Below are 72,089 nucleotides of genomic sequence, written 5' to 3' on the forward strand. Positions count from 1 at the left end.
CCGCTACATGAGAAAAATTAAAAATAGACTACAAATTATCAAAAGCTCACATCTGCAATGATGGGATATGCTTTATAAATGACTTCGTAATAACCAGAAATATAAATGAAGAAATAATTCTAGGATTGCCATTCAAAACTCAAATAAAATCATACTATGACAATCTAGGTGCCCTATGCACCACAATATTAGGAAAAGAAATTAAATTTCCTTACCTAAATCTCATTTCTCAAGAAGAAAGTGAATTTATAAAATCAAAAAACTATATTTAAAATAAACGCACTTTCTAACCAAGTTAACTATTTAAAAAATGATATAAAGGTTCACAAAATTAAACAAACTTTAAAAACCCCGGAGATAGGAGATAAAATTAAACAATTTCAACACACACTCGAACAGGAAGTTGTTCAGATTTACCTAATACCTTTTGGGAAAGAAAAAGACATATAATTGAACTTCCTTATATCAAAGAATTTAATGAACATGATATACCTACTAATGCAAGACCTATTCAAATGAATTATGAATTAATGGAAGTCTGTAAAAAGGAAATAAATGATCTTCTCCAAAAGAAGATTATTAGACCTTCAAGGTCGCCATGGAGCTGTGTGGCTTTCTACGTTAATAACAATACCGAAAAGAAAAGAGGAGCTCCTCGATTAGTAATTAATTATAAGCCTTTAAACAAAGTATTACAGTGGATTAGGTACCCGATACCTAATAAAAGAGATTTGTTAAAAAGAACATATAGAGCTAATATCTATAGTAAATTTGACATGAAGTCAGGATTTTGGCAAATACAAATTGCAGAAAAGGATAAATACAAAACTGCTTTCAATGTCCCATTCGGACAATACGAATGGAATGTAATGCCCTTTGGGTTAAAAAATGCCCCCTCGGAATTTCAAAACATAATGAATAATATATTCAATCCCTACAGTAATATGTCAATAGTTTATATTGACGATGTATTAATATTTTCAGAAGATATAGATTCTCACTTTAAACATCTCAATACTTACTTTAAGATAGTAAAATACAATAGCTTAGTAGTCAATGCTAAGAAAATTAAATTGTTCCAAATGACAATTAGATTTTTAGGACATGACCTTTACCAAGGGACTTACAAACCTATCTGTAGAGCCATTGAGTTCTCATCCAAATTTCTCGATGAAATCACAGATAAAACACAACTACAATGATTCTTAGGAAGCCTCAATTATGTAGCAGATTTTATTCCCGATATTAGAGAAATCTGTGAACCTCTTTACAAACGCCTCAGAAAAAATCCTATCCCATGGAGTCTATAGCAAATAGATACGGTTAAGAAAATCAAGTCTATTGTTCAAAAACTTCCGTGTCTAGGAATTCCAAATCCTGAAGCATTTATGATGGTCGAAATCAACGCTTCTGATGAAGGGTACGGTGGTATTCTAAAACAAAGAGTCTCCAAAGAGTCTTCTGAACAATTAGTTCGTTTCACATCAGGAATCTGGAACTCGGCTCAAAAATATTATAGTACAGTCAAAAAAGAAATTTTGTGTATAGTACTATGTATTACAAAGTTTCAAGATGACTTGGTAAACAAAGAATTTTTACTCCGAGTTGATTGCAAATCAGCTAAGGAGATACTACAAAAGGATGTTAAAAATCTAATTTCAAAACAAATTTTTGCCAGATGGCAAGCATTATTATCTAGTTTTGATTTTCAAATTGAATTTATAAAGGGAGAAGAAAATTCTTTACCAGATTTTCTAACTAGAGAATTCCTACAAGGAAAAAATGAGACGAGAACAGAAGGGTCTATTTAGGGCCTCTCCCAAAAGAGAGAGCAGGTATTCTTCACTCACCGAATACTACCCGTCTTTACCCGTGAGATCACCTCTAAATATAATGGTTACCCCTCCGAGAGTACCCACACTAAATAAACCCTCTACATTAACAATCCTCGGATCTATCCCAAAGAAAGAAGGTCCATTTCAGCAAGCTTCGTCGAAAGCTTCCACAAGTTAAACAAGTAAAATGCTAACCAGCACGGACTATGCCATGAAGACCCCAGAGTCTTACGTTCAAGCAATAAACCCAAACACGCCATCAAAAGCAGAAGGTAAAAGACTCGATTCCCAAAAGAAATCATTTGAAATAACTTCAAAAGAGCCCGCAAGGGTTTTAGCATTAGACAAGGTTTTGAAAACCTAGACCTAGCAGATCTAATAAGACCCTGCTACACCAACAGAAATTATGTTTAATCTAGCGACCTCCTAAAGACAAGGAGGTATTATGAATTGATACTTACAGATACAAGATCCATCAATTTCGAGCATACGCTCTTCGATGATAAAGATTTTGAAAGTATTAAATATTCAAGGTTTACTATTAACAAAATCATCAGTCCTTTCGAATGGGGAATGGACCACTTGCACACCCCAATTGCATTATCAGTACAATATAGGCCTCACACCTATAACTTTAAGGATTATTTAGATGCATGGTATAATGTCATATACCTACGTCCAAAGACACATACATGGTTTGTCAAATACAGCGAACACGCACAAAAGGCCATCATACCAAGATGGTTCTATGACTGGTGGAAAAATTTGGTGGAACTGAACAAACAATGCCTAGAAGTTTTCATATGCACTATGAGAAATTTCAAATAGAAAATGAAATATCCACCTTACCAGATCATATTAAGTTAAGTAAATATTATATAGAAAAACGAATATGTTACATAATCAGTTGGTAGTTCGAAGTCGAGCAAATAGACCGAATTAAGTATTTAGTCAAAATCCCGAAAATAAAGGGATGGGTTCCAGAGATCAAAGAAGCCAAAAAACTACCCAAGCAGGTTAGTAAAACAGAATTGAACAATTCCCAAGTTGAATTAAAAAAGAAGCTACTCGAAATACTGGCCAATATTGAATCAACAGACCCGATTCAAGTACAGGCTATGTTAGAAGCAGCATCAGCTACATCCTCTGTAGAAAGCAGAAAAAATGGTGACATAGAAGACCTGGACGGGATAGCCCAAGCCTATGCCTATACAGACGAGAACAACTAAAATTGCCTCTTTGGAAAAGAAGACAGTAACATTTGCCCCTTCGGAAAAGAAGACAGTGACATTTGCCCCTTAGGAAAAGAAGACAAAGACATCTGCCTTTTGAAAAAAGCAAAAGCCCCTATAAAGAAGGAATCTTTAAAGATGACCGTTCATCCTGGACGATTGAGATTAACTCAATCTTTTTCCGAGGTCTATATAGACTCTCAAGCTGTATTGTTTAGGGCATCAGAAAATTAGCCCATTTTCCTATTTTCAAGTTTTCTCCCTCCCTCTCTGTAAAAACCCCAGTTCTTATGTTTGATATCCATGTTTGAATAAGATTTGTAAGTTTTCTAAATCTTTTATTCCATTATTATCATAATTCCATTCTCAAGGCATAACAAAGTCAAGAGATATTGCTTCAATTCAATTCATCTCACACTGGCTCCTACTCCTAAAAAAATAAAACTAACTACACCCGTTTCAAACAAACCCCTTGGAAAAGAACCGCGGCACAAAGAAAAACCAAGGGGTAATTGCTACACTACCTAATAAAAGAAAATCTTTTTTGTTTTTTTTTCTTTAGACTTAAATCCCTCAAGAAAATTATCTAATAGATCCATCGTCGGAAAAAGTCCAATCTTTTTTAAAAAATATTATTTAATTAAACTAACACAGCTAAAGTATCATGAAAAGTCACCCAGATAATCTCCTCACCCCACACTTAAAATTGTGCATTGTCCCCAATGCACATCATAACTACAAGAGGGTAAAAGAAAATCCCTAGTAGGCCAAAGGCCGAAGCACTAGCAGCTCATGGGGTACTCAGACTTCTCCCAGGCTTGGTCCTTCGTGCGGGTACCTCACACTTAGTTCCAACCATCTGGTTTGTTGTTGCATCCTTCCAATAGCTTTGTTTTCCATGCTTCTAGAAAATAAAAAATTGACACTACAAAAATAATACAATTAAAAAATAGTAATAAAAAATAAAAGAAATCAATAAAGCTGGGTTGCCTCCCAACAAGCGCTGATTTAATGTCGTGGCACGACGCGAATCACTTTTTGCCTCCACTTTGAACTTATGAATTGGACTCCTAGTTTTGATTCTGCTCTATGATCATGCTCCTGGGGTGGTGGAACGAATCTGACTGGCCCAATAAAATAATGTAGTATTCTGCACTTCTTGGCCTTTGGATGAGATGTGTATTCCCGACTTTTTGGGACGAAGAATTCCAGAATGTAGGCATCTTGTTCCTTACTTCTTGACTCCTCAAGTGGCTCGGACGACTCTATTTCCATATCATCATCCAAACACAATGTGGAAAAATATTTGTAGTGTGGACCAATGCGCTCAACTACATAAACCTTGGGACTGTCTACATTCCCAACGCTAATAACAATAGAGTCAACTAAATATGTATCCTCAATATCCTTGGTTGACTCTAGTATCTCTTCTACAACATCGGCATCCTCAAAATCTTGTTCGATTGATTGTTGGTGTTTTGCTCTGGCCTTTTCCTCTAGCTCCTCAATTTCTGTATCTAATTCACGCTCTTCTTAGATACTATCCACAATATTGGCTTGTTGAGCATTAAAATCTTAAACCAGTTGACTCATGTGAACTTTCAAGTTGTGAATAGTTTCTTCCTGTATGTATCCTCAATATCATTGGTTGACTCTAGTATCTCTTCTACAACATCGGCATCCTCAAAATCTTGTTCGATTGATTGTTGGTGTTTTACTCTGGCCTTTTCCTCTAGCTCCTCAATTTTTGTATCTAATTCACGCTCTTCTTAGATACTATTCACAATATTGGCTTGTTGAGCATTAAAATCTTAAACCAGTTGACTCATGTGAACTTTCAAGTTGTGAATAGTTTCTTCCTGCCTTTCTATCTGCAGTTGTAATTTACTAAGTTGTTCCAAAATGCACTTTAACATATCTTCGATCTTCTTTAGGTCAGCTTCCCTAGGTTCGTTGTTCCTATTAACTCCACCAGAAAAAGAAGAACCATCAAAGTAAGGGGTTGGGAGAAGGTAAGAAATATAAGCACAACCGTGAAAGTGACCATCTTGACCACCACACATATCACACACATTTCATACATAAGATTGAGTTGGTGCATAAAACTCGCTCTCGGGAATATTTTGATAATTTTGCCCTAGGTGGTTTCCTTCACAATATGCATAAGGAGGATTAAAAGTAGAATTACCAACATCACAATTCTCATAATTCCATGATGCCATATTTCTCAAATAAACAAATAAAACTAAAATAAGAAAATAAAAAAATCAAATACTAAAAAATAAAATAAAAGTTCAAACTTGAAACCTAGTAATATGTACACCTACAACTACACCGTTAGTTCCCCGACAACGGCGCCAAAATTTGATCACACCCAACTATGCCTTATAAAAAGGACAAGCGGTCGTTGCAAATATAATTCGATTTACAAGTCCAGAGTCGAATCACACAGAGAACTAAGGCTTAGCTACAGTTGTTCACTATCATCAAGAATATAAGCTTGAATAATTCCTAACTTATAGATATTAAGATTCTTGTGTTTAACTAACTAACTAACAAATTAAAATAATAAATTAACACTAAAGATACTACAGGTTAGAGAAAAGATTAAGGAGGTCTAGAGTAATGATTTCCCCAATTGTCGGAATCCTTCCCGCTATGTCTTCTATAATTTCGCCTAAGTATTCTCTACCGATCATGAGCGCTCTGCGTGTTGTAATTCTCTCCCAAGTAATTACGACAATTTACTAGACATGCTCTCCCGAGTTACGCTAGCTGGCCTTAATTACAGCTTACCTAGATTGCACCCAAGGTTTCGTTATCCCTAATCCCACCTTTTAAACCCTTGGTTATTGATTCCTCACATACGTCGGGAGTGATGTTGTTCAACAACACCTAAATATGCACTCTCCCCCGAGTAATAAATACTAAATAGGCACACCTAATTGAGGACCCTTCAATCAACCACAAGAATAATATAGTTGAACAAATAGAGAAAATACTGCGACTCAATTATATAAAAACATAATAAGAATTTATCCTACAAAAGGTTCTATCAAAACCCTAGATAACAAATTAAATATTCATAATAGTATATAAAACTACAATACTAAAAGTCATAACCAACAATGAAAAATAGGAAGAGGAAGGAAAAACTTGTAGAAGAATTCCCCACCTTGCTCCTATTGTGTCTCTGCCTCCTTAGGTCGAATTTGTGTTTCAAATCTATCTAACCCCCTCAAAATAGCATTTTTACATGTATTTATACCAAGTATGGTCGGCCCCAGATGAAAATACCTTCTCCTACACGAAATAGGACACTCACTTTGTAAAATTTTCACTACTGCGCCGCATGGGGTGACGCACCTTGCGGGGCGGCAGTGGAAAAGCTCAGATTGTTGATTCTAACAGGCTGCAGAAAATTTCCACAGGCACGGCGCAACACGCGCGGCGGTAGTGGGAATTTGCAAAAATACAAAACATGAAAGTTGTAGCCCTTTCAAATAGCTTTCCAACGATATATTGTGGAGCCCAAACGGACTTTTGAGCAAAAGGTTATGTGCATTTTACTAGACAGTACGCCGTATACCCGCTCGATTCTCCGTTTCGTTCTTAACTATCATCCATTGATCCCCGAACACGATCCCGGCTTGATTACTTGGGCTTTTACTAAGACTTCAAAGCTCTAAATCACTTGAATTCATTCCATAATATCTACATAGCTCGGAATCACTCCTACAAGACATAAAATACACAATTAGTGCAAAACACTAGCGATTAAAGCTCAAACTCAATTAAAGTGCAGTAAATTAGAGTGTAATAAGTGACTAAAATACATAATTATAGCTTATCATCAATCAGCTACTTCCTGTCGCGCCCCCTTTTTCTCACGAAATCGGGTTTATGACATTTGGGAGGACAACTCGTTCCCTTTTGGGGAATTTGGGTTTGAATTGAAGAGTCGCCACCTAATGATTAAGGTGCATTAGGACACCAAGAAGGTTTGATGTGAGTAACCAGAGATTAGGTAAGGGCTTGAAATTATCCCAAGGGGAAAGTGTTAGGCACCCCTCAGGATCCACTAGTGTGGTTCTCGGCCAAACTATTGTTGTGAATTTAGGTGCAAATAACATGTAGGCAAATAAAACTTCAAATAAGAAGGGATTTTCACATAATGGTTACAAACAAAATTGGAAAGAATTAAAAGGGAGCTGATTTTCTTAAAAGAAATAGTTTGAAATCTTTAGAAGAAACAAAGAAACAAAGGGAAAAAGGGGGTCCTAGGTTTATTAATAATATGGATTACCTCACACAATATCCGGTAATCACTCCTCAGTGAGGGGCTACACGAGACGTTATCGCATGGTCATCATATCCATATACCCTTTCCCACCCCGTTAAGGTATTAAAGTGCGGAATGGTCTCGTTTACTTATTGCATGCTATTACCCATCCCAATCCTATCAGTCCCGGAGGCATTTAGGACTACTAATCGTAAGGGGGAGGAATATTAGGCTTATTTGTAGTTTCAAAGGCAAAATTCTAAGGCGACATACAAAAACATGTATAGCAAGTTGGGGAAAGCACATAACAAGTAAAACACTCAGATATACCTCCTTGAACAAAGAAAGCACATAATTAGCATGACTTTCACATACTGTTTATGGTCTGATTAACTACTTAAAGGTTGAGCAGACTGATTTATCACATAATTCAGATAAGAAGCCCGAATCAGGCTTGCCTGCTAGTTGTAGTTAATAGCACAGATTCAGTTTATAACTTCGCCCTAAGGCTTGCCTAAGTGTTGGGCAAGGATCCTATAGGCATGGTATCTACTGAATTCAGAAAGCAATAATAATAAACTGAATACGTACTGGTTAAAAAGGTTGTCGGATTATTAAAGAAAGCAAGTTTTTTACGAAGGTCATGAGTTCTGCAAATGATGATCCTTGTTATTACTAGTTTATCTCTAGACGTGAATGAAGCGATTCAGATTCGATTAATAATTCCTATAGACATGCTTTCTACGCGTAGTTGGTCAGAAGCCTTAAAAGTGCAGAAACCTTATAGGCATGATTTCTAGGTACTGAACTTTGTTTAAGACCTATGAACATGATATCTAATTGACAGAATTTGTTTTAAGACATGAACATGATATCTATATGCAATTGATTGTTTAAGACCTATGAACATGATTTCTAGATGAAAATGGATATACAAGATTTAGAAGGACCTATAGGCATATTTTCTATATGCATATGCAGAATTTAGATTTCCATACTTATGGACATGATTCCTATAAGCATGATTTCTATATGCATGCAGATTTCAGAATGACTTATAGGCATGAGTTCAATATGAGAGTTGCAGAATTTAGAATGACCTATAGGCATGGTATCTACCCTTTGCATACATAGTTACCCGCCTTTTTCACTAGTCAACCTCAAGAGTTTATTACAAATTATTACAGCCCAGAATAAAGTAAAATACATCAGAAAAATGTAAATAAAAGTACAGCCAAAGGAGAGCCTGATTCAGACTTCATGTCTGAAATATGAGGTAAACCAACTCCATAAGATCAAGATCCAAAGCCTTTCTCCCATTCGAGTGTGTCAAAGTTCCCTAAGAGCCTCAAAAAGGACTCCGGGCAATGCTCATACCCAAATGTATTATCAGATTAGGACAAGTGCAGTGTGAAAGGGCCAGACCTCAAGTGTCCAAGTTCATAGGGAGCTCAAAGGGTCCCAAGGCAAGGCTCACAAGAGAGTGGCAGAACTTAAAGACTAAGAGAGTGTGCAAGTGCAAAAACGAAATTCTAAAAGGGGGAAAGGAGAGGGAAAGAGCTACAGATAAGTACACATAAGGGGTTCAGGGTGAATAGGGAAATTGAAAGAGGCAAGGGCAGGCTGTGGGTATGCCCAACAATGGAGAATGCCAGCACACCCATAAGCCTGTTAGAACACACTATTTAGATGTTAGGATCCCAAGGGATCAAATTTAATTCATGGGCAATAATTTGCATATTGTCATGCCTTAAACCATAGCTCAAACACATAGGGGCAGGGGTTTGGGATTTAGAATAGAACAGGCAGAAAGAAATCAACATGCTAAGTAAGTGTTGAACTATATAGAAAGAGTGAGTAGACATAGATACGAAAGCAGTAAATAAACACTTTTTTTGTGGTGCTAAAGCTTAAATCAGGACATACCATTTTCAAAGAAACAAATAGAGAATAAGAGAAAATACTATTGCGTGTAAGTGTAAGTTCAGAAAGACTATGAGTGATGGGTGTGCTAATGAAAGAGTCGTTTATAGTGCGAAAAACAGGCAGAAATAAGGTAAGAAAACAATTAAGGAACTGGATATCAATTAAGAATCAATGAACACAAGACTTCCTTTAATTAAAGAATTCGGACTCAAAAGGTAAAACTATTTAAGGAAAGAAATCAAATAAACATCTTGTGCAAAGTAGGCAATTAGGGGTAAATACATAGAAGTTTATTTTAGGGGCAGAGCTTTGAAATACACGGTGACATAAATAAGGTAAGAGAAATCAATTAGTAGCTAGTAAATCAAGTATTAGAGATTTTGTAATCACTGGTCCATGAATGAACAGGTCAGAAAAGCTAAGAAAAGTTTTTTTAACTTAAGTCGAGTAACAGGGCAGTCAACAAACAAGGAAAGAAATCAATCAAACTTGCACAAAGGAAGTCTGAAATTAATCAAAAATTGAAAGCCCTTTTAGAGGGAAGTTTAACACATATAAAGAGCGCACAAGTATCAGGCATGCGAAAAGGGGTCAAGTAAAAGGTCTTATAGAGTTTAGCAAAAGTCAGAATCATATAAAGAAACAAAATTGAAACAATGATTTTGAAACTTAATGAAGCAGTAGATGAAACAACTCCAGGAACTCAAATAGGTCCAAAAGATTAGGTTTTTTGAAATTAGGCAAGTTCAGAGATGAAGCACAAGCAAATCACATAGCCAATGGTCTCAAAACTCAGATGAACCCCCAAATTCTAGGGGTTTTACCATCAATCGAGTGCAGAGGTGAGAGGACAAGCAATCAAGGAAAATATACTAATCGAAACAGGTTTAGAGGTCTCAGAAAGGAACTGAGACCCTTAGCATGCTCTTTCAGTAGTAGAAACTCATGAGAAGCATAGTAAAAGAATAACATGCGAGACACAGTAAAAGAAACATAGTAGAAGAAGCTAATGAGAAACATAGTAGAAGAAACTGATTAAGAACACAGTACCAGAAACTTAAAAACACAGTAGAGGAAACTGATAAGAACATGGTAGCAGAAACTTAACGATAATACAGTAGAAGAAACGTAGTAGAAGAAACACAAAGAACACAGTTGAAGAAACATAGTAGAAGAAACACACAAAAGAAAGAGAAAAATCAGAGAAACATCTAAAAACCCTAGATCGGAAAATAAAGGCTTTGAAAGCATAACTTTTGAAAGAAATATCAGAAAATCATTTAAAAGCATAGGGAAAACATGGATCTGGAATAGATCTACAGAGATCAGAAAAACCTCAAAAGCTAGGGTTTCAGAGAAACCCAAACGGTGAGAAAGGCTTGGATCTAAGCAAGAGGAGTTGAGGTCAGGCTCGAAACAGACATGGCTTACTAGAGCAAGGCCGGAGATGGCCGTGAAACTTGAATCAACAAGGGTTTGGACCCAGCTCTTCGTGGTCAAGTCATGAAACTTCAATAACCAAGCATGAGGAGCCATAGAAGGCTGGTGGGTGGTGAAACCACCATGGATTCAGGCTAAGAGGTGGCCGTGAAAGATGGATAGAACTCATCGGAGATGAGGGGAAGGTTCTAGAGAGAACCAGAGATAGAGAGATAGAGAGAGAGTCGGTTGAGTGAAGAATGAGAGGGGTCTTGGGGGGTCGTTTGGTTTAATTTGGTAAGGGTGAATCTGGACCGTTGATAAAAAATGATCAACAACTAGGATTTAGTCCGGGTTGGGTCGGGTAGATTTAAGATTGGGCTTGGGTCTTGGGTTGGTTTAATTTGTGTTGGGTATTGGGTTTAATCAGGCCAAATTAAAAGGCCAAATGTGGCTATAAGTTAAATAGCCCCTTTTTCCCATTTAATTTATAAATAAAATAATAGAAAAATTTCTGAAAATAAATTAAAAGTACTAAAATGACTTATAACGTATAATTATCAATTTAAAAATACAAAATCCCATTTTATAAACATGAGACGGATTTAAACATAAAAATGGCTAATATTGTAATTATGCAATTTTATCCTTAAAAAAAAAAAATTGTAAAAAAATGTGTGAAAAATGTCTTAGCTATATTTTAATATAAACATGAGAATCCAATAAATAAATCACTAAAATAAAAATTTGGGAATAATTATTGGGTTTTTCTTAATAAAATAAGGCAGTAAATTGATTTGAAAATCTTTGAAAAATTAAGCAAAAATAATGTAACCTTGGAATATACTTATATATACATATATATGCTATTTTGAAAGGTGTTTTGCATATAAAAAATACAGGAAAAAATTGGGTATCAACACTTCCATTCTTTCAGATGCAAATGTTTTGTTCATAACAATGGTAAGGATAATCCGGGCAAGTTTGATCCGAAAATCGATGAAGGTATAGTTCTTGGTTACTCTCCCTCTAGTAGAGCTTACAGAGTTTACAATAAGAGAACCTTATGCATTGAAGAATCTATTCATGTTGTTTTTATTGATGCTAATCCTCGCTCAAGGAATGAACATGTTCCTGAAGATGAGGAAATTTTGTGTGCTCCAAAATCTGTTATTGTAGGAAAAGATCATCAAACTGAGGCAGTTAATCATCAGAATCAACCAGCTGAAGCTCTTTCAGAATATCATGACTTATCTCAACCAGATCAGTCGACTAACATAACTTCTGGGAATACTCCAAATGAATCGAGGAATGAACCAGGATATCCTCACAAATTCATTATTGGAGATCCACATGAAGGAATAACTACCAGAAGATCTCAAAAGAACAAGTCTCATGTAGCTCTCATCTCTCAAATTGAGCCCAAGAAGATTGATGAAGCTCTAAAAGATTCTCATTGGATCAACGCTATGAAAGAAGAATTAGATCAGTTTGAGAAAAACAAAGTCTGGGAATTAGTTCCAAAACCTCAAAACTCCTCTATTGTTGGGACTAGATGGGTGTTCAGAGACAAACTGAATGAATCAGGCCAAGTCGTTCGAAATAAAGTAAGACTAGTGGCTCAAGGTTACTCTCAACAAGAAGGAATCGACTATGATGAAACCTTTGCACCTGTGGCAAGACTTGAATCCATCAGAATTTTACTTTCCTTTGCCGCCCACAAAGGATTCAAACTGTATCAGATGGATGTCAAAAATGCGTTCTTAAATGGTTTTATATCTGAAGAAGTGTACGTAAAGCAACCTCCTGGATTTGCAAGTGCTACTTTTACAAACCATGTATACAAGCTTACTAAAGCCCTGTACGGTCTCAAAAAAGCTCCGCGATCTTGGTATGAAAGTTTAAGTTCATTTCTTTTAAGTCAAGGTTTCAAACGGGTAACATAGATACAACTCTTTTTATTAAGCAATCAAATTCTGGTAATCTCATTACTCAAATTTACGTTGATGATATTATTTTTGGAAGTCCTAACACCACTCTTTGTGAAGAATTTGCTCTTTCCATGAAAGGTGAATTTGAGATGAGCATGATGGGAGAACTAACTTTCTTCCTTGGACTTCAAATCAAGCAGTCTCCTAAAGGAATCTTTATCAACCAATCAAAATACACCAAGGAGCTTATCAAAAAGTTTGGAATCGAAAATGCTAAGGCTATTAGTACTCATATGAGTCCAACTACTGTGCTAGATGATGACAACAATAGAAAAATAGTTGATGAAACCATGTATAGAGGAATGATTGGATCTCTACTCTATTTAACTGCTAGTCGACCAGATATTATGTTTAGTATATGCAAATGTGCTAGAGTTCAGTCAGCTCGAAAGGAATCACATTTGACTGTGGTCAAACGTATTATTAGATATTTAATTGGTACTACTGAATTCGGACTTTGGTATGATTAATCTAACAATTTTTCTTTAAGAGGTTATTCAGATGCTGATTTTGCAGGAGACAAAACTGATAGGAAAAGTACCAGTGGGACATGTCAATTACTGGGAAATGCCTTAGTATCATGGCACATCAAGAAACAAAATTGTGTTGCTCTTTCAACAACTGAAGCAGAATACCTAGCTGTTGGAACCTGTTGTACACAAGTTTTATGGATCATGCATCAACTCCTTGATTATGATTTATGTCTTACTGCTACTCCTATTTTTTGTGACAACACAATTGCTATCTGTCTATCTAAAAATTATGTGCATCATTCTAGGGCAAAACATATAGAAATTAAACATCATTTTATTCGTAATCATGTTGCAAAGATGATATTGCATTAGAATTCACTAGTACTGATTCTCAACTTGTAGATATCTTTACTAAACCTCTTTTAGAAGAGAGATTTTGTATCCTTCGGAAAAAGATTGGCATTCTGCCAAATTCATAAACCAATTGCCTGTTAAATTGTTTAAATTATTCTGTATGATTTTTGTATATTTTATTTCCTTAATTATTCGTGTACTAATTAATTTTTCTGTAAAGGTGTAATTATTACGTGCAGTCACTCCAAACCATCACTTCCGTCTGTACTTGACCCTTCCGATAACCAAGACGCCTCTTCACTCTTCTTAAATGCTTGATAAAAACCTCTATCTTCCCAAAACACCTTCCTAATTTATTACCAAACACCTTTCTGACTTACATCTTCCTTCACTTTTCTCCATGGCCAAAAGAAATCCTTACTCTCCAACCAGAAGAAGTCGTAGGTTTAAAAAAAAACCAACACAGAAGGAACGGTGGATGTAGAATCATCTACTGATTCAGACTTACTCAAGACCGATAATGACAACAGTGCTTCATCTGAAGATTAACCCATTAGCCAGAAAAAGGCCGGAAAACGACCCATGGAGCAAATCCCCAAAAAGGCTGCATGCAAAAAGGGAAAATGCTTGGATTTCGGTCCAAAAGACAAGCTGATCTTCTATGGTCCCAGTGAAAAGGCAAGGTTTGAGTCCTATAAGTCAAAATCCATGGCTTATGGACGATGTGTAAGTCTCTCTCTTATGCAAAGTCTTCGTTGTGATGTGACTGAAATTTTTAATTTCCAACACCTTTCCCCTGTGTTTGACACTCTTGGAAATTCTGTGTATGAAGAACCTGTGCGAATGTTTTATGCAAATCTGTTTGTGATTGATAAGGATGACTTAGAGTCTATGGTCTTAGATACTAGAATTGTGTTGGAATCCCACCAATTTGAAAAGATCTTTTCTGCCAAATTTAGTAGGTATGATATTCATCCAAAATTCTTGGTCCAAAGATTTTGATGTGTCTTTTGAAGAAGCAAAAACCTTTTTGTCTGATAATCCCCCTGATATTGGCCCCAAAAATCTGAAATTTGAACACCAGATTTTGGCCCACATGATTTCCACCACTTTACTTCCCAGGTCTGGGTCCCTAAGTTCATTATCCACTAGAGATGTCTTTGTCCTCTACTGTCTGGTCAACAACAAGCGCCTTAATTGGTTTGTATGGATCCGTCAATATATGCTTGAGAGTATCAGGGAGATTTCCTCGTCTGCTGTTTGTCTGCCCTATGACATTCTTGTCTCTCATATTCTGGAAGTTATGAAGGTTGATTTAGCACCCTTTACTCCCAAGCACATCTTTAGTACCTATGATAAAACAACCTTCTCTATGATGGGTTACTCATTGGGTGAAAATGGATGGGTTAAAAGGGCCAAGGTTGAAAGTGCTCCAGCTCCTGTAGATGTTCTAGTTGATCAACCAGTCCCTCAGTCGACTACCTCCCAGAGTCTTCCACATATTCAACAATAACTTGATGAAGTCAAGCTGCTACTGGTGGAAATGAAAGAACAAGTAAATAAATTAAAAGAAGTCACTAAGGAGACATGTACCGATGTAGCTAAGCTACGGATAGACATCGGGGCTACAAGGAGACAGGGAAAAAGGGCCTTCAATTCCATGACTGAAAAAATGGACAAACTCGTCAAAAATGTTGACAACTCCGATGACTCCTTCTGCACCAAAGTGATCAACACCCTCAAATACTTTCTGGGACGTCATTAATTATCTCTGGCTGTTTTGTGACAAACAACTTATGTTTTTTGTGTGGTTTTTAGACTATTACTTTTTGGGTCTGTACTAACTTAAGCCTCTGCTGAAGGCTCTACTGCTCTAACCCCTTTAGTATGTTTATTATATATGCTTTGTGTTTTTGTATGTTATTCCTCTTTTTTTTTATTGATGTCAAAGGGGAAGAAAAACTGGGAGTAAACACTCAGGGGGAGACATGAGCACATCTTTCCAAACATAGGAATAATTCAACTCAAGGGAAACACTAGCTCAGGGGGAGCAACTCCTAAAGGGAAGTATCTTAAGATTCTCTAAATCCTGCTTACTCGCTCTTGATTGTCATCATCAACAAGGGGAGATTGTTAGGTTTTAAGGTTAAGTTTCAATGATGACAATATTATCTTCTATTATATTTTCAGGGTAAACAAAAAGGAAAGAATGAAGATAATTAGCAAGATTGCTACTGGATTCAAAATAAAGAAAGAAGAAAGAATTGGTTACTACATTAATAATCATTAAGAGGCAGCTCAACTCAAGGAGTGAACGAAGATTCAGTTACAATCATTAATGGTCAATCAAGAAGAATTTTTTACTCAATCAAGGGAACTCATTCCAGTTTTCGAAGAATACGCTCCTTGAAATCAGCCGGAACATGGAAGGTCACATTCGAGTCTGGGCCAGTCAAAGAGCAAGATTCAAAGAGGCATCTCTTGGGTCAAACCCCTTAATCAAAGATCTTATGCCTCCTGTTTCCAATAAGGATTTAACGGCTCTTTTCTCTGGTATAAAAAGGGAAGCTCTCTCAAGAAGAAAACTACGCAACTACAAAAAGAGTATTTCAAATGTGTCTACTTCTTAGTTCAAACACTGTAATTCTGAGTTATCAGTGTCTCAAAAGATAGAGAGATCTAGAGTACAAAAGAAAGTTGTGTCACTTGATTAGAACTCAATTGCTGATTTTATATGTTGATGGTAAACAAAAGGATACTATCAATCGTGTAAATTTATTCAAGATCTTAAGGGAACCCTTGTTACCCAAGGGAACTGAATGTAAGTACCACAACGGTACCGAACCAGTATAAATCATGTGTGTTTTACTATTTGCTCTTTACTGCTTTTACTCCTTCTATCTCGTGGATTAGTCAACTAATATTCATATTAGCGGACTAAATTTTAATTAGGCAACAATTCATCCCTCTCTTGTACTTTCATACTCCTCTTTAATATAATATAAATAGGTATAGTTTGAACAAAAAAAAAGAAGACAAAACCTTTAAAAAAAGGAGAAAAAGGAAAAAAATAAGGGAAAACATTTCGAGAAGCGTTCAAAAGAGTAATGGGCAACACATTGGAGAGACTTGGTTGCCAATACTATCCTAACTTTTTAGGATTGTTCAAAACCGAACCATAATCGTTAACCAAACTGAACCGATGAATTACTAGCTTATTGGTATTGGGTTATCGGGGTAATAGTTGGTGAACGGCTTGAGATTTTATAATTAACGGCTTAACGGTTTAGAGGCGAACTACTCAATTTTCTTATCGGATAAACTATTAACCCGTTAAGAATTTTTATATTTACCCTTTTACCCCTATGTATATAAAGTACTATTGGATTTGGCTCGTGTCACGGACTACTGTGTATACGTGATCCTTTGTTTAGTAATGCATGTGTACAATCCTTTTTCAAGTGATTGCAAAGAGCTGACTAGTACAGTAGAATTTCAGGTGCAAGATTTGGTCTTTGGATTTGGTTTTTATTCTATTACCAAAGAGTACATGGTGAACAAGATAATATATTATGTCACCATAGTTTCATGATGACTTTTGGCTCTTTCCAAATTGGATTTTAGAAGTTGAAGTATTTATTCTTAGCTATGCAATCAAAATAATTAGAGTACAATTATTATTTTTTGCTTTAGTGAATAAACTGTCGATAATCATTAATCCGATATAAATTAGCCCCATTGTCTTGTTCAATGACCAGCGAAGTACTATTTTTATAATCATAACGGATAAATCAAAACGTTAATTCGATCCGGCCGATAAAGCACCCTTACAAGTGAACCGCTCCTCTCCCTCTCCCCTTTTTGACTGCACCTCTAAACGAAACCAAAAACCCCAGAAGAAAAAATATCCTCAATTCAATGCTTCGAATTTTCTCTGATTTTGTTTCCTTTTTAGATCTATTTCTTACGGCTTTTCCTTTGATACTTACTGCCCGTATATAGTAAATAAACTGCCTTTAGATGTTTTTGTTGGATAAAAGAGAATTGGGAAATTCCTGGTTTTATTATTCCTTTTTGTTTTTGTCTGAAGGATCTTTTTAGGGTTTTTAATATATTTGATATGGCTACTACAGAAGCGTTATCTGTGATTCCTGCTTCTGTTTTGCGTAATCTCTCTGATAAGTTGTACGAGAAGCGCAAAAATGCCGCCCTTGAGGTACTTTGTGGTGTTATTTTTAGAGGGCTTTTGATTGGATCTTGAGTTTAAATTTCCCCTTCTGTTTGTGCAGTTGGAAGGGATAGTGAAGCAATTGGCTGTGGCGGGTGATCACGACAAGGTCACTGCAGTCATCCATTTGTTGACTCAGGAGTATACATATTCCCCTCAAGCTAATCACCGCAAAGTGAGTTTTTCTTTTTCACATTTTAGGTCAAGATTATAATTTGACTTCAATTTTTTTTTTAAAATTCTGTCTTTGGTGTGTAATACTGGTTTAGGGAGGGTTGATAGGATTGGCTGCTGTAACTGTTGGTTTGACTTCAGAAGCAGCGCAGCATCTCGAGGTAAGTGGCATGGCATGTTCATTTTTGAGTTTTGTGCTAATGTAAGGAAGCCTTTGAGCAGTTGGGTTTAGTAATAGGAAGTTGTGTGTTAGTGGTTCCTCTTTCTTCTTGAGATAGCATTAGATAAGTGTACTCTAAAATGAGAAACATCTTGATAGATTTTTAGAATCTCAACTTTTGAGGAGTTAGATTAATATAGGTATTATTTTGTATTTTATTATTGGATGCTGAAATTAGTTTTTCTTTTCTTAAAACTTTTTATGTAAATTGTACACTTCATTTTGAAATAGTGTGTGCTTTACTTATCGCTGTGTCTTTTTTGTGTCTATTTATGCTTTTGAAAACACCGGCAGAGACAGAAGGAAGGAAATTACCTAATGTATTTTGCATCAGTTGGGATTTGAATCGTGGTCTCGTTGGTCCATCTGCTAGGCTGCATCTTTGGGTGCAGAAGAGCTTTTGTTGTGTTTATTAGTGATTTCTATATTCATTGAATGTAAATACTGTTCAGCTTCTTAATCACTATGTAGAACTTGAATGTGGATTTGGCGTTTATATGAATATGTATCTGCATTTTGAGCCCAAACATAATCAAGATTGTGTTGCCCCTTCCTCCCACCCCCCCGGTCAAAAAGGAGTAAGAGATCACATAAATGTTGTAAGAAAAGGAGATGAGGAAAATTATGAAATCTTGACTATGACTTAAAAACTTGATTGTTCAGTCTACCTTTCAGCAGACTAAATCATAAAGGAAAAATGAAAAAGAAAACTTTCAGTTGGACTGCATGCGAGGTTGAAAGCTGACTATTAAAGATTATCTGCACGAGTTTGCTTTGATAAGAAGTTTGTTTAAGCTTTTAGTGAGAAATATTAAGAAGGGCTAATTCTGGGTCCCTATGCGGCTTTGCTAAAGCACAAGACAAATACTACTAGTGGTCAGCATTGTAGTTATGCTGCAGCTTCAACGGTCAACGCTGTAGGTACCAATTTGAAATTTAGCTTCTTTTCCTCTAAGTTGCTCGGACTCGAGTGCAGGTGTTCGACACGAGTGCGGATCTAGAGGTCGGATCCTTCATGATCTGAATTTTAAGATTCGGGGATACGGATCCAAGTGTGGATATGTGTGTGGGATTTGGCTAAAAATAATTCAAATATCTAAAATAGAGTTATTAAAATATGTCTAAATTATGAGAAATTATATGTGAAGAACTTAAAAGGTATTCCGATGAGGAGAAAATATTGATCAAGAGGAGAATCTGAGAAGGAAATAAAAGAAAAAGAACTGGCATATAAATTTTTATATACTAGGTATTCCATTTTCTCCAATTTCACCCTAGCTTTCGTTTTTATTTCAAAAATGGTTATATCTGCCCTGAATTTCTCCGTCGGTTTTGGTCAAAGTCAGTGTTATGGAGAGTGAGAAGCGGGAAAAAGCGAAGAAGCGCACTTTTTTCATGTGAAGCGCAATTTAACACATAAATAAAAAAATTAAATAGGCATAGATAAATGATCAAGAACTCAATAAATAACATATTAAGCAATTGCTTCAATTCTTAAATTAAGAAGTTATAATAGATACTAAAACTAGATAGTCCAAGCTTGATCTTTTTTTTTTCTCGCTTGACGCCATTGAATAATAAGATTGAATTTACTACAATCAATAACCTTCCCCCCCCCCCCCCCCCAAAAAAAAAAAAAAAAAAAAGCAAAACAGTTAAAACATGGCATAACAATGAACAACAAAAAAACAGATCAGAAGCATAATGAACAACATAATTTTAAAAAAAAGAAGCAAATTAGAAAACATGGCTGAACATAGAAATAAGACCGGGAAAAAATAGAAAAGAAGAAGATAAAAGAGGAGATGAGTCGAACAATGAACAACAAAAATTATAAAAAAAATAGAGCACAAGCATAAATTAGAAAACAGGACAGAACAAGAATAGAGAAATAAGAACTGAAAAAAATAGAAAAGAAGAAGGGAAGAGAAGAAGAGAAAAGATGAGAGGAGTTGAACAATGAACAATGAAGCAGAGAAAATCAGAAGAGGAAGAGAAGAGAAGAAAGAGCTGAAGAAGAAGAAGAGAAACTTACCTAAGAGCAGAAGAGAAGAAGTCGAAGGTCGCAGTCGTTGATGTTTGGAAGAAGTGTGCGTAAGTGTATTTGCAAATTTTTAAAAAAAACCTAGTCAACTGCTGGACCTCGCTTAAGCGAGCTTTTCTCGCTTTTTTTCATCGCCTCGCTTCTTGCTTTTTAGGGGTGAAGCGTGCGCTTATTTACCAGTGTCGTGCTTTAGGGCAAAAAGGCACAGAGCCCTCCCCTCGCGCGCTTTTAATAACACTTGTCAAAGTACTTAAAATCGGTTGACCGGATCCGGTACGGAGCCCACACCCCCACCCCCACTCCCACCAATGCCGTGTCGACACGAGTGCGGCACCAAAAGTGAAGAGTCCGAGCAACTTAGCTTTTCCTGGATCCAGGTCCCTTGACTATAAGTCATTGAAGGGAAACAAAGTGAGCATTTGGGGTATGATTTAGAAGTGAAGTGGTGTGTGGTAACTATCTGTCTATTGGGACAGGTGAGCATATTCCATTATGATTTGCGTTGTTATTGATTTTTTTGAGAATGCTAGCAAATTTTATTCATCAGCACAAAGATTATGCTGGCAACAGTATTTACAGGATACTATCCTTGTGAACTTTACAAGGCTTCCAAAAATTATAGAATAGATTCTGCATCTCGTACACAAAACTCTTTACACCAAAAGTGAAAATTTAAAATACAATTCATTTTAACTACTTGTATGGAGCTACTCCTATCTTCAAAACATATGTTATTTCCTTCCTATGGTCCACCAAATGCAAGTGGATAATCCTTCACCATTTTTTCTGACTGACCATTTTACCAGCATAGTTCGAAGCTTTCAGTAGATCACATGTGCTTCCCGGCATTATCCATTTCAAATTTACCAAGGCCAAAAATAGATTCCATAGTTGGGAAGTGAAAGCACAATGGAGAAAGAGATGGCTATTGTTTTCAGATTCAGCTTTGCAGAGGAAACATCTGGAGGTATTCTCTGAAGAATATCTTGAGTTAGACAAACCCTCCTTGCTACTAGCCATGTAAAGCAGTTAACCTTGTAAGGTATTTTGATCTTCCAAATTTGCTTTCAAGGGCAGTTGATGTTCTGTTGTCCATTATTGGAGAAATAAGTATATGCATCTCTTACTGTGAATACCTTGCTGTCCATACCATTCCATACCATGGTATCCTCATTGTCATTGGGTCTTCTCAGTCCCTCCGTAGTTAGATAGAATCAATCACTATCGCCATTTCCCAATCATTTAGTGCTCCCCTGAAAGTGAGATTTCATCCATTTTGGCTCCATACTTCACTGATAGGAAGGTGCAGAGGTCGAACATTAGAGTTGTAGGTTAGAGGGTAGTCGAACGTTTCTCCTCGTTGTACCGGCTAGTCTGATAGTGTTTTGTTTAGGACTGCTAGCGGTTTTTGTTGTGTTTCACACTGCATTTTTGTTGGCCTTTCCATGTATTTGCTGTTTTTTACGATGCTGATACTATTTTTCTGGTTTCTGTTGTTACAGATCTATTGTCTTTGAGCCGAGGGTCTCCCGGAAACAACCTCTCTATCCCCCCGGGGTAGGGATTGGGTCTGTGTACACTCTACCCTCCCCAGATCCCACTAGTGGGATTCTACTGGGTTGTTATTGTTGTTGTACTTCACTGATTGTTGACTTAGGCATAAGTGCTAACTTAAATATTTCAAGGAACCTATATCTTAAAGGTTCATGCCCTATCCATTTATCAGACCAAAATGCTATTTTTCTGCCATTCCCATGGCAAAATTCAGTATTAGCTGTAAAGTCTTCCCATAAAGCTCTGATGGACTTCCAATTGCTCCCCCCATAGGCTGTGTTAATTGGTTTGGTGCACCAATGACCCATTTTCCCATATTTTTGAGTTACCACCTCTTTCCACAGGTTATTTTCTTCCCTGCCATACATCCATAGCCATTTACACATTAAACTCTTGCTATGAATTTATAAGTTCCTTATTCCCATGCCCCCTACTATCTTATTTGAGGTTACTGTTTTCCATCTCACCAAATTATACCCTTTCTTTTATGTGTTTCCATGACATAAGAAATTTCTCTTGATAACATCCAATCTCTTCTCCACCTTGGCAGGAAGTTGAAATAACGACATAACATATGTAGGCAAAGCGTCCAACACACTATTTATCAAAGTGGTTCTGCCACCAAGTGATAAATAATGTGTCTTCCATCTAGCCAATTTCTTATCACATTTGTCTAGTACATTATTCCATATTCAAAGAAATTTTGCTCCTCAAAGAAATTTTGCAATGATTTGGGCTTGCGGTACCTTTAGTGCTATGGTAGATTAGTGAGTTTTTAATCAAAAGCATCCCTCTTGTTTCACTTCAACTTCTTTTTACATCCTTATTATATTTCACTTTAATCGAAAGCATCCTTTAAGTTTACCGAAGTTAACCAAAAACATCCCTCCATTAAAATTTCCGTCTACATTCGACGGATCTTTCGTGGCCTCTCTATTTTCCCCCCTTTTCTCACAAAATCTTTCATCCTCTTCCTCCTTTGACGACAAAAAATGACTTTTGGAAAGCTCGAAATGGGTTTTTTAATCGTTGAACTACCTGATCTTGGGTGAAAGTTTTACCTTTCATTGTAAATTTGCCGTTGGATAAAAAAAATCTCCATCACAAAAAGTAATAGGAAATCTGAAACGGTAAGAAGATAAAAAAATAGCAGATTAAGAAAGAACATTTTACAATGGATTTCGTGAAACGGGAAAAACCCAAAGACGAAAAAAGATGTAACAAAGAAGAGCTTGCCGGAGGTGAAGGCTCTCCCTTCTCTGGGCAAGGAAAGTTGACATAAGAATAAAGGACCCTTCAACTGTGGATGGAGATATTAATGGAGGGATGTTTTAGCTTAGTTGTGGTAAACTTAAAGGATGTTTTTTTTTGGTTAAGTAGAATATTATAAGGATGCAGTGGAAGTTGAGGTGAAACAAGAAGGGTGATTTTGGTTAAAAACTCATAGATTAGTAGCGTATTTTCTATTCATTTCATTTATTCCTGAGCTTTTAATCTATTTTAACTTCTGTTATGTCCATTCTGTAATCAGAGAGCTGTGATTTTGTGCCTTCTGTTGTATAGTAAGCAATTTCTCTGCCAAGAATGGGCAAAAACTCTGATTTTGGGCTTTCTTTGTTGGTAAACTACATGCATCATGAGAAAAAAGTGGATTGAAAAGATTCATATTGGTTATGCTCCTTGGGTTTTATAATTCAAAGTTACTTTTGTCTCTGAAGTATATTTTTTAACATGATTATTAGATTTGTTGTTATGATTTGCTTGTTCTGTAGAGGTTGATAATTGTGCTTCCTTGGTGCTGTTAAACATTTTTGGATTATGCCTAGTATTTAACAGTTTGCTTCTCTATGTGCAATTTACACCTTGTCTGGATGTGATATGCCAGCAAATTGTGCCACCAGTCTTAAATTCCTTCTCGGATCAAGATAGCAGAGTTCGTTATTACGCCTGTGAAGCTCTGTATAATATAGCAAAGGTGAGATAGATAAAGGAAGTTGTACTTTGCAATTTTTTACTTTTTTTTTGGACCTCAACTGTGCTACTTTTGCAGGTTGTAAGAGGAGATTTCATTGTGTTCTTCAACCAGATCTTTGATGCATTATGTAAGCTTTCAGCAGATTCAGATGCTAATGTGCAAAGTGCTGCTCATCTTTTGGATAGACTTGTAAAGGTAAAAGTAAAGATCTTTATATCATTGGATGTTGTACTACTTGCTATTGCATGGCGACAAGACAAAGGATTAGGTGAAGGACAAGAAATAATATGTGTATATACGTGTCTTAGGATACGCGCGTGTATCCCATCTCAATAACTATAATAGTTTAAAAATTATATAAATATTATTAAACAATGTATATCTGACATGCAATTAATAAGTGTCACTTCAAAAGTATTTTTAGATTTTGATATTGAATTAGAAAGTATAATATTATGGATATTGGGATAATAGAGAAAAAATTCTAGCCAGATAAGTTCTCAGTGTCGTATTGCAATTTTTGAGTACTTATGCGAGAATGTCTTATGATAATTGTGGTTATTTTTACCAATTTAACTCTTACTACTACGCTATAATCGATTTTATTTTATTTTTAGATTTTTTTCCATTGCCAATGCTCTTATTATGAAAATAAATTCGTATACCCTAAGAGTTTAGTCAAGTCGAAAACTAATTTTTTTTATATGATGAATTTTAAAAGGAATCTAATTGCATTCTTTTGTTAATTTGTTAATTCAAAAACTTAATATTTGTTCTCAACAGTAAAAGAAATTTTGTTGATTCAAATTTTTAATAATAAAATTATTTTGCGGTAATTATATTTATCTAATAAGAAATCTATTTTCAAATGATAAAAATGTCAATTTGACATTTAATTTTTTGATATTTTGTGTTTGTAGAATCATTCATGCTTTTGATTATTGCCAATCATTTTGTATCTCTTATATTCTTAAATTATTTTACGGTTATTTGTTCTAATTATTGAGTATATTTTTTAAATATTATAGTATAAGATAAAGTATACAAACTAATATTGATCATTAGTCACTATCTGATATATACCTGAAATTTCTTTTTCATGTCTATGATTTCCGTCATTTGGCTTTGTTGCATTTGACTTAATATATTTGTTCATCCTTCCAATGGCATAAGCAACTTTAGTTTGGTCTATATAAAGAACATAATAAAATCATTTATCAAATTAGTAGCAATAAATAATATTTTTAAAAACATAGGTTATGTACCACTAATCCTTTTTTATAGTTATTGAGTCGTCATAATGTACTACTCCTTCCCGATGGTTTATGATTTAGTTTGCTGATTTTTGGTTATTGGTAGTTTTTTAACAATTCATATAAGGTAAAACTTTAATTGCTTTTAAAGTCTTAATTATTAGGTCTTTTTACCTAGTTTAAATAAGGAATGATTTAGTAAGAATTTTTTTAATTATTTTTATGTTCCTAAATATTAGGAAAATAACATAAATTACAACTTTATCCAATATAAAATTTATTTTTAAAGGGTAAAAAAGGTCGCTAAGGGGCATCGTGATTTTAATACATATATATATATATATATATATATACATGGAATTGAGGGTCTTTGTGGATCAAAGATGAGGCCTGAATGTTTTTGGTTCTTGAGAATAGTTAAGAGAATATAATTCTATTTGTTACAGGTAGATAAGATTGGGTTCCTTCTTTTCTCTCTTTTGACTTATTCTTAGTTATTTCTCATTCCCATGCATTATTTGACGGACTGGACCCTTGGTGACATGGGAGTGCCAGTATTTTCTCTCTGAACTGATCAGTTATTTTAATCAAAAGATGTTCACAAGTTTGATATTTTGACTGATCGTGTATTATTACATTGTTCTGCAACTTTTGTGGGATGCAGGACATTGTCACAGAGAGTGATCAATTCAGGTGAGCTGTTAATACTTCCAATATCTTCAAACTGGAATGAATTTACTATTGTCTGGTTGATGCGTCTTGTATGGAAATAGCATTGAATTGATTATTTAATTTCTTATGCAGCATTGAAGAATTTATTCCATTGTTGAGAGAACGGATGAATGTCCTCAATCCTTATGTTCGCCAATTTCTTGTTGGATGGATCACAGTTTTAGACAGTGTTCCAGACATAGATATGCTCGGTTTTCTTCCTGATTTTCTTGATGGTTAGTGCTTGTATATCAAGTTTAAGAGTCCTGTGCGATTTAATGCTCTGTTTCCTCACATCAATGCGATCTTACTTGAGTTGATCTACTGCAGGATTATTTAATATGCTGAGTGATAATAGCCATGAAATAAGACAACAGGCTGATTCTGCGCTCTCAGAGTTTTTGCAAGAGATCAAGAATTCTCCAGTAAGATTACTGCCACATGTAGATTGTTAAACTGTTAAATGATATATAATGGTTAGATGGCCAAAAAAAAGGAATGATACAACTTGCAGTTCTTTATTACCCCCTCTGTTCAATTTATGTGTGTTACTCTCCTTTTTAGTATGTTTTTAAAAGAATGCCTCTTTCTATGTTTAGTAACTCTTTAACTCTAACATTCTACATGGCATATTTAAGACCATAAGATTGAAGGGCATTTTGGTACATTATACATATCTTTAGTTGAAGACACAAGATTTACAAGTTTTCTGCACTTTCTTAAACTTCGTGCCCAGTTAAACTAACAAACATAAGTTGAAACAGAGGGGGTATTATTATAGTGGCCCAGTTATTTAGGGAGATGCAAAAAATGGCTACTCTCAGGTGTAGCTTGTGTTTATCAGTATTGTTTTAGTAGTTGTGTTTTGCTTTTGATTTATACATGGCAGACGTATCTTTTCTATGGTTTTGTGTCTCCATCCTCTACAAGTAAGAAAAATATCTCTTTTTGTTAAATCATAGATATTTTGTTAAAAAGCAAATCTTAGTATGTCTTTTTCTTGGATTACTTTTTAACTTGAAACAGAACTTCTTTTCAAGTCTGTAGATTATGGTCGCATGGCAGAGATACTGGTACAGAGGGCGGGCTCGCAGGATGAATTTACTCGGTTGACTGCTGTAACTTGGGTAAGGACCTTGACATGTATTATTCATCAAACACCATGTTATGGTTAGCTTCATTTTATATTTTATTCCCCTTGGGTTTCGTTGGTATAAAAATAGTTAATAGTTCACTACTTGCTTCGAAGGGGAGCCTTGGAGCAACGGTAAAGTCGTTTCCGTGTGACCTATAAGATCACAGGTTCGAGCTGTGGAAGCTGCCACTAATGCTTGCATTAGTATAGGCCGTCTACATCACACCCCTTGGAGTGCGGTCCTTCCCCGGACCTTGCGAGAATGCGGGATGCCTTGTGCACTGGGATGCCCTTTTTTAGTTCTTTTCTTGCTTCGATCTGTTATATCAATTTCAATAGAGTGCTTTGCTCTACAGATAAATGAGTTTGTGAAACTTGGTGGAGAGCAGCTTGTGCCTTATTACGCTGACATTCTGGGAGCAATTTTGCCCTGTATATCTGATAAAGAAGAGAAAATAAGAGTTGTAAGTACACTGTCTGATAGTTGTAGTACTTTACATTTTTTCCTTCTCATGCCACCTTTTCTTTTTTGATGTTTTTGCTTCTTGTTATTCCTTCTGTGTCTCCCTTTTCACTTTTATCCTATTCTCTGCTTGTTCCAATCAGGTTGCTCGCGAAACGAATGAAGAACTTCGAGGCATCGAAACTGATCCAGCCGAGGGATTTGATGTTGGAGCAATCCTCTCCATTGCTCAGAGGTATGAAACTAAAGAGGAAAATATAGTGTTTGATATTTTGAAATAGTTTTCTCTTGATGTTGCATTCACTGTCAGCAATCAAAGTAATTGTATGACAGTGGCTTTTGTAATATTATTTAGGTTTCTTATAAACTTTGTCTTATCTGCTTATCAGGCAGTTGTCCAGTGAATGGGAGGCAACACGTATTGAAGCATTGCACTGGATGTCAACCCTGTTAAATAGACATCGCTCAGAGGTAACTGAAAACTTAACATCATGTGAACCATTCTTTTTTGTTATTGCATGATGACTATGCTTTTTCATGGTCATGAAGATGGTTATTTAAGTTGAAACATGGCTCAATATCTTTAATTTACACTACATTATCAGCATGGATGGAGTAATGGGTTTCCCTAGAAGCTGGGTAATGGAGCCTGGATTTGTATAAGCACTACTAGTTCATTGTTAGGTGGGAGTGAGTAGTCATAGGAATTATCAAAGACTTCCTACTAGAAAGAGCTGCATTATTGATTCTTGGAACTTACATTTCTTTTTTTTCTTCTTCATAACTTTAACTTAAATTACAGAACAAATTCAATTGGTTTAGCATAGGCCATTCTTTTACATCCAGTGAAAGAAAGGTTCCGCATTTTGCCCGTGCTTGTTCTCTCTTCTCTCTCTTCTAGGAGGATAAGAGTGCTGGAGAGTGGAACACTAGATCCTGCATTGCTGTCAGGTGTATTAAAGTTGCATATGGTAGTCTCCTCATTCAAATAAATGCTCATCATGGATAACTAAGAATTATTTAGATTTTTAAAGGTAAGATTATGTATTTGTCGTTTATAATTTAATTGTTAGAAAAATTATTGCTTCTCTAATCATATTTTTGCCTTACAAGTTAAAAATATCTTTCATGTTTGTTTCAACTTTCAGAAGTAATATGATGTATATTGTTTGTGAACGCTTTGATAATAGCCTTATTTTACAAAGATTTCTTTGTCGGTTGATCAATAATTGCTTCTGTTTGCTTACATTTCTGTGGTTCCTGAATTTTTATCAGCATATGTGTTCATTTTTCTTCTTATTTTTGAAACAGGTCTTAGTTTTTCTTAATGACATCCTTGATTCTCTTCTAAAGGCGCTATCAGATCCCTCTGATGAGGTACTTCATACTGCTTTAGTCTGCTTAAGATTAGTTTGCCTGGATGGTGTCACTTTACCAGGTTCACAGTTATGATCAACGCAAGTTATATTTCACATTACTTTTCTGCTGGACCTGGCCATGGCACCTTTGTTTTTCTTTATGGATGTTCTTGTCGCTTTGTTGGCTTTATTCGTATCTTTGGGCTTGCCCTTGGTTTGCTGCTCTGATATAGTTTATTGTCAAAATTTGGTATTATAAGTAGTTCCTGTCCTTCTCTCTTTTGATATTTATTCTTGACCCTTCTTGATATTATTAGTGTTGATGCATGACAGCTAATTAGTGTTTCTAGATTGTCCCCGACCCCATGTTTTATGAAATTTACACCAGCATCATTTGGTATTGGTACAAAAGCTTGTAAATACTTGTCTTAGTTTTTCTTAATGACATCCTTGATTCTCTTCTAAAGGCGCTATCAGATCCCTCTGATGAGGTACTTCATACTGCTTTAGTCTGCTTAAGATTAGTTTGCCTGGATGGTGTCACTTTGCCAGGTTCACAGTTATGATCAACGCAAGTTATATTTCACATTACTTTTCTGCTGGACCTGGCCATGGCACCTTTGTTTTTCTTTACGGATGTTCTTGTCGCTTTGTTGGCTTTATTCGTATCTTTGGGCTTGCCCTTGGTCTGCTGCTCTGATATAGTTTATTGTCAAAACTTGGTATTATAAGTAGTTCCTGCCCTTCTCTCTTTTGATATTTATTCTTGACCTTCTTGATATTATTAGTGTTGATGCATGACAGCTAATTAGTGTTTCTAGATTGTCCCCGACCCCATGTTTTATGAAATTTACACCAGCATCATTTGGTATTGGTACAAAAGCTTGTAAATACTTGCTGTTTTGCACAATAACTAAAAAGCCTCTTGATTGTCTTCCTACACTTTGGCTTTTCTACTATGAATATTTGGCTGTTATTTTTTAGTTTATTGCCATGAATATCTTCTATCTGAACAAGTTGAATTCATTCTTTAGCTGCTTAATCTTCATAGTTAAGCTTAGTGAACTGCATATTTCCATAAATGCCTGTCTCTCATATTTCGTCTGACCCAGATTAACCCTAACTTGTAAAGAAAATAAAAGGTAAAGACAATTGTATTGTAGCTGCTAGTTCTAATCTATGGTCAACCTCCTTTGGTTGGAAGGGTTTTTATTTGAAAGGGGGTGGGGAGGTCAGGGTTGGGCAGATGTTTTTGTTTCGTTTTTCGGTTTAGATTGATATTACTGATTTTTTTTTTCCAGTTATCCAAAAGAAAAGTCCTTAATTATAATAATAATATGCTCAACTGATTCTTCACATCCACTCATTCGAGGTTGCGATTGTATAGGGAGTTTCCTGCTATTGTGCTGAGAGTGTTAGTTCTCTTTTCAGGTAGTGCTTTTGGTGCTCGAGGTGCATGCATGTATAGCTGAAGATCCTCAACACTTCCGCCAGCTTGTTGTGTTCCTGATTCACAACTTTCAGCTTGATCACTCACTTCTAGAAAAGTAATTGTTTTTTCTGTTCGTTTTTGGGGTGTGATGTTGGTGTCTTTTCATTGTTTCTTAAGTGTTTTGAGATCCGTTTCTGTTAGCTTCACACCTTCTAATTTCCTCTCAGACGTGGAGCTTTGATAATTCGTCAACTGTGTTTCCTTCTAGATGCTGAAAGAGTTTACCGTGAACTGTCTACCATACTTGAAGGGGAATCAGATTTTGATTTTGCATCTATCATGGTTCAGGTTTTACTTCTGACAGATGTTTATAAGGAGACTATCTTGATTCTAACAAATGACACGAAATAATTAGTTACAGTCATTATGCTTTGTTAAGTATCACTGCTTGGAGAAACTTATCAAAGAACATATTAGAGAAACTTAGAATTATGCAGCTCTCTTCGGGTCTGTAATGTTTGAAAAAAGGGCTGAGTAGTCTGCTGATTCCTATTTCAGGCCTTAAACTTGATTTTGCTTACTTCGTCGGAGTTGTCTGACCTTCGAGATCTTCTTAAACAATCGCTGGTCAATGCTGATGGGAAGAACTTATTTCTTTCCTTGTATGCATCATGGTGCCATTCGCCAATGGCGATAATTAGCCTCTGCCTATTAGCTCAGGTAGGACAGGACTTTTACTTGTGTCTCTCCAAATCTTTACCCCTTTTCCTATTTTTGAACAGAATCGACCTTGGTCTTGTATCTGTTTGGGATTACATTACAGGCATATCAACATGCAAGTTCTGTTATTCATTCGTTGGTTGAGGAAGACATCAATGTTAAGTTCTTAGTCCAACTGGACAAGTTGATCCACCTTCTGGAGACTCCAACCTTTGCTTACCTTAGGCTGCAGGTATTTTCAGTTTGTCCTTTTATCAAGTTGTTAATACTTGAATTTTTTTTCCTTATGTTTGTTTATGGTTTTGGCAGAAGCAAGTGCGTCTTTTTTTTTTTTTTGGGATCTTGTAAATAACTTTTCACTTTGAGGGTTATTGTTGAAGAGGTAGTCCAAAATCAAAAGCAACTGAGTGTTTTCATCTGTCTTAGTGATATGTGCTTCTTTTATCCCAATTTAGGATGTAGAGACCAACTATTTCAGCCGGAAAAAATAGAGATGCCAATGACGAAAACTGCTTAATGAAGCAAAAACGTAACATTTCTTTCCTTTGCCTTTTAGAATTAAGTTGCATTCTGTTATTTTTCACTCCTAGATGCTTCTGGATGCTTAGTATTATTGCATCAAGAATGTTTTCTTCGCTCCTACAAGCACATGGTTCTACTTTCTAGTATGTTCGGTGGAGCATGCCAAATGACCAAAATGCTTCTGTAGTCTATATTTCAGATGCATCGCAAGTAAATGAGCAGGGGAAAACAACCTGGAGTAAAGCAGATTAAATTACTATCGACTATCTACTTCACTGAACAATCTTATACCAACATATCATACAGCAAAAAGGCTGATAGATTACCAAAAAAATTCCCAATGTTTCACCAATAACACATCTTCTGCAGGCCTTAATTTTTGCTCCAGATTCCAGAAGTGTGTGCAAATGAAGTGGGTGTGGACCTAATTTGAGCTATGCCTTTCTTTTCCATGGTGTCAGTTGAATTAACTCATAGTTTTTGTGTGGTTGGATGTACTGATTGTGCTCAACTTATTGATTGCATTACAACATTTTGGGGAGTTACTTATTGACTGTTTCCTTGCAGCTTCTTGAACCTGGAAGATACATATGGTTGTTAAAAGCCTTATATGGTCTGCTGATGCTGCTACCCCAGGTGTGTTCTGAATTAGTTCTCTAGTGACTGCTTGAAACATTTTGCTTAATATGTTATTTTTATTGAGTTCTTAGTCATTTATCTGTGCCTATTTAATATTTTTTATTTATGTATTAAATTGCGCTTCACATGAAAAACGCGCGCACTTCGCTTTCCGCTTCTCGCTACGGTGAAGCAAAGCCTCCTCGCTTTTTTCCGCTTCTCGCTCTCCAAAACACTGCCTCGAGCAAAACAATGCTTCTCGACAAAGAGATACAAATCATCTCTGCTAATATCTCATAGGTGCTCCTAAAATGTACAAGAACATTAAAGTTTCTTTAATCTGTAACAAGGTATTTTCTACCTTTCAGTAGCTCGTAGGTTTTATTCTCTACAGATGGGTCAAAAAGTTCTACTGTTCTTGTACCGAGGGTCTATCGGAAACAACCTCTCTATCTTCTTAAGGTAGGGGTAAGGTCAGCGTACACACTACCCTCCCCAGACCCCACTTGGGGGATTACACTGGTCTTTTTGTTGTTGTTGTAGATGCGCCAAAAAGTGTGGGGGTCACTTCTCTTCTTTACTCCTATTCCTCCTAAATGGCCAACTTTGCAGCATCCTTTTGAAGGTGTCTGAAGTCGTCACTCAATCAAGCTCCTAAAAGATCCAGGCTGTCTGCATAGCCTGTGTGCCACTTGAAAAATAAAGTAATAAGTGGTTCACATCATGCCCTGCCTTTTTATAAATGAAGCATGAGCTGACAAGCTTTTCCTTGGTTTCATCAATGCAAGCGTGGCTTCCCCACTGAGCTAAATCACATTAAAAAGTATACCTTTCTTGGGCTTTGTGAACCCAAACTGAGCGAGAAAAATCATGTCCTCTGAAATCTATGATAGAATGACTACTGTGTAGTCGTGGTTACATATGTGTCTCCCATCTCGATTGTCTTCAAACATGATTGAGAAAGATTGAGATTTTCTCCTTATATAAACAACTCGAGGAGGGGTTGCTCTGATGGTAAGCAACCTCCACTTCCAACCAAGAGGTTGTGAGTTCGAGTCTCCCCAAGAGCAAGGTGGTAAGTTCTTGGAGGGAAGGATACCGGGGGTCTATTTGGAAACAGCCTCTCTACCCCAGGGTAGTGGTAAGGTCTGCATACACACTACCCTCCCCAGACCCCACTAAGTGGGATTATACTGGGTTGTTGTTGTTGTTGTTGTATAAACAGCTCGAGGAGGTTCTGGACCTCTTCAACTTCTCAGTTGTGCAGATTCATCTAAACCTATATACTGTGCTAATTTGTTGTATGTTGACAAGAAATCTTGCAAATTGCAGGGAAGTGATTTTCTCCTTAGTGCTGCTTTGTGATACAGTTATTTCTCTCAGAAAAAAATTTGTCTCCATAAATCACCTGGGCTCCATTCTCCATCTTGAAGTTAATATTTTTGATGAACTCCTATAATTTCAATATTTTTTTCCACAGGCTTCCACCACATGGCATGGTGGTCTAAGTAGTCCTATAACCCACTTCCTGAGTCCCATAGTTGTCTGCTGATACACACCTCCCATAATTTTTGAGATGGTTTTTAATATTTTTTTTTTGAGGTAGATGACACCTCCTATAATACCTGATACTTTTTGTCAAGCCTCCAAATTCACTTTCTATGGCATCGCTAAAATCCTCATATCACTCACTCTTCGAACCCAGCTCTCTTTGCTGTTCATAACAATTCGCCGCCTCCACTTTAAACTTCTGACAACAATTGCAATGTTCTCCCTTTCAACCTAAAAAGACAACCTAAAAGTTTTTCCAAATCCTAGAATCTTTTTGCCCACCCTTTGGAAACCTGAACTTTGCCCATTCGCATCTCGTTCTCGTACCCATCATCTGTTTCCAACCCCTCAAAGTTGCCCCTGCTCCCTCTACCTTTTCGAACCACTTGCTCCTCTTATTACTGTCTTCTGCTGGAATTTCATCCCAGAGGTGTGACTTTCTTGCCACGTGGTAGCTGCTACCTGATTGTTGCTTTTTCGCTGCCAATGCACCGACTCTCGCCATTAGGGTTCTTCAGTATTTGGCCTGCTTCTTCCAACTTTTACTCAATTTCCCATCATTTCGTGCCTAACCTTCTTTCTTTTGCAGTAAATAGGGTTTTCCAACCTGCTTCTGGTGCTGAACTTGGATTTTGGATCTATGGCGCCTGGCCTATTTTGTCCTATTGCTTCGCCGCCCTCAAATAAGATTGGTAGTCTTCATTTGTTTCCTTGTGTACTCTGCTGGACTCTTTGACCTTGAAAATCAGTGGCAAGTAGTAGTTTGTCGACTTGTCTCCAGCCACCTCCTGCTGCTTTGTTTGCTCCGTTTTCTATGGCCGCTTTCCCATTAACTTGATTTGGAAGCAAGAAGGCACCACAATATCGGTTGGAAATTGTTGTTGGTTTTTCGATTAAATTCTGCTGTGGGCTCTTTTAATTAGGATTTATGGGCCAGGCCAGATGTAAGTCCTTCACAACCTGAGTTGCTTTTCTGGGCATTGTGGAGCATGGTCAAGCATTGGGCCATTCTTCCTTTGGCTCCATCTTTGTCTGATCTTTCCACGACAGTTTTAAATATGCACCCTCCTTAGTTTTTCATCGTGACCTAACTGTAGAAGGCCAGACATTGCTCAACGACTTTGGGCTCTTTGTCTATCTTTTCAGTGTATTAGGTGTTCTTGTTGCCTCTTCCGTACACTCTCTCAATATATAGCATCAGGTGTCTATCTGACAGTTGGGTTGGATATTGTGTTTCTCGAACTTCTGCTGAGTAACAGATTCAATTTAGTCTCTCGACTCCATTTGAAGCCTCCATCATTCCATTTGTGACCAATTTTTCCATGTGGAGCAGGGCGTATGTTTTGTCATTCGGCTATGTCCCTGCATTACAGGCTCCTATAACCGGCTTACTACCATTTATTGAGAGTTCTGATCGAATCTCCCAAGCAGGCAAGTTTTAGGCATTTTTTCAGGTTCTTTGTTTCACAAGTAGAAACAGAGAACATTAGCTACGGTCTAATTCGTTTTACATGACAGTCATCGTTGAACAACATTACTGTCCAGGCAGTCACCTTTTTATTCAAAACGGAGCTCTTAGCATTTCTTAGGTTCTTTGGTTGATTCACAGAAATGAACAAGTGGATACCTTGATTATTGTTTGAGGTTCTAGAGAGAAGCAAGAACTTTCGTTCCAGAAGTTCCTGCAGCTTCCATAATTCTTGAGAGACATTTATAAAGATTGCATAAAAAATAGTCTCATCTGGCTTTCTCAAAAACGAAAAAAGAAAATTCTCATCTGGTATGTGTGTCTTAAGAGTTTCCTTGTATTAGCTTTTGTTTGCAAGTTTAGTTTCTCGAGTCTAATTTAATACAGTGCCAAAAGTTGAGCATATGGTCGCATGAGTAGTTCAGTGAGCTGTTACTTGTTTATATCGTTAGAATTGGTGTCACAGGGCTTTGATTTTATGATTAAAAGTGATCATAACTGCTTAATTTTTCATGTATAGTCATACTGACAACTCTAACAAAGAGCTAATCTGAATATTCATTTTCCTTTAAAGTGAATATTTGCTTACTGTCACTCTCTTGCTTCTTGTGTATTATCTGCGATGAGAAATTTTACAATTAGTGAGACACATGTATAGTGTGAGATTTTAAGTACATGACAAGTGTCTGATGCAGGCCCAGTATCTCCCTCGTCCCTTTCCTCTCTCTCACCCAGCTCTTCACCCAGAGATTTCTCCTTATTTCCTTCTCTGCTTCCTCCTTCGGCCGGTCTCTTCAATCCCCTGTTGGTAGAATTGGCTCCAAGGAAACCAAATCTCCTTCAAAAGCTATCAGATCTCTTAAGAAGCCAATAGCTACTTGGTGATGTTGTATTAAAGCAAGGGAAAAGGGTTAAAAATATCCCTCTACTATTTTTTGTTGTTTAGATATATCCTCCGTTATGCTATCATAATTGAATATACCCTAACCGTTAAGCAAAGTTTCAAATTTGCCCTCACTTTAACGGACTGGACATGCGGAAGCTATTAAACTGAAGATCCAACCCTTGAATAAAAAGACCCAACCCCATATCCTAACCCATAGCCCATTGGGACCTCTCCCCCTCCCATTAAAACCACTAAACCCATAATCCTTGATCATTTTTTCTCTTTCTCAGTAAATGCACAGACGCCGACTGTTATGGTATGAAGTAAAAAACAAAATTAGATTTCATAACTGATCTACCAAACTGATCATGACAGAGATAATTTAAAAGGTTTCCACTATAGCAACACAACATGATAACAGAATCTTTAATTCCTCTTAAAGCCTGCTACTGACAGAGTTTGCTTAAAAAATTTGAAGAAGAGTTTTTTATAATAATTTTCAAATTCTTTTAAAGACTTTCAAAAAGAAGATTTTAAGATAGTTTGTCGACCTATGCAAAGAGGAAAAAACTTTTCTTTCTTGGTAGTATGCTCAAAACAATCTTGCAAAAATTTTAATTATTAAAAAATCAAAATTTTGTAGCAAACACCACTAAATGAGCCAAAAAATTGTAAAAACAATAATTAGCAAAAGTAGAAATGAAAAATAATAGTATTCAGATCCAGAAATACACAACAGAAGGAATCGAAAAAGATCAGCAGGCCTAGGACCCAAACCGAGAAAAACATTTTCGCTATCATTTTTCTATATATTTTCTATGGATACATAAAACAAGAACCAAACCCATTTCAAGAAACATTGTTAAATTCAAAATTCTTCAAGCACAAGCACATGGATTATCAACCACAACAACATCCTCTTTGCCGGCCCTTAGCAAATACCCAATTACTGCCCGTTGGATTAAATGATTTTAATGGGAGAGGGGAGGTTCGAATGGGCTATGGGTTAGGATATGGGGCTGGGTCTTTTTATTCAAGTGGTGGATCTTCTGTTTAATAGTTTCCACGTGTTCAGTCTGTTAAAATGAGGGCAAATTTGAATGTTTGCCTAACGGTAAGGGTATATTCGGTCCGATAGTATAACGGAGGATATATCTAAACAATAAATAATTGTAGAGGGCTATTTTTGGCCCTTTTCCCTTAAAGCAATATAGTCTGCCAAATCAATGAAGCCTGTTGTTTCAACTTAAACGTCCAAAAAGGAAAAATTTCATCTTCCTTTTTTCTACCAAACTAGAACCAAACTCTTCAAGGTCTCCTATTGGCGACCCATCTTTTCAGTTTCTCCACAACCCCATTTGCCGCTGAGAGTTCTTAACAGCACCACCCTTACTTTTACTCTATACACTATCCATATTTCAATTCCTTCCAACCCTGACATGATTTTTTATGATTTCTCAAACTTCATTACCCAAATCAAAATAGAGATGAGGTTGTGGGTTAGTAGCGCTCCCATTTCGGACCTTAAACTGGAGGATATGGGGATTGGATGAGGTTGAAGAGAGAGAGAACATGGTGGAGAGGGTATGTGATGTGTCAACGAGTAAGAAAATTAGACGAGTGATGTATTCATCTCTACTTACAATGCACTGGTGGGTGGAGAAGGTAGGACATGAGAATGAAGATTGTGGGACCCACAATGTACACTTGTCAACTGATAAAAACGCTCACACATGACACAACTAATGTCAGTTGTGTGAGGTTTAATGTAAAATTTCTCATCAGTGATGCTTACCTATCTGACATGTGATATGTGTGCCTGAGTCAAAAGAAATATTGCATGCCAAATTTCCATATCCTCATCTATAATGCAATTATATGTGCTCTTGCTAATCTAAAATATCTTTTAATCAATTGATGCAGCAAAGTGCAGCCTTTAAGGTTCTTCGCACTCGTTTGAAAACTGTGCCTTCATACTCCTTCAAGGAAGAGAGATTTAGGAGAACATCTGGGATTCCTTATTCTCAATTTAACTATGGAGGAGGAGGCTCACAAATCTCTGAGGATGGGGACCTCAATGAAAATTTGCATGACATGCATAGTGGTATAAACTTTGATTTGAAGCTGCAGCAGCTTCAGCAAATTCAGAAGCAACATCATTTGCATTCAAAGTCACAGACTCAATCACGTTTTGTTTCTACTTCGTGGATGAAGGTTTTTCTCTGCTTCCTTTGTCCACTTCTTCACTGATGCTTTTTCTACTGATTTTACGGATAATACTTAACTTGCATATTAAGCTTTACGGGTACTTGTTCAAAGGGGAACTTAATTTTCTGACATGACTAATTTTGCTCAAGCTGTCAGAAGGATAGATGATTGACAGATTTTGTATGGGTCAGGGAAGGGGCACAAAACAAGATATATAATTATATGCTCGGACTGCTGCTATTCTGTTTTTCATTCTCTCCTCTTCCCTATTCAGGAGGTACAAATAGCAGAAGAATCAAAACGAGCTGCTTCAGAATTGAATAGGCCCCCTTCAAGATCATCTGGTAGAGGCTTGGGACAGTTGCAACTCTGACTGTTTTCTTCTGCCTCCTAATTGAGTTGATTATATGGTGATCACAGTACCTCATAAGTTGTAAATTATCCTAGTAGTTGTTTTCTCAAAAATTATGAGGGTTGAGGTGGAAGAGGAGGGGAGAAATGGGTATTAATTTTTGGGCTTGGATGTTCCCTAGCACTTCTTTTTCCTTTTGAAAGAATATTTAAGGGATGGATTTTGTTTTTGTCCATGTGGTTCTATTATTTTTGTTGAATACCATATGGGCAAAGCATGTAGGTTCGTAGGATATATGAACAGTTCGTTTTATTCATAATTCTTCTGTTATAACATACAACAACAACCCAATAAAATAAAATCCCACTAGTGGGGTTTGGGAAATGTTCAATTTCCCATTGTTATAACATACAATGGTTTAAAAATATATGTTCAATTTATTCAGCATGCTCCTACCGAATTTGTATGCGTAAGTTCCTTTCTTGGGATTGGCTTGCGTATTGGGACATGAAAGAATTTTGAAGCTCTGAGTTTCAGAACGCAATTCTTGTTAGTTTGGTTGTGCGAGACATCTCATTCCCTCGGCATGGGCCAGCCTTTGGATTTGCACAGTACCCGCTTCTACAACGAAACTGCTCCCCCAAAATCGAAGCTGCTTCCTTCCCCCCTTCCCCAACCATTCATTTTCTTCTTGTTCTTCCCATATCGCTTACTGCTCCCCACCCCGCCCCCCCTTTCCTCTTCTTCTTCTTCATCTGAAACTCTCTCCAATGAGCAAGAAATGGTAGCCTAGCTATCTGCTGTGTTAATGGGATCCTGATTTAACTTTATAATTTCTGGATTTTGCATTGTCATATTAACCTATCTATTGCTCCTGTAGTGGAAATAGGAAAAAAATAATATAATATATAAATTATCTGACTCAAAATTAGCGAAGAGATCAGTATTTTCCATGTATGCCCATCTTCATATCTGATATTCGCCTTAACTCTATCTAAATAAACTCTAACATCTTCTTTTTTTTGAGCATCCAACAACCATTGGTAGTCCATGGTACATGATTACATTCCCATCTTATTCCTTTGTACTAGTCCTATCAAAGTACACATATGATTCTTTTACTCCTTCAGGATATTTTTACTAAAAAAATATAGCAGATTTATCTCGATTTATCATTTGTCCAGAACTTTGCTCATTATTCCCTAAGATACACATTCATTGCATTCCTAATATTATTTGGACAAAATATGAAAGAATCCTTTGGCAAAAAATAAGTGGATGTCACGACCCAAAATTCACCTAATCGTAATGGACCTAACCCTAATGCTAGGTAAGCCTGACATAGAATAAGGTTACCCAAGTGAAAGATCAAATAACAACAAGAATGAAAACAATTGAATTTTATACAACTTCCCAAGGTCTGGTAGGACAAGTCATGAGTCACTATGACTTAGATTTACAAAATCGACATTAAGAATAAATACAATATATGTTTGAAGTTTGCATAAATAGAGATGGAATCCTAAACTACCATGAACAAGAGGTAGCTTGAATCCGGAACGCATGTACGTCTTCAATTCAAGGCTCCGTCTTCCACAGGTATACAGCTCCAAGATTTGCACGCAAGGTACATATGTGTAGTATGAGTACAACTAACCTCATGTACTCAGTAAGTATCTTAACTAACCTCCGTAAAGTAGTGACAGGGTTTTAAGTTAAAGATACTCACTTATTATTTTACCCGCGCAGTTGATAAAGGGAAATAAAGAAACAAATAACCACATAATGAACGAAACAAGAATATAAATGACAGAGGGGCACAAAATATCATCATTACTCAGTCTCACAACACTATACAGTAACATAAACCAACAACCAAGAATAACCATAATACATTTTCTCCGTTGCGACGTGCAACTCGATCTAATATATAATATCAGTACTGTTGCGACGTGCAACCCGATACTATATATAATATCAATAACATTGCAGAGTGAAATGTCACGACCCTAAACCCGGACCCGGTCGTGATGGCGCCTCTCGTGAAGACAATGCCAGCCGACATTTCCCATTTTTTCAATTATTAACAATTTAGCATTTAGAAACAGTCTAAACATGAATAGATAATCCAAAGTAGCAGATAATATCATAAATACGCGGAAGAACAACCCAACACAGCCCAAACCAGGGTGTCAATAGTCATAAGCATCTATAAAACCCAATACAAGTTTGAAAGGTCTACAACTAGTAAAAAGTCTGATATGAGATAGAAATGATAAAGAGGGAGAAACACGGGTCTGCGGACGTCAAACAACTACCTCGTGAACTCCGAATATCCGCCGGGAGCTCTCAACTCGCACAGGCAGGATCAGCAACGCCTGAATTTGCACATAGGGGTGCAAGGAGTAACGTGAGTACTCCAACTCAGTGAGTAACAAATGTAAATAAAGACTGAAAGCAAGAAATCACGTAAGGCACAAAGCATTCTGTAATGAAGCAGTAAAACCAAGTAAAATCAGTAAATCAGTGAAAGATAGGAAAATTTCTTTATCTCAAATGTAGTTTCATGAAAAGCCTTTTCAATGATTAAGCAGGTAATTGACAGTCAATTTATGAAAAATAACCACATAAAGGTTCGCCCCTCGGGCACAATATCAATAAATCCGCGCCCTCGGGCAACATTTCAGAACAGTACCAGCCCCTCGGGCATTCACATAGAACAATACCAGCCCCTCGGGCTCAATCTCAAATCACAATGGGTACCCGCGCTCACTGGGGGTGTGCAGAATCCTAGAGGGGCCCCTTACGGCCCAAACGCAATATCAAGCCATCTCGTGGCATCATCACTAGGCCTGAGATATGTACGCCACGAGATGTTCAAACCCTCAGAACATCATTTACAATCATTACTCACCTCGAACCGGCTAAATCTCTAGCTCGCGACGCCTTTGCCCCTCGAATCGGCCTCCACACGCGTCGAATCTATCCAAAATCAGAACGAGGACGTCAAAATATGCTAAGGGAACGAAGCCCAAGCAAAAACAATAAATAAATGGCACAAATCCCGAAATTACCAAAATCCGACCCCCGGGCCCACGTCTCTAAATTCAGAAATTTTTACACCAATAGATTCCTTATCTTCCCACGAGTTCATACATATCAAAAGTTCTCAAATCCGACCCCAAATGGTCCTTCAAATCCTCAATTAAAGATCTAAATTTTCAAGCCCTAGTTCTTCAATTTTTGGCTTAATTTCCATGATTTTCTAGGTGGAATTAACATAAAAATCGAGTTTTTAGTCCAAAATTCGTACCTCCAAACGTTTCCCCTTGAATCCCTCTTCAATCTCCTTCAAAAATCTCCAAAAACGATCAACTATGGAGGAAATAAGCCCCAAAATCGCAGACAAGACGAGCTTAAAAACATTCTGCCCAGGCATTTATTCCTTCTTCGCAAACGCGGTCAAACCCTCGCATTCGCGAAGCACTAATTTACTTTGACCAATTTTCTCCTACGCGATCGCGACCAAGCCCACGCGAACGCGATGCTTTACCCAGATGAACCTTCGCGAACGCGCTCCCTCAAAAGAGACTAAGTGTCTCAAACCTTACCAAATTCCTTCCGGATTCGAGCCGACCAACCCGATATCGAATAACACGGATAAACAAAGCATAAAGAAGCAAAAATGGGGAAAGCGGAGCGATAACTCATGAGACAACTGGCCGGGTCGTCACATCCTCCCCAACTTAAACAATCGTTCGTCCTCGAACGAGTCAAGAAACATACTTGAAGCCTCAAACAGGTGAGGATATCTGTTCCGCATCTCCCGTTCGGTCTCCCAGGTAGCCTCCCCCATGGAAATTGCCAAATTATCAACTTCGCCAATTCAAGCCTAAATCTACTCCGAACCTCCAAAACTCATTCTGATCACGCTCCTAAGTCATAAATCACCTCCTGAAGCTAACCGAACCATCAGAACTCACACTCGAGCCCTATAACACATAAGTCAACATCCGGTTGACTTTTCCAACTTAAGCTACCTCAAAAGAGACTAAGTGTCTCAAACCTTACCAAGTTCCTTCCGGGTTCGAGCCGACCAACCCGATATCGCATAACACGGATAAACAAAGCATAAAGAAGCAGATCAACTAGGAATATGTTACACCCCAAGTTTTCATACGTGAGAGTACATCGTAAGTCATTGATGTAAGCTCGGAAATGAGATTCTATTTGGAAGCAAATAAAGTAAGTTAATCATGTTACCTTGTAGGTTACAAATATTTAATATCATGAATAACGAGTACCAAGAGGGTTGGAAATCTTAGAAGCTAAACCAATTGAAGAAAATAAGTTTCGTCGAAAGTCGACAAGTTTCGAATGTTATAACATGTACTTTGGGGTGAGACTAGGGTTATTAACATGATAAGGAGGTTATTCTATGAGTTATTTTAGTCGTATGATATTCATTTTCTACATTTTGAAGGCAAGCAAGTTGTGGAACAAGAGTTGGCAAAGGTCATCACAAGTTACATTCATAAATTTGCTGAAATTTAGGTCAAATGTATCTGAGAATTTCTCCAAATATACTTGGAATCATGGGGTGTTCTACCTACCAAATTGAAGGTCTACGAGTCTAGTTTCTAACGCATTAAACCGTTTGTTAATACGACATCGGAGTAGAGAGATATTCGCGTTTTCGCGAGACCGCGCAAGCAGCTCCCAATGGGACCCACTTAGGCGGTGGTTGACCTACTTCAATTTATAAACGATTTGGACGCCTATTTTTGCTCATTTTTCAACTAAACTTCGTCTCCAAACTTCTCCTAACCCTCCTAAACATATACCACAAGGTTTTGAAGTGATTCCAAAGTGATTACACCATATTTCCACATCAAAACTTAGTTCTAGTGAAGAACAACACCTCTTTGAGGTTGTGTTGTCATTGAGGATTGTTGTGGGCTGTATTTGGATGAAATTCCAAGTTTTTGCTGCTGTCTAAGGTGAGTATAACAACCTACTAATTGTGCTTAATCTTGCTTGTATGTTGGTTAAGTTGTTAGGATGATAAACTACAAGATAATACTTGGATTAGCTTAAGTCACTTCTATGGTGTTGTATTGCTATTAAGGGTTGTTGTAAACTGAATATAACTTGGATTTTGACTTGAAGTTACTGTATAAGGTATGTATATTGTGATCTTTCTTGTGCCTAAGGTTATCTTGATGTTGATTAAGTTAAATGGATGGGCTAGACATGAACTAGTGAATAAAGTTGCTAATTGAGGATAGTTGAAGTTGTGGATTATTTTCGTTGTTATAAATATATGGTTTAACGCTGGAATCATTGATTAATGACTTCATTATCATGTTAATGATACTTTTATGTTGAAGTAAGAAGTCTATAAGGATTGATAAGGGGTATACGGATTCCAATCGGATCTTGCCGCTCGTCGTAATGTAGTTGTGGCTTCTTGTTATTATATGGTGTCTTGATATTGATAATTATGTATTGATGGATTGCTATGGTAATTGTTGTTGGTATATGGTATTGGAGGAGGCCCTTGTTACAAGGAATATGCTGCCCAAATTTACGTAAACGAGCTACTAGCTTAAGTTATAGACTTAGCCTTTGCTCACCACTGATTTTGAATCTCCTTATACTATGATAGATTGTGTTGACTTGTTTGAAGAGTTGCTTGGAAGTGATTAAGGACTCAACGGGTTTAAGGTATGGTAAGGCACTTTCTTCTTTCTTTTGGCATGATCTAAAGTGAAATGAATACGCTACTTCATTACGGATCTACTCCTAGCAACTAAGGTTGTCCTTGTTGTTCTTTCCTTATAAAATTATTCTAAGCAAGCGTGTATGATCCTTGAATCCTACTAAGGTTCATATTGAGGGTATGGATGTCCATAGCGTTCTTAAGTCACTCCAAAAGGTTTAGAATGTGATTCCATGAGTCTAGCATGCATTATATATAGTATCTATTTTACTCTACCGAGCCGCTCTATAGTCGGCCGGGTACAACACCTATTGTGCAACCACTGATCAGTTGGGTTTACCGAGCTCCACGTGGCCGGGTACGATTCTATCGAACCTTATGATAGTCGGGTACGCTTTTACCGAGTCCTCTTTGAGGCCGGGTACGATATGATGATGATGATGCCCACATAGGCGAATGTTTTAAAAAGTTTTATGTATATATATGTATTATGCATTTCATATCAGTAACCCCAGAGGCACTCTGATGTTACAGGTTGTATCTCCTCTATCTCTCTCTTTACATTACTGTTCTTGTTTATGCTTTCCTGCCTAACATACTCGGTACTTTATTCATACTGACGTCCCTTTTGCCTGGGGACGCTGCATTTCATGCCCGCAGGTCCCGATTGATAGGTTGACAGTCCTCCTAGTAGGCTATCAGCTCAGCGAAGGTGTTGGTACACTCCACTTGCTCCGGAGTTGCCTATTTGGTTCAGTATGCTTTGGATATGTATTGATTGATATGGCGGGGCCCTGTCCCGACCTTTATGATTTTATGTACTCTTAGAGGCTTGTAGACATATGTCAGGTGTATGGATAATTGTATGGCCTTGTCGGCCTATGTTTCGAGTTTACTAATGGTCATGTCGGCCTTATAGGCCCGTATGTCACATATATTAGTTTGTATATCATGTTGGGTCTTCATATGTTGACTATTCCCTTATGTTTTATTCTTGTTATCTCAGGACGGGTTTTCTGGCTCATTTACTCATGATAACATAATAAGAAAGATATGATACGTTGGTACTCGGTTGAGTAAGGCACCGGGTGCCCGTCGCGGCCCTCTGATTCGGGTCGTGACAGAAGTGGTATCAGAGCAGTTCTGTCCTAGGGATTCTACAAGCTGTGTCTAGTAGAGTCTTGTTTTTGGGTGTGTAGTGTACCACACTTATAAGCAGGAGGCTACAAGGCATTTAGGACTGTCACTCTTTCTTCTTATTCTAGATCGTGTGGTAGAGCTCTGTTGTAAGAATTCAAACTCCTAAATTTGGCTTTAGTCGTAATACAATGATACCTACATTTAAAAAGATGGTTGGTAAAAGATTGTATGTGGCTGTGAAAGAGTTGAGTTAGAGGAGCTCGATTTTGCATGATGCATATGATGGGTAAATATAAGGTCTTCAGTAGATCATGTGTGTACTAAGAAGTGTAAGCTTCTCGATAAGGAGCCTTAAGGCAAAGAATATCTATCCACCCCTAAAGGCAATGAAAGATTCAAAAGATAGATACAAGCTTCAACAAGTAAAAGGAGCAAGATGGGAAGGGTACAAGGCACCTAGTTAATAAAGATTATCGGTATTTTCATCTCCGGCAGAAAAATATAAGCATTGTAAGTTAACCTCAATAGTAATAGAGGTATGTATAATTGACCATACCCATCTCAGTTATACCCTATTGGGGGATAACATGTGTAGATTAAGAAAAGGACGAGATATCAGGATCCGGTTAGGGTTAGGATAACCCATAATGGTGAATTGATTGTTTGTGTTAGTTGACAATTTCTGAAGTATAATGCAAATGTGCTAATAAATCTCCTTGTGAGATACCCAGATGGCGCACTCTAAAATAGTACAGCTAGATATGAGTACTACAAAGATAACCACTGGAAGCCTTGAAGGGATAAATATTACCTTAGCATGGCTCGTGTCCCTAGGAGAGAGAATTTTAAGCATCTTGAAGAGCCAGTGAGATGAAGCAAGGGGAGCTAAAAGCAAAAGAATGTCTTGTTGATGTTTTCAGAATAAAGTGATAGACATAAATGTTAGTAGGAAAATAAGAATAGAGTTAATGAAGAATTATGAGTAAGATGTCCACATGGATGACAATGCTGGAAAAAAAATGATGATGAAAATGACAGAATTATAGAGTCTATACTTAAGTGAAGGAAAAAGATGAGAGGTGACAGGCCTTGAAACAACAAAGGAGTATAGGCCATAAAGTCATATCTTCTTTTCGAGAAATAAGTTCGCAACTCTAACGCGATTACCAGCAGGAAAAGATATACCCCCAGAGTAGTAGAAATCAGTATGGGCTTGTAAACAAGATAAACTAAACGTGAACTAGGGACAAAATGATATGATAATATTCGGCATCATGAGAATTTCAGAGGTTGCGTTCCGGCGATAATAGAATGGATGACAAAACAATGCCCTTTAATGGTCATTCAGGAAGTCGCTTCCCTAAAGCAAGCAATATGAGCAAAGTTAAGCTTAAGGGACTATGTGCGCCAGTTACACTAAGTGTCATCCTCGCGAGCAAGGAGTTTTATTTTCCTTGGTACAAAAAGTATTACCACAAGGAGAGTAAGGGTAATCGATGATGTGAAAAGACGTCAAATATATAGAGGTAAAATATCTATAGGTAGATGGTCGTAGCTCCAGCTCTTAGTACTCCTCTAAAGGTGGGAATATGGAGTGATGTGGCATGAAGTCAGAATTTAGTGGTTCTACTAATCATGGAGTGGTAGAAGAATAATGCGGTAATGTGAAAAAGGGATGAGATTGTACTTATTCAAAGCCTACAGATATGCTACGATATCAGTGCATTATACAAACACGACGTCAAGGAAAGGAAGTAAGGGTTCCTGCCGAAATGTCATTGATAGATCAGAGGCCAGTGCATGAGGTAAGTTAAAACAAAGGAAATAACCCAAGAAAGATTACACGGAAAATTGATGTGAGGATAGGCCAACGAGTATTTGGGATTTTATTAAGGAAGAGCCCAGTTATGGCTAAACAGGAGGTTATAGACGAGTCAACAGATCATGCAAGATAAACGTAGTGAATCCTAATATAGTGAATTCAGTCTCGCAAATATGACGTCATAAACCTTGAGAAATGCTCAGATAGGAGTTGGGGTATTTAAAGGTATTGTATAAGTATTACAGGAATAATGGAGGGTACCACTAAGGAGATAATCAAAATCTGATTTTACAAGTAATCCTACGAGCACAACGGCACGAAGGTATGTAAGTAAGGATGTTTGTAGGCGAGTAAGAATATCAAAAATTCCTTCGAGTATACAGTATAACAAGATCACAACTTTACAAGATCCAAAAGGTTTCCTAAGTACTACCACGAAAGACTAGCTGAGGAAATAAGGAAGAAGGTTTCCACCTAAGCATAGTGACCTAAAAAGGAAATGATCTTTGATCTTGTAATAGCAGTCTCACTATAATATTGCATGCACTCCATAAGAAAGTGGCACCTATCATGGCTAATGAATGGGAAAAAAAGCCATCAAAGGTGATGTTTGAGATCATATGAGGTACAGGAAATTATAGTATTCGTGGGCAAAAAGACAAGCTAAGTATTCATGTAACAAGTGATATAACGACCAACAAAAGTAATTGCTTACATTTAAGGACAACTGAGAAGGCCCGAAAGGAAATTTATGGTGCTAGCAAGTTAAAGGAAGGTTGCAAGTAGTATAAATAGATTGGTGTAGGTCCTAAGGTAAAGTATTGTAGAGCAACAAGGTTTTAGGCAGATAGGTGTAATGATATGAAAAGGTGAGTGAGAAGGTGACGAGAATATGTATGTCCTCGGGATTAAACCCATCAAAACAAGGGAGCTGATGATTTCCATATGAATAAAAAACTCTGTACAACCTGAATGAACACAGAGGAGTCTAAGACTAGGTGCATTTAGAAGAGATGGAATGCTGCCCTGGCGGTAGAATAAGGGTGTAATTGTGATAGATAAGAGGATGATTCTTAGGCCTTTGATTGAGTAATGATTTAACGAGAAAGGTATTTCATTAATTGTCGGGATTAGAATACCCCCATAAGATGAATCGCGTTGGGATGCAATGAAATACGGTTATTGAAGTATAGTATTATCCCTAGGTGGATCAGGAAAATCACTTCAGATGTTCCCCAATAAGATGTGAGCCCTAGTGACAGTGTATTACGTAAGAGGTTGCAAGTTATCAGTGATAGATTATAGATCAACATTAAGGTGAATAAACAATAGATGGGTACAAGTTCCAAAGTATGAGATGAGATTTGTTTGTTATTCTTAAGATGAATAAAAATGAGGAAGCACTAAAGGACTTAGATTTATACATATAGGATAAGCAGCGAGAGAGTAACCTGGAGTTGGGTAGCAAGCCTCGGTAATTATAAAACGAAGTAAGTTTTATGGTATAGTATAACCTGCCTAGATGTAGTAAATCCATAAGGATAGATATGCAAGGCTATGAAACAAGAGATAGCAATAGTCTTAAGTTCGATAAAGTACCAAGCGAAAGACATCAATACACCTATAGATGCCTAGAGGGACAACTTGTCATAATTCTGTATATGTTCATACAGTGAGGCTTATAGATTGGCTAAAAGATGGAGGAAAAAAGGAAGACGAGTCGCTAGGCACTCATATAAGGACACAGTCGTACATACTGCATGATATAAGGTAGCAAATGTTACGATGTTGGAAAAATTCCGACCACATGTCATGGCATGACAAAGAGGCCTAAAAGGGGGGAATGCCCAAGCGTTTGGATTTATTCACAAAACTGTTGCTTAGATGGAAAGATGAATATTAAAGTATTCGTAAGAGCCATAGTTTATGAAACTGATAAGCGCATCAGTCAACATTCGAGGACGAATGTTCCAAAGGGGGAATGATGTTACACCCCAAGTTTTCATACGTGAGAGTACATCGTAAGTCATTGATGTAAGCTCGGAAATGAGATTCTATTTGGAAGCAAATAAAGTAAGTTAATCATGTTACCTTGGAGGTTACAAATATTTAAGATCATGAATAACGAGTACCAAGAGGGTTGGAAATCTTAGAAGCTAAACCAATTGAAGAAAATAAGTTTCGTCGAAAGTCGACAAGTTTCGAATGTTATAACATGTACTTTGGGGTGAGACTAGGGTTATTAACATGATAAGGAGGTTATTCTATGAGTTATTTTAGTCGTATGATATTCATTTTCTACATTTTGAAGGCAAGCAAGTTGTGGAACAAGAGTTGGCAAAGGTCATCACAAGTTACATTCATAAATTTGCTGAAATTTAGGTCAAATGTATCTAAGAATTTCTCCAAATATAATTGGAATCATGGGGTGTTATACCTACCAAATTGAAGGTCTACGAGTCTAGTTTCTAACGCATTAAACCGTTCGTTAATACGACATCAGAGTAGAGAGATATTCGCGTTTTCGCGAGACCGCGCAAGCAGCTCCCAATGGGACCCACTTAGGCGGTGGTTGACCTACTTCAATTTATAAACGATTTGGACGCCTATTTTTGCTCATTTTTCAACTAAACTTCGTCTCCAAACTTCTCCTAACCCTCCTAAACATATACCACAAGGTTTTGAAGTGATTCCAAAGTGATTACACCATATTTCCACATCAAAACTTAGTTCTAGTGAAGAACAACACCTCTTTGAGGTTGTGTTGTCATTGAGGATTGTTGTGGGCTGTATTTGGATGAAATTCCAAGTTTTTGCTGCTGTCTAAGGTGAGTATAACAGCCTACTAATTGTGCTTAATCTTGCTTGTATGTTGGTTAAGTTGTTAGGATGATAAACTACAAGATAATACTTGGATTAGCTTAAGTCACTTCTATGGTGTTGTATTGCTATTAAGGGTTGTTGTAAACTGAATATAACTTGGATTTTGACTTGAAGTTACTGTATAAGGTATGTATATTGTGATCTTGCTTGTGCCTAAGGTTATCTTGATGTTGATTAAGTTAAATGGATGGGCTAGACATGAACTAGTGAATAAAGTTGCTAATTGAGGATAGTTGAAGTTGTGGATTATTTTCGTTGTTATAAATATATGGTTTAAGGCTGGAATCATTGATTAATGACTTCATTATCATGTTAATGATACTTTTATGTTGAAGTAAGAAGTCTATAAGGATTGATAAGGGGTATACGGATTCCAATCGGAGCTTGCCGCTCGTCGTAATGTAGTTGTGACTTGTTGTTGTTATATGGTGTCTTGATATTGATAATTATGTATTGATGGATTGCTCTGGTAATTGTTGTTGGTATATGGTATTGGAGGAGGCCCTTGTTACAAGGGAGATGCTGCCCAAATTTACGTAAACGAGCTACTAGCTTAAGTTATAGACTTAGCCTTTGCTCAGCACTGATTTTGAATCTCCTTATACTATGATAGATTGTGTTGACTTGTTTGAAGAGTTGCTTGGAAGTGATTAAGGACTCAACGGGTTTAAGGTATGTTAAGGCACTTTCTTCTTTCTTTTGGCATGATCTAAAGTGAAATGAATACGCTACTTCATTACGGATCTACTCCTAGCAACTAAGGTTGTCCATGTTGTTCTTTCCTTATAAAATTATTCTAAGCAAGCGTGTATGATCCTTGAATCCTACTAAGGTTCATATTGAGGGTATGGATGTCCATAGCGTTCTTAAGTCACTCCAAAAGGTTTAGAATGTGATTCCATGAGTCTAGCATGCATTATATATAGTATCTATTTTACTCTACCGAGCCGCTCTATAGTCGGCCGGGTACGACACCTATTGTGCAACTACTGATCAGTTGGGTTTACCGAGCTCCACGTGGCCGGGTACGATTCTACCGAACCTTATGATGGTCGGGTACGCTTTTACCGAGTCCTCTTTGAGGCCGGGTACGATATGATGATGATGATGCCCACAGAGGCGAATGTTTTAAAAAGTTTATGTATATATATGTATTATGCATTTCATATCAGTAACCCCCAGAGGCACTCTGATGTTACAGGTTGTATCTCCTCTATCTCTCTCTTTACATTACTGTTCTTGTTTATGCTTTCCTGCCTAACATACTCGGTACTTTATTCGTACTGACGTCCCTTTTGCCTGGGGACGCTGCATTTCATGCCCGCAGGTCCCGATTGATAGGTTGACAGTCCTCCTAGTAGGCTATCAGCTCAGCGAAGGTGTTGGTGCACTCCACTTGCTCCGGAGTTGCCTATTTGGTCAGTATGCTTTGGATATGTATTGATTGATATGGCGGGGCCCTGTCCCGACCTTTATGATTTTATGTACTCTTAGAGGCTTGTAGACATATGTCAGGTGTATGGATAATTGTATGGCCTTGTCGGCCTATGTTTCGAGTTTACTAATGGTCATGTCGGCCTTATAGGCCCGTATGTCACATATATTAATTTGTATATCATGTTGGGTCTTCATATGTTGACTATTCCCTTATGTTTTATTCTTGTTATCTCAGGACGGGTTTTCTGGCTCATTTACTCATGATAACATGATAAGAAAGATATGTTACATTGGTACTCGGTTGAGTAAGGCACCGGGTGCCCGTCGCGTCCCTTCGGTTTGGGTCGTGACAGAATACAAACTCAACCAAATTAAGTAAAAACACAACAGCCCAGAGCTAGTCTCCCACATATAAAGACAAAGCTTCCACAATGCATAAACACTCAACCAATTTAAAAGTCACCCAATCTAGCTAGGCAAAGAAGTGTAGAACATGAAACAAAGAAGGATGTACGTTAAGTTTTAACAGGTATCAAGTAAAGTCGTGTAATAAGAGAAATCATGTAACAAGTGGACTCATATAGCAAGTAAAGACATATAGCGCATGAAGAAAGGTAGTAAGTAAAGGCAGGTAACAAGTCAAGACATATAATAAGTAAATCACGTAACAAATGGAGACATGTAACATAGATGAACTAATAACAAGCAAATGCATGAATTCAGAGAGGACATGTAGCAGAAGTTAGTCAAGTAAAACCGTAGGAGAAAAAACAACAGACAGGGAGAGACATATATATAACAGTAACATATCAAAGAAGGCTTAACGCCATTTTTCAAACCAAGAAACACCTAGGATTTCGCTTCAATTATTCCGGGCAAGTTCTAGACTCAAATGCAATACATGGACTATACTAAGAACTCACTTTACACATGGAACATGACTCACTAAGGATGGTCCCATTACAAATCTCAAATCAATATTCATAGATCCAAGAGATATTAAGCATAAAGAAGAAGGTGAACACGATTCAAGAAACAAGACATAGGCTGTTACACCCCAATTTTTCGTACGTGAGAGTATGTTGTAAGTTAATTGATGTAAGCTCAGAAATGAGATTATATTTGAAAGTACATAAAGTAAGTTAATAGTGTTACCTTGGAGGTTACAAATATTTAAGATCATGTATAACAAGTACCAATAGGGTCAGAAAGTTTAGAAGCTAAACGAATTGAAGAAAATAAGTTTTGTCGAAAGTCGATAAGTTTGGAATGTTATAACATGTATTTTTGGGATGAGACTAGGGTTCTTAAACTGATAAGGTGATTATGTTATGAGTTATTTTAGTTGTATGATAATCTTGTGTTACATTTTGAAGTCAAGCGAGTTGTGGAACAAAAGTTGGCAAAGGTCATCACAAGTTACATTCATAATATGCTTAAAATTAGGTCAAATGTAGCTAAGCATTTCTCCCAATATACTTGAAAATAAGGGACGATCCACATACATAATTGAAATTCTAAGAGCATAGTTTCCAAAATATTAAATCATTCGTCGATATGATGTCAGAGTAGAGAGATATTTGTATTTTCGCGAGACTGCACAAATAGCTCCCATGGGACCCACTTAGGCAGTCAGTGATTCTCCAACCTTTAAAGAGCAGGACAAGGATCATTCGGGGTCTTTTTTTGACCCAACAGAACCTATACTCTCCCAAAACACTCTCAAAGTAGTCTCCATGATTCTAGAGTGAAAATCAAAGATAAAAACATGAATCCAACACTAGAAATCTCGTGGTGCTTCCTGGATCGTAGTTCTTCATCTTGTGGCTGTTTTGGAGGATCCTTTAAAGTGTTGTAACCTCAGATTTCGTTTCGTTATTGTTGAATAAGGTATGAATAAGTCCATCCCTCATATATATTAGAGTTTCTAGGAGAAATACAAGTATTTACACACCAACTTGAACACCAAAAAATGATTCAAGAAGAGAATACAACACCTATAGTTTTGTGGTGTCATTGAGGATAGTTGCAGCCTGTTCTTGGCTTAAAGTCGTGTTGTTTAACATCCTACTACATGTGCTTGAAGTTGTTTATGTGTTGGTTGCATTATTTGAGCAAAGTACTACAAGAGGAGACTTGAAATAGTTTGAGATGTTATTATTTTTAATGGATTGTTTTGGCAAGGTTGTTTCCATGAACTATAAATGGTTGAAACCCTTGAAAATGACTCTATTATGATGTTGTTATTATAAAATATTATCTACATATCGAACTTGTTGTTGGTATTGTGAGTATGAAGAGAAAGGACAACATAACAATGGAAAGTTATACTTGTTGTTGTTGTTGTTGTTAAATTGTTGGGCTGTTTGAGGGTGAATTAAGAGATAAATAGGAGGTTAGAAGTCCTCCCATTGTACTTAATATCATGCTGGATATGTTGTTAAGTTGATAAATGAATGACTTTGGGGTTAAAGGGTTCAAAAGGGATTCAATCCGAGCTTGCCGTTTGTCGTGTTAAATAGTAGTTTTGTTGGCGATGTTTATGCACTTGTTGTTGTGTAGCTTGATTTGTGTTGTGGTGCTAAAATTATATAGGTGAAGGTTGTATGGGTTCGTGTTGGTTGATGGATTTATTAGAGTAAGGAAAACAGGGGAGATGCTGCCCATTTTAGTATAAAAATAAGCTTGTCGTCCATTGTACGATAGTTGCATCTTTCGTAGCTTAACGATAGCATTATTATCGTTACTCTAGATTGAAGGGAGATGAGAGGAGTTCAACGTGGTTATCAGACAGATTGTGATAAGGAATGTTAAGGCACTTCCTTCTTTATATTGGCATGATCTAAGTGAAATGAACGTAAACGATACACTATTTCATAACGGATCTACTCCTAGCAACTAAGGTTGTTCATGATATTTTTTCCTTATAAAGTTATTCTAAGCAAATATGTATGATCCATGTGTACATCATGCAGTATATATATATATATAAAGTCGCGCTATAGTCGGCTAGGTATGACACCTATTGTGCAACCACTAATCAGTTGGGTTTTACCGAGCTCCACATGGCCGAGTACGATTCAACTGAGCCTTATGATGGCTGGGTACATTTTTACCGAGCCTATTATGGCCGGGTATGATATGATGATGATGATGCCCACAGAGGTATATGTTTTTAAAAGCTTATGTATATATATATATGTACCATAAATTTCATGTCAGTAGCCCTTAGAGACACTCAGATGTTACAGGTTGTATCTTTTCTATCTCTCTTTGTATTACTATTCTTATTTATGCTTTCTTGCCTTACATACTCTGTACTTTATTTGTACTGACGTCCCTTTGGCCTTGAGACATTTTGTTTCATGCTCGCAAGTCCCGATAGATAGGTTGACAGTCCTTCTAGTAGGCTATCAGCTCAGTATAAGGTGTTGGTGCACTCCACTTGCTCCGGAGTTGCTATTTGGTCAGTATACTTTGGACATGTATTGATTGGTATGGCGGTGTCCTGTCCCAACCTTTATGATGTTTGTATAGTTTTAGAGGCTTGTAGACATATGTCATGTATATGGATACTTGTATGGCCCTTTTGGCCTATGTTTTGAGTGGACAAATGATCATGTTGACCTTATAGGCCTGTATGTCACATGTATAAGTTTGTATATCATGTTAGGTCGTCCTATGTTGATTATTCCCTTATATTTTATTCTGGTTATCTGATGACGGCCTTTCCGGCTCATTTACCCATGATATTATGATAATAAAGATACGTTATTTTGGTACTCGGTTGATTAAGGCACCGGGTTCCCGTAGCGTCCCTTCGGTTTGGGTCGTGACATAGGCGTCATGAAATATGCTATCCTATTTTCTCATGGCATCATCAAATATTTAAAACAAAGGGAAGGTGGTACATATACCAAGGTCTAAATATTCTACCATCAAACAAGTAAAAAAGCTTAGGAATCACGTCGTTCTTCCTCCTTTTATTTTCTATATCCTAATATTCTAGTAATGAAAAAGTTACTACCCGGTTCAAATTATATCCCATAATAAAGAAACGAGTCATAAAGAAAAATTACGGGAGATTATTACTACCTAAGAAAAACAAAATATATACATTTTTGTATTTTTCCATTTTTTATTTTTTTTGTATTTTTGTTAGGCTTTAATCCCTAAAGAAAATTATTTAAAAGATCAGTTGTCAGGAATTTTTGTTGGTCTGATTTGTTTTTGTTTTCAATTTTTTTCCAATTAATGTAACACAACTAAAATAGCTTAGAATATCAACGAAACAATCTCCTCACCCCGCACTTAAAATTGTGCATTGTCCCTAATGCACACTATAACTAATAAGAGGGTAAAAAAACTACCTAGTTTGTCATGCCCCAAACCTGAAGAGGCGTGGCCAGCACCCGATGCCATACTTGGCCCGAGCATACCACTCTGTAACTGTGAACTCTAGACGGGTAACCCTCAACTTAGGACGATGAGGCTATATTCTGAACCATCTGAAAATAACGTCTACAACCAACAATACCAAACTAAACATCTATGTAGGGCTGGTAAAGCCACAATACTGATGTAAAAAATGTACAGGACTCATCTACAAGCCTCTAGGGATAACTGAACTGTATCATGGTTGGGATAGGGCCTCGACCTACCCATCAAACCTGTATATATAAAATGGACTCCAAGGTATAGGCCTGGTAACTCCGAGGAAGTTGAGCTTACTAACCAAACTGTTGTTTGACTTTGTCTACTAGGAAAACCTATCTAATTGTCTATCAGGACCTGCAGGCATGAAATACAGCATCCCCAGCAAAAGGGGCGTCAGTACGAAATAATGTACCGAGTATGTAAGGTAACATAATAACTCAAAGCTGAAACTGAACTGATAATATAATAACTGAAAGTACCTGGGAGTCAAATATAATTTGAAAATATGCTTACCTGCTGATACTGACTCATCTCTCTCAATATAATAAGTAAAATAGCTGTCCGAGCCTATAAGGCTTGGTATGTGTAACTGCTCTGCCACAATAGGCTCACTCATAGGCGCTTGGCTATACTAGGTTCTGTATCTCGGCCATTCTAGGCTCGCTCATAGCCGCGCTCAGCCATAGTAGGCTTGATATATAACTTACTATCTGATTAGAGGTTGCCCAATCGAGGCCTGCCCATCGGTTATAGCTCGATGGTGGTGAAAATACTGTAATACTATATATATATATATATATATATATATATATATATATAGTGTAAAGCCCCAGAAAATTATGCTAAGTAATTTAAGATTTCGTGGTGCCAAGGTAGGCTAATTATTTTATCTTGCGTGCAAATGAGGATTCATGATATAATTGATATCAATTGGATATGTTAATAAGCGTATAAGTCATATTATAAGTGATTTGGGGTCTAAGGAGAGGCCTAAGTCTAAGCCAAGTTGGAAAATTTCATAATAGACTAAAGTTGTAAATAAATACACACAAGACCTCACTTTGGACAATCCTATATCCAGTTATATAAGGAGTTTTGTGATGAACAACCTATCAAATTAAAGCACTTTGAGTCTAGTTTCCAACGCATCAAACCGTTTGTCATTTGGAGGTGTATACAGAAAGTTATGACCATTTTATCGGACCTATGTCAGATGCGCGACCGCGGCGCGACCGCAGAAAAACTGATGGTTTCTGCCTCCGAGCGCGGCCAGACCGCTGTAAGAGCATGGCCACCACATCCCCGACATGGTTTGACCGTGGTCGCGCGCCTAGAATCTTTATAAATACCCCAAGACCGGGTATGGAGAGTCTCTAAGTTATTTTTTGAGCTAGGGGCTTGCTCTATCGAGGGGAATCTGTCCCATACTTCCCTCCTATGATCCAAGGTAATGTTTTTGGAGTATTTTGAGTTAATTAATACTCCTAAACACTTATATTAACAAGGATTGATCTTGAAAATCCATAGATTCCCATTCAAATCCCTAAATTGGTCAAGAATACTACAAGTGGGGATTCTCAAGATTCTTACTAGAAGAGGTATGTCTATCATCTCTAACTACTCCATGGTGATTATTTATGTATGATATATGTGTTAGAACTCATGGGATGGTGATTGGAAGCCACAAGTGCCTAACCTAGGTTGTGTTGGTGTTGTAGAGATTGTAAAATGGGTTAATTAAGGAGGTTGATGGTTGGGTGTAAATGGATGGTCATACATATGTTGCTGGAAGTTATAAATTGGTTAGGAACGATGGTGGAATAAATTGTTGGTTAATAGTGATAGTTGGATGAACTAATACTACGGTTATGTGATGTAAAGATCTATACCTATAAGGTGTTTGATAATATGCCTAAATGACATAAGTTATAGAATTTATTACTAATATTAGCCCTATTGAATGTTGTATTATAGATTGAAGTTGCTTAAGTGTATTGGATCATTGTAGTATCATTAAGGGGCAAATTTCAGGTATGTATGGCTAAAACCTCGTCTTTTAGAAATCGAGCTTCATCGATGTTTGTGTGAATATGGTAAGATTAAAGTTGAATTGTTGCATCGATTGTTATTTTATATGAATTGGTGTTGTAACCTTATATGCATGAAAGATGTGTCTCAATATAATCAAAGTGCTATCTTGATAACTTGAAAGGGGCAAAAGATATGAATTGTGCATTGAAATGCTTAGACCTTAAATTGAGATTGAAGCTGCATATAATGTGCCATCTATGTGAAGTCTTATCTATGCTCACAATTTAAATTGCTCTTGTGTGCACATATTACCTAAATTACAAATCTAACATTGAAATTGGGAATGATGTGAAATGTGGCCTAGTGCCAAATATATGACGTGATAGCTGTGGCCCCAAGTGCTTATGAAATGACATATGTGAAACAAAGATTGAATTGAGATGATTGATGGAAAAAGTGAAATGCCTTGGTAAGGCGGCCTAGCTGATCGGGCCGAGATCGGACGCCATGGTGGTATTGTGTTGATATTGAATCTCGGATAAAAAGGAAAAATGAGATTGTGATTGAAGTGTATGTCTCTAGTGAGACGGCTTAGCCGATCGGACCGTGATCGGACTCCGCTCAAGAAAGCGGTGGTATTGTGAATGATGATGAACAATATTGAAATGCCCCAAACTAAAGGCTATGGAAACAAATGTGAGAATTGTATGATTCTTTTACCTTGATAATGTTATGATCGTTTGAAGCTTTTGAGTTATACTTGTGATTTCCTTATTTTTGTATGAAAGTTCTTTCTAACTAGATGGTGTTTAATTACATACTAGTGCTATTCGATGACACTAACGTCCCTTTTGCTGAGGGCACTATGTCTTTAATTGGATGTAGGTGTTTCTATAGCGGGCAGTGCTGGTCACAGCTAGTGCCGTATCATCCTTTCAGCTGACTTGGTGAGCCCCACTTTGTTTTGGGGTCCTGTTTCATCTATTTATCATGTACATTGTATTTGAGGTATAGCCGGAGCCTTGTTGCCGACATTTCTATATTACTCTTCAGTTGTATTTAGAGGCTCCGTAGACAGGTTGTGGGTAGTGTCGGGTATTGGAATTAAAGTAGAAATATTGATGTTTGGCAATGATATATAAAACTTGTAATATTTTCAATATTGTGAACGAAGTTGTTAATGGAAGTGAAATGGACTTGTTAATGACATGTTTATAGAATTTGATTAATGGTGTACATTTCCTCTTTATTCAAAGATGAATTTGGGTAGTATGAAACCAAATAGGCTTGCTCAGTCGGGTTTACTCGGTTGAGCGCCGGTCGCGCTCCTCGGATTTTGGGGCGTGACATATAGACTCTCTGCTCTCTTGGCTGAAAGAAGACAAAACTAAACTGAATATAAAGTCCCGATAAGTGAGAATACTGTAACTTATGAGACTAGGATAATGTACATAAATTCAGGAATAAGAACTTCTCTTTATGCCTCGTTATCAAATGCATGTAGTTACGGGATCATGCCAAAATAAAGAAAAGGTCTAGCCTTAACATACCTTATCACAATATATCCAATCACCAAGTTGAACTTCTCTTCGCACCTGAATCTACAACAACGATATAATACTTTCATTAAGTTACGAAAGGTACAACTATCGCACAACGAACGACAAGCTTATTTTGTATTAAAAGAGGCAGCATATCCCCTATATTCCTTACTTCCTTCAAATTCAAGATAACACCAATAACACATGAACACAACAATAAAAACATATATACATTATTTTCCAACCTTATATACATCATAAAATACTACAAAACAACCCAACAGACTCTAATCTTTTCATACACAAAACGACCACCGTAGTAGTGTCAAACGACACGAAAATGTTACGATGAACGACCAGCCCACCACCCTGAATTTATGTGGTGTTTCTTCACACCCTTCCTCCTCAAAAACTCCATAAAATAGTAGTAAAACACGCAATCCAACAGCAACACAAAACAATTCACAAAACAGTCTGTTGCAAGTGAATATCTCGAACTCACGGCTTTCGATCACCGTCCCGTGAGTTCTTACGTTTATAGAACGACTTTTCACACATATCTATCAGAAAAAATAGATGAAAGAGGGCAGTAAATGTAACTTATTTGTTGAATAACTCAGCTCCTATCTTGGTTCTTCAAACTCAAGGTTTTTCCTCCAACTAGAACTTGGAAAGGAGAGAAATTCAATTAGGGTTTGTGTTCAATTTTTGGGAGAATGTTTGTAGGGGTTTAGGTCTGGTTGTTGTGACCTCTTATCAGTGTATTATATAAACGAAATATGCCTTTAAAAGGTCTCTTTGGATGACCCAAACTGTCCCATTTTTGGACTCTCATTTAAGCAAGTAGGTGACACACCTACTTGTTACCTAACACTCTGCACAGTCTCACAAAAACACATATATCTCTCTACGCTATTGTCTTATTGACAAACGATTTAATGAGTCAGAAAATATACTCATAGATCTTCAATTTTATGGGTAGAACACTCCGTAAATCTAAGTATATTGGGAGAAAATCATAGTTACATTTGACCCAAATTTCAGTAAAATCGATGAATGTAACGTGTGATGACTTTCATCAACTTTTGTTCCACAAGTCGTTTGACTTCAAAACATAACACGCGACTATAATACGACTAACATAACTCGTAGCATAACCTCCTTATCATGTTAAGCACCCTAGTCTCACCCCAAAAGTACATGTTATAACATTCCCAACTTGTCGACTTTCGACGGAACATTATTTTCTTCAATTCCTTAGCTTCTAAACCTTCCAACCCTCTTTGTACTTGTTGTTCATGATCTTCAATATATGTAACATCCGAGGTAACATGATAACATACTTTATATACTTCCAAAAATCTCGTTTTTGGTCTTACATTAGTTTACTTACGATGCACTTTTACGTATGAAAATATGGGGTGTAACATCATTCCCCTCTTTGGAACATTCATCCTCGAATGTTGGCTGTTGCGCTTATCAGTCTTATAAACCATAGCTGCTACGAATAATTTAATACTGTCCTTTCCATATAGGCAAATGTCTATGAATAAATCTGAAGGCTAGGGCATTCCCCCCTTAGGGGTCTTTCTCACACCATGACTTGTTCTTGGAATTATTCCAATCTCATAACTGTTGCAACCTTCTGTCATGCACCCTGTACGACTTTGTCCTTGTATGTGAGCCTATGCGATTCTTCTCTCCTTTTTCCTTCAGATTTTAGGCAATCTCTAGGCCTCACTTTGTGAAAATATACAGAACTATGACAAGATGTCCCTCTGGGAATCTATAGGTGTACTGAAGTTATTCGCTCGGTACTTTGTCGAATTTATGACTATTGCTATATCTTGTTTTATAGCCTCGATTAGCTATGCTTATGGCTTTACTGTATCTAGATAGCTTATACTATACCACAACACTTACTTTGATTTATTATTACTAAGGTCTGATACCCAACTCCAAGTTACTCTCTTGCTTCTTATCCTATATGTATAAGTTTAAGTCCCTTAATGCTTCCTCGTTACTATTCATATTAAGAATGACAGCCTAATCCTATCACACACTGGGAAATTCATCCATCTATTGTTGATTCACCTTAATATCGATCTATAATCTATCAATGATCACTTTAAACCTCTTATGTAATACATTATCACTAGGGCTCACGTCTTATAGGGGAACATCTGAAGTTATTTGCTTGATCCACCTAGGGATGATACTATACTTCAATAACCATATTTCATCGCATCCCAATGAGATTCTTCTTATAGGGGTATTCTAATCTCATGCAATTCATGAAATCCCTTCTCTTTGAATAATTACTCAATCAAAATCCTAAATGTCATCCTCTTAACATTTATCACAATTATACCCTTATTCTACTACCAGGGCAATATTCCATCTTTTCTAAATGCTCATAGTCTTAAACTCCTCCGAGTTCATTCAAGGTGTACTGAGTTTTTTAATAACTTATGAAAACCATCAGCTCTATTGTTTTGATGTGTTTAATCCCAAGGGCTTAGCTATTCTCGTTACCTTGTCCCTTACCTTTTCTTATCCTTACTCCCATCTACCTAAAACCTTTGTCTCTCTACCAAACTTTATCTTGCGACCTATACATATCTATTTATACTACTCGCAACCTTCCTTTAACTTGATAGCACCACAGATTTCCTTATGTTATTTTGTAACCTCAAGCGAGATATCACATTGTCTCTAACTCTTCTTTACTTTCTTAACTAGACTTCTCGGTACCTGGAAACCATTGGGTGGAAGATATGCTACTGACAACACCACTATCATTTCTGGATACTGAATCACGGTGCTTCTAGCCCTCTATCTGAAGTCTTGACTATTCACAACCTTCTGCACTTGAGCATCTCATACCTCCTTTACCATTACCTTTCTTAACTTTAAATCTCGCATCGTATCTTCTGTGGCTTTCATAATGTCCCTTCCACATTGGTGGAATTCACATCCACACCTTAAAGCTCTACTATAATACTTGCACCTCTGGTGCATATACCATCTAGTGAGAGATTCATACTTACTCCTTATGAGGCTGGCACTTTTCTAACTAGCTTTATCGTAGAGCCGTTATAGAATATGGCTGCTATACTATCTCTCTTGTACCTATAATTTTAAAATTGATTTTCCAGTGTTTTGAATCACAATTTCTATATTATCTGGGTGTAATAATAAGACTCCTGATTCACTTAGCTAATGTAACTCTTTAGTTTTCTCTTCTCTCTCATCCTTTAAGTAGGCTAAAGCTATCTTCCGATCAGCTGCTCAGGGTATTAGTTATTAATTTCGCATTTGGCGGATGCTATGGAACATCCATAATATAATCTTCAAACAATTCAAGCCTTTGTCTGTGAGGTGGACTCAATTCTTTCTTTTAACTTATACCGGAGTCTCTTATAGCTGTAGGAATGTCAATATATATGCTGCATGGATAATACTCCGAATCTTAAGTGCGTTCATAATGTAACTAACTATGGGTCATTGATTGAATAATTCCATTCGTGCCTTCTCAACTTTCTTTATAAAGTAATCAATTACTTTTCCCGCTTGTTCTACCACTTGTTTCATGACTACTTAGCTTATCCTAGTGCCCACACCTATTGGAATTTCGTGCAACTCATATGATCTCGAATATTACTTTTTTCCCCGTTCATTAGCCACGATATGTGCCACTTTCTTATGGAGTGTATACAATGTTGTAGTGAGACTGTTGTTATAAGATCATTTCCTCTTTAGGTCACAATGCTTAGCTTGTAACCTTCTTCCTTATTTTCTCAGCTAGTCTTTCGTTGCAGTGCTTAGGGAAGACCCTCTGACTCTTGTAAAGCTGCGAGCTTATTACATTGTATACCCCACGGAATTTCTGATGTTCTTACTAGCCTATCATTATCCTTAGTTACTTACCTCCATGCCCTTATACTCATAGAGTTGCTTCTGAATTGAAATTTTGATTGTCTCCCTAGTGGAACTCTTTTTTATGTCGTATCTGCGAGACTGAATTTCCTATGCTGGGTTTCACAATATTTATCTTGCATGATCTACTAATTTATCTGAGACCTCCTATCTAGACATAACTAAGCTCTTCCTGAATCAACTACTAACTACTCATCACTTTATGCTCATATTTATATTCTGCGTAACCTCTCTTGGGTTATGTCTTTTGTCTTAACTTATCTTTTGCACTGGCTCCTAATGTATTCAAATGTTCATTCGCCCTTATTTATCAATAACATCTGGTGTGGGAACCCTTACTTCCTCTTCCGACATCATGCTTGAATAATGTTCTGGATTCGTAACATATCTATAGGATCTGAATAAATGCAATCTCATTCCTTTCGCCTTTTTACCGCATTCTTTCTTTACTATTCCATAGTTACTTGAACTACATAACTCTGAATTACTACCATATCACACCGTATTCCCCCTTTAGGGGAGTAATATCATTTAATGCTATGAAGATTTACCTATATATGGTTTACCACTTCATCTTTGGCATCTTTTCACATCTTCACTAACTCTTACTCGCCTTGCGATAACCCTTCTCTACCAGGGATAACTGAATTACTTACGCACGAGGGTGATACTTAGTGTAATTGGCACACTTAGTCCCTTAAGATTAATTTTTCTGAAAGTTTTTGCTTTGGCAGAGCGTCTTCCTGAATGACCTTTAAATGTTATTCTTCTGTTGTCCATTTTATTATTGCTGGAATGCGATCTTTGAAATTCTCTTGATGTCGACTATTATCACATCATTATCCCTAATTGATGTTCAGTTTATCTTGTTCACTAGACCATACTGATTTCTCTTACTCCGGTGGTCTAAATTTTTGTTTTGGTAATCACATTGGACTCACCAACTCATTTCTCGAAATGAGGATATGAGTTTTGGCTTATACTTGTTTATTGTCTCAAGGCCTGTCACCTCCTGTCTTTTTCCTCACTTGACTGTAGACTCTATCATTATATCATATTTTGATTTACCGTTATCACCCATTTATCACATCTTACTCATAATACTTTATTTACTCTCTTCTTATTCTCCTGCTAATATTTTTGTCTATTACCTTATTCTGAAAATTTCAATAAAATATTCTTTCGCTTTTAGCTCCCCTTGCTCTATCCACTGGATCTTCGGTTCGCCTAGCATTCTCACTTTACTAGGGACGGGAGCCATACAAAGGTAAATATTTATCCCTTCTAGGATTCCACTGCTTGTCTTCTAAGATTTTTTCTGGACATTCTAGTATTCATATCTAAATGTACTATTCCAGAGTGCACCATCGGGGTGTCTCACACAGAGAATTATTACCACGTTTGCAATATACTTCGAAAATGTCAGCTAATGCTAATAATCCATCCACCATTTTGGGTTACTCTAAGCCCGGCTGGATCATTATATCCCATCCTACTCTTAAACAATATCCGTTTGCTCCCACATGGCATAACTAAGATCGGTTTGGCCAATTGTACATACTTTTGTTACTGTTTATGGTAACTCAAATGCTTATATTTCTCTGCCTGAATTTTAAATACTGATAATCTTCACTAACTGGGTACATTATACCCTTTGCCACCTTGCTTTATTTACTTATTGAAACTTGTATCTACCTTCTAATTCTCTCGTTTCATTTTACCATATGGGTGGATAAATATTCATGCCTTAGGATCCTTACCAAGAAGCTTACATGTCTTAGTACACACATGATCTGATGAATACCTTACATTTACTCATCGTAAGCATGATGCAAAATCGAGTTCTTATGACAACTCTTCTACAACCACATTTAATCTCTTACCAACTGTCTTTCTAAACGTAGGTATTATTGTATTACGAATAAAATAGAAGTTAGGAGTTTGAATCTTACAACTGAGATCTACCACACAATCTAGAGTAAGAAGAAAGAGTGATAGTCTTAAATGCCCTGTAGCCTCCTGCTTATAAGTGTGGTGCACAACACACCCATAAACAAGACTCTACTAGACTCAATTTATAGACTTCTTAGGATAGAACTGATCGGTATATAACTCACCACCTGATTAGAGGCTGCCCAATAAAGGCCTACCCATCGATTATAGCTCGATGGTGGTGAAAATACTATAATACTGTATATATATAGACTCTCTGCTCTCTTGACAAAACTAAACTGAATATGAAGTCCTGATAAAGGAGAATACTATAGCTTATGAGACTAGGATAATGTACATAAATTCAGGAATAAGAACTTCTCTTTATGCCTCGTTATAAAACGCATGTAGTTACAAGATCATACCAAAATGAAGGAAAGGTCTAGACTTAACATACCTTATCACAATATATCCAATCACCAAGTTGAACTTCTCTCCGCACCTGAATCTACAACAACGATATAATACTTTCATTAAGTTACGAAAGGTACAACTATCGCACAACGAACGACAAGCTTATTTTGTATTAAAAGAGGCAGCATCTCCCCTATATTCCTTACTTCCTCCAAATTCAAGATAACACCAATAACACAAGAACACAACAATAAAAAAATATATACATTATTTTTCAACCTTATATACACAATAAAATACTACAAAGCAGCCTAACACACTCTAATCTCTTTGTACACAAAATAACCACAGTAGTAGTGTGAAACAACCCGAAAATATTACGACGAACGACCAACCCACCAACCTAAATTTATGTGGTGTTTCTACACACCCTTCCTCCTCCAAAAATCCATAACACAGTAGTAAAACACACAATCCAACAGCAACACAAAACTGTTACATCCCGCATTTTTGTTTGTTAAAGTTTGGTCGTAACTTAATCGACATAAGTTCGGGAATGAGATTATTTTGAGATTATAAGCATCATGCTATTTCAAACAAGTGATGAGTAAATTCGTGAAGGTGAGAGGGGAATCAAGCCAAAGAAAATAAATTTCGTCCAAGTTTGACATGTTGGGATAAAATACGACCCGAGCTAAAGTACTCGGTACTTAAGGACTAGTGCCATACAAGGTACTATATGACCATGATAGTAAGATATACAAGGTATGTTAAAAGTTAGTAGTATTTTAAGTAAGTGAAAATAATTATCAATTATGTGGGTAATTGTTTAATTATTGGGTAATGGGATATTACCTAGTTAATTAATAACAAGTAGTGGATTAATTAAAAACTTTGAATAAATACCAAAGCCTCCCACATGACAACTAATGGAAATGGATTAATGACTTTTGTTTTGGGCAATTGAATAATAAGGACCCATAGACTATGTATTAGCCCTCAAAAAATGTGGGAAAATGACTATGATAGTCATCTTTATAATTGTTTCAATTGAAATTAAATACAAAGGTGCCTAATCAATTAAAGCCATCAACATTCTCTTTCCAACAAAATATGTTGCAACATTTTGGTATCAAACAGACGCTAGCTATTCAAACCAATTTCCTAATTCAACATAGCAATCAACTCTACATACCATTTCCCATTTCAAACCAATTTCAGACACTAATTCAATATTTTCAAACAGCTGCTACATCAACCTAGCAAGCTTTCCAACAAAATTTCTTGCAACATTTACAATTCCAACGAGAATTGTTAGAGCCGTAGAAATGTAAAATTTTACAGTTCTAATGGAGTGCGGTGTAACCTTTTCCAAGAATGTCATACGGATTTCTTCCTACTCCAGGTATGTTAGGGCTATCCCATCTTTCTTTTTGGCGTGATCGATACGTCACAAACAAAACAAGCAAATGCCTAATTTCCATAAATGACTCTATTCATAGAAATACTAGGGGTGTCTATATTCTTGATTCCCCATGTGAATTATTATTCTATCGTCTGTTCATGGGTCTCAGAAAATACGTAAGTAGATAAAGTTTAGTTCATGGTATTATTCAAAGGCAAAATTGTCTTATGACACTCCGAAAGATTTTATTGACGTACTTCTCATGCATTTCATTCATGTACATTGACCCATGACCATATGTCATTATATACGCGTATATATGTATATTATATGTATATGGGATATGGGAAAAGGTTACGACATTATATACGCACCACCACCTGATCAGCTAGTATATGTTAATGATTTTGCCCACAGTGGCCGAGATGATATGATGGGATGCCCTCAGAGGCTTGATGATGTTATAAGAACATGTACCTATACACGACATGATATTGATGCGCATATGCATGACACTTTAAGTATTTCATGATTTACAGAGTTATCCAAACTTACAGGTTGAGTCATTTACTCTATATTTTTTCCATGTCTTTTATGTACTTATTTATGTGCCTTACATACTCGATACATTATTCGTACTGACATCCCTTTTTGCCTGGGGACGCTACATTTCATGCCCATAGGTCTCGATAGACAGGTCGAGAGTCCTCTAAGTAGGTGATCAGCTCAGCGGAAGATGTTGGTGCACTCCATTTGCTCTGGAGTTGCTTGTCTGGTCAGTATGATTTAGTTGTGTATTGTTTGGTATGGCGGGGCTCTGTCCCGGCCTTTATGATAATTATGTATTCTTAGAGGTTTGTAGACATATGTCATGTACGTAAAAGATTGTATGGCCTTGTCGGCCTATGTTCAGTGTACGAGTGGTTATTTTGGTTTTAGAGGCCCATATGTCTTATGTATAAGTTGGCATTACATGTTGTGTTCTACCTACTTCACGGCAGCCTCTACGGCTTAGTTATCTATGATAGTATGATACAAAAAGATACGTTATGTTGGTACTCAGTTGAGTAAGGTACCGGGTGCCCGTCGCGGCCCATCGGTTTGGGTCGTGACAAAAGTGGTATCAGAGCAGTTCCGTCCTAAGGAGTCTACAAGCCGTGTCTAGTAAAATCTTGTTTATGGGTGTGTTGTGCACCATAATTATAAGCAGCAGGCTACATGGCATTTAGGACTATCACTCTTTCTTTTTACTCTAGATCATGTGGTAGAGATAGATTATAAGAACTCAATTTCCTAAACTCTATCTTATTCGTAATACAATGATGCCTACATCCAGAAGAACGGTTGTAAGAGATATAGCTGTGGAAGAGTTGAGTCAGAGGAACTCAATTTTTGCATCATGATTATGATGGATAAATATGAGGTATTCAGCAGATCATGTGTATTCTAAGACGTGTAACCCTTTTTACAAGGAGCCTTAAGGCAGGAATATCTACCCACCCCTATGGTGAAAGACAATGAGAGATTCAGATGATATATATAAATTCAACAAGTAAAAGAAGCAAGATGAAGAATGGTACGAGGTGCCCCGTTAGTGAAGATGATCATTATTTACAATTCAGAAAAAGAAATATAAGCAATTTGAGTTACTTTCAACAGTAACAAAGGTATGTACAATCAGCTACATCTATCTTAGTTATGCCCTATGGGGGCTAACAGGTGTAGTTTAAGAGAGGAACGAGATATCAGGATCCGACTGGGGTTAGAGTAACCCAAAATGGTGAATGGATTGTTTGCGTTAGTTGACATTTCGGAAGACATTGTAAATGTACCAATAGAACTCTTTGTGAGACACCCAGATGGTGCATTATTAAATAGTACAACCAGATATGAGTACTATAACGATAGGCACTGGGAGACTTGAAGGGACAAATATTATCTTAGTGTGGCTTCCGCCCCTAGTAGAGGAAGAATGTTAGGCAATTTAAAGAGCCAATGGATGGAGCAAGGGGAGCTAAAAGCAAACGAATGTCTTGTTCGAATTTTCAGAATAAAGTAATAGAAATAGATGTTAGCAGGAAATAAGAAGAGAGTTAATGAAGCATTATGAGTAAGATGTGATACACGGATGACAACGTTAGGTAAAAAAAATGACAGTATTATAGAGTCTCCAGTCAAGTGAAGGAAAAGACGAAAGGTGACAGGCCTTGAGACAACAAAAAAATATAGGCAATAAAGTCATATCCTCATTTCAAGGAATAAGTTTGCGACTTAACGTGATTAACAGAAGGTAAAGTAAGACTCATGAGTAATAGGAATCAGTATGGACTGGTGAACAAGATAAACTAAACATGAGGAACTGAGGGATTTGATAATAGTCAGCATCATGAGAATTTTAGATTTTGTTTCGGCGATAATAGAATGGACAACAAAAGAAGATTCATGAGAAATTCAGAGAAGGGTCATTCAGGAAGAAGCTTCCCTAAATCAAGCAATGTGAGCAAAGTAAAGCTTAAGGGACTATGTGTGCCAGTTACACTAAGTGCCACCCTCCCGAGTAAGGAATTTCATTATCTTTGGTACAGAAGAATTACCATAAGGCAAGTAAGGTCCTCGATGATGTGACGAGACGCCAAAGATGAAAAGGTAAAATATGTATAGGTAGATCGTCATATAGTTAAATCTTAGTACTTCCCTAAAGGGGGGAATATGGAGTAATGTGGTATTAAGTCAAAATTAAGTGGTTCTAGTAACTATGGAGTGGTAAAGAAGGAACACAATAAAAATAAAAAGGGATGAAATTGCACTTATTCAAATCCTATAGACATGCTACGATTCCAGAACATTATGCAAATACGATATCAAAGAAAGGAAGTAAGGATTCCTTCCTGGGATGTTATTGATAGATAATGAGCCAGTACGTGAGGTAAGTTAAGACAAGGAAATAACCCAAGAAAGATTATGCGGAATATTGATATGAGAATGGGCTGATGAGTAGTTAGTAGTTGATTCAGGAAGAACCTAGTCATGACTAGATAAGAGGTTACATACAAATCAGCAGATCATGCAAGATAAATGTAATAAACCCCAACATGGGCAATTTAGCCCCGCAGTAATATCATTATAATACTTGAGATATATTCAAATAGGAGTCGGGTTAGTTAAAGGTGCCGTATGATATTACGGAGATAAAAGAAAGTACCACTGGGAAGACAGCCAAAATATCAGTTTAGGAGAAACCCTACATGCACAAGGGCATGGAGGTAAGAAACTACGGATGATTATAGGCAAGGAAGGACATAAAAAGGTCCATAATAATCTCACAACTTTACAAGAGTCAAGGGTTCTCCCTAAGTACTATAACGAAAGACTAGCTGAGGAAATAAGAAAGAAGGCTGCAACCTAAGTACTATAACCTAAAGAGCCGTGTAACAACAGTCTCACAATAACATTGTAAGCACTCCAAAGGAAAGTGGCACCTCCCGTGGCTAATGAACGAGAAGTAAAAATTAAAAGTAATATTCGAGATCATATGAGTTGCATGAATACTCTAGCATATGTGGGAACTAAGATAAGCTAAGTATGGACGCAACAAGGGGCAGAAAGATCAGGAAAAGTAATAGCTTACATTTAAAGAAAGCTAAGATGAAAAAAAATTAATTATTAGATCAATGTTTCAGAATTGGTTACGTTATGAACGCGCTTAAGGGTTCAGAGTTTTATACATACAACATATACAACCATAGAAGATTCTAGTGTACGTTAAAAGAAAAGAATTGAGTCCAGGTCATAGACGAAGGATTAATTTGTTAAAGGATGGTATCATGCATATCCCATAGCGCCATGAAAGGCTAAAGGTAATAAGTAACATTATGAGCCACAAATCGGAAGATAGCTTAAGCCTACTTAAAGGTTAATCAGAGGAAAGAGGAAACTAAAGAGTTACATCAACTAAATAAATCAGGAGTTTGATTATTGAACCCAGAAAAATTATGGACATAGTGATTAAGAACATAACAGAATCACTCTTAATATTAGAGGTACAAGAGAGATAGCACAACAACCATATTCTATAACGGCTCTACGATAAGGCCAATTAAAATACCAGCCTCATAAGAATTCTGTATGGAACTCCCACCAGATTGTATAGGCACCAGATGTGTAAGTATTATAATAGAACTTCAAATTATGGATGTGAATTCTACCAATATGGAAGGAAGGTCATGAAAGATATAGAAGATGTTATGCGAAACTTTAAAGTAAGTAAGGTAAAGGTAAACGACGTACGAGATACTCAAATGTAGAAAGTTGTGAATAGTACATACTTCGGATAGAAGGCTAGAAGTGTGGGGATTCAATATCCAGGAATGACAGCGGCATCGTCAGTGGCATACCTTCCAGCCTATGGTTTAGGTAGCGAAAAGCCTGACTAAGAGAGTAAAGAAGAGTTAGAGACGATGTGATGTCTCGCTTGACGTTCCAAAATGACATAAGGAAATCTACGATGCAAGCAAGTGTAAAGGTTGCAAGTAATATAAATAGAGTTGTATAGGTCGCAAGCTATTGTATGGTGAAGCGACAAGGTTTTAGAAGACATGAGTAAGGATAAGAACGGGCGAGTGAGAAGGTAATGAAAATGGATAAGTCCTCAGGATTAAGCCCATGAAAACAAGAAGATCAGATGGTTTCTCTAAGTTATACAAAGCTCATTATAGCCCGAATGAACTCAAAGGAGTCTAAGAATAATAGCATTTAGAAGAGATAGAATGTTGCCCTGGTAATAGAATGAGGGTGTAATTGTGATAGATAAAGGATGACGTTTGGGCCTTCGATTGAGTAATGATCTGACGAAGAAAAGAAAGGGATATCATGAATTGGATAGGATTAAAATACCCACGCAAGGTGAATTGCATTGGGATGCTGTGAGATACGGTTATGAAAGCATGGTATCGCCGCGGGTGCATCAGTCTAATCATTTCAGATGTTCCCCGATGAAACGTGA

At 36.9% G+C, this 72,089-nt stretch overlaps 1 protein-coding gene and 1 long non-coding RNA gene across 4 annotated transcripts; both read left to right on the forward strand.

Moving 5' to 3' along the window:
* The first annotated feature begins 17,249 nt into the window (after positions 1–17,249).
* LOC104216426 (protein VAC14 homolog) lies at positions 17,250–38,809 on the forward strand. 3 transcript variants are annotated; one of them, XR_011401389.1, is made up of 21 exons: positions 17,250–17,728; positions 17,802–17,915; positions 18,010–18,075; positions 20,990–21,145; positions 23,618–23,707; positions 23,783–23,902; positions 25,625–25,653; positions 25,765–25,907; positions 26,002–26,096; positions 26,712–26,798; positions 27,163–27,270; positions 27,413–27,504; positions 27,659–27,740; positions 28,581–28,646; positions 30,059–30,174; positions 30,287–30,407; positions 30,618–30,779; positions 30,883–31,011; positions 31,235–31,308; positions 31,869–31,937; positions 37,748–37,764. XR_011401389.1 is itself a non-coding variant. In XM_070152780.1 (21 exons), the coding sequence occupies exons 1-21, from the start codon at positions 17,633–17,635 to the stop codon at positions 38,403–38,405; spliced, it is 2,331 nt and encodes a 776-aa protein (XP_070008881.1). In that variant the 5' UTR covers positions 17,254–17,632; the 3' UTR covers positions 38,406–38,809. The 3 variants fall into 3 exon arrangements, 2 of the variants coding, with proteins under 2 accessions (XP_070008881.1, XP_009764762.1); XM_070152780.1 differs by lacking the exon at positions 31,235–31,308 and adding an exon at positions 38,307–38,809 and having other exon boundaries at positions 17,254–17,728; positions 37,748–38,038; XM_009766460.2 differs by lacking the exons at positions 20,990–21,145; positions 31,235–31,308 and adding an exon at positions 38,307–38,809 and having other exon boundaries at positions 17,258–17,728; positions 37,748–38,038.
* A 4,309-nt stretch (positions 38,810–43,118) lies between these two features.
* LOC138876555 (uncharacterized) lies at positions 43,119–51,357 on the forward strand. Its single transcript, XR_011401889.1, has 5 exons — positions 43,119–43,384; positions 44,053–44,111; positions 44,767–44,857; positions 50,565–50,623; positions 51,279–51,357. It is a non-coding gene; the product is annotated as an uncharacterized lncRNA (long non-coding RNA).
* The last annotated feature ends 20,732 nt before the right edge of the window (positions 51,358–72,089 follow it).

This window comes from Nicotiana sylvestris, chromosome 8, assembly GCF_000393655.2.
Source record: "Nicotiana sylvestris chromosome 8, ASM39365v2, whole genome shotgun sequence".
In the NCBI taxonomy this organism is placed as follows: domain Eukaryota; kingdom Viridiplantae; phylum Streptophyta; class Magnoliopsida; order Solanales; family Solanaceae; genus Nicotiana; species Nicotiana sylvestris.

What these genes read in the sequence shown, in the direction of transcription:
- LOC104216426 (XM_070152780.1), top strand. Translation starts at nt 17,633, where the DNA reads ATGGCTACTACAGAAGCGTTATCTGTGATTCCTGCTTCTGTTTTGCGT. An exon ending in TTGCATCTATCATGGTTCAG is followed by an intron (nt 30,408 to 30,617) that starts GTTTTACTTCTG and finishes TTCCTATTTCAG; the next exon opens with GCCTTAAACTTGATTTTGCT. An exon ending in TTGCTTACCTTAGGCTGCAG is followed by an intron (nt 31,012 to 31,868) that starts GTATTTTCAGTT and finishes GTTTCCTTGCAG; the next exon opens with CTTCTTGAACCTGGAAGATA.